Source organism: Rhodamnia argentea, chromosome 3, assembly GCF_020921035.1.
Source record: "Rhodamnia argentea isolate NSW1041297 chromosome 3, ASM2092103v1, whole genome shotgun sequence".
Taxonomy (NCBI): domain Eukaryota; kingdom Viridiplantae; phylum Streptophyta; class Magnoliopsida; order Myrtales; family Myrtaceae; genus Rhodamnia; species Rhodamnia argentea.
The window spans coordinates 19,942,558-20,003,505 of NC_063152.1; the positions used below are offsets into that span (position 1 = coordinate 19,942,558).

Here is a 60,948-nt window from a genome sequence, read left to right on the forward strand (position 1 = left end):
GTATATGTCTAATTACTGCAGGATGGGTGGGCCTAACTCGGGCCCTACTATTGTAGTGCTTGCGCAGGCCCACCCAAAGATGCCTTTGGTTGCTTGTGGGGATCTTGAACTCTGAGACTCATAATCAGATCTAGTTATGACCCTCCGAAAATTAAAGAATCATGATAGTTCTTTTCCATCGAAGTCAGCTCACTAAAGGCTCGTGAAGTTGGCACTGCCTTTATACGGTGTTGTGTATGAGGGAGATATTACTTGGGGTCATGTGGTAGAAGAAATTGTTCAACTTTATCACCCTCTCAAGGAGCCCATGAATTTTCAAAAAGAAGAAGAAGAAGCCTATGAATTATGTATGCTTTAACGTGTGCGTTCGCATCTCCTTTTATCTTACGCAAGCTTAGGCATTGTACCCTTATTCACACGAAGTGGTCATGTGGCCTTTGTATTTGGCCAGATCCTATAAAAGATTTTTTTTTTCTTCAGGTACTTATTAGCATATCCCATTTTGTAACAATATTGCAATTCGAATCAATGTTAAAACGCGAGGTCCAAGAGGTCGATTGAATTATCTCCTCATCCGTCCTCTAGAAGACCATCCCGTCATCACCCCACTACCAAAAAGCTGTCCGTACTTATGGGTGAGGGTCGGTCCAGCCACCCATAAGGAGGATCTCCTTGATCCAAATTTGACTATCGTTATCGTACTTTTACTCCTTTAAAGGAATTATTTAATTATCAAAGATAAAAGCTATTAAGGATTCTAAATTATGCTTACCGTGACATATTTACTCCAACTCTTTTCTGTCACACGAAAATCCTCAAAGTTTTACCCGTGTGTCACATTTATCCTAAACTTATATTAATGTGAAATATTTACACCAAACTTTTTCTTGTATCACCAAAAACTCTAAATTTGCATCCATTTGACATATTTATCCAAAATTTTGAGGTAAATGTGTCACACGCATAAAAAGAAAAAAATAGTTTGGGTTAAATATGTTACACGGAACAAAGCTTAGGAATTTTAGTGCCACAAAAAAATTTGGAGTGAAAATATATCACACAGATACAAGTTTGGTATTTTTGGTGTACCAGCAAAAGTTTGAGGTAAATTTGTCACAATAAACATAGTTTGAGATTTTTGGCGGTTTTTTTCCCATTATTGAAGGGAATATCCTGGTGTTTGTGCAGATACGTCGATGCATATTCACTTTTAGATTTCAACTTGCATCTCCAGCCCATACTCCTCGTCCACTTATTTACCAAATCGTCATTTTCTTTCCCAAGTTATCCTCACCGCCGTGGCAAAAAATAGCCCCGAAACTCTAAAACCCTTCGCCACCTACCCCACCACCGCCGGCAGCCCTAGCCACTATTATCCATCATCTTCCACAAGTCGTCCTCGTGCAGAAACCTTCACCCCCATCTTGAAAATTGATGTGTTGTTCAAATTGAGGACGTTCGCTTTATTAAAAGTTCAGGGTCACCGTAAGTTGTATTCGGAACTCTCACTTCACGAAACAGGTCGAGTCCTTTTTTTTTTTTCAACCACTAAATTAGAAAATAGGGAGACAATTTTTGTCTAAGTGTCATCAGCATGTTCATAATTTGTGCTTAGAGAAAATGTCATAATTTTCACTATTTATGTCAGTAGTAGAAGTATAATTGCTTTGTATGTGTGTGAAAAATCTATACCTAAAAAAAATTTGCTTGATAAGATTGTTTGTAAAACAGAAAAGATTCATATTTTAAAACTGAAATACTTCAAAGATAGAACTGAATGACCAAAATAAAGGTTTTAGAGAAGAAAGAAAAGATTGAGATGCATTAAAAATTGGAGATTCTCCTTCCTTTACGTAAGTATAGATAAATTAACTTACGATGAAAGCCTGCTCGGGTTGTATATGGACTTAAAAGCATTACGTCATGTCATATTTCGGGTTTTCATTTGTTATTTTATTATTGCTGTGTAAACAAGACGTTTTCATTATTGTCAACCAAATAAAAATAAAGAGAGAAAAAAACAGGTGAGGGTAAAGTACTTCCTATGTATCATAATCATCGTCCACATTAACCTGTAATTTCTTTTAACAATGCACTAACCTATAATCTAGGTAGCACGGACACATTGACAGAGCCACCTCTCGGTGTAGGACATGTGTTGCGTGTTTGACCGGACTCGTTGGCGACACACGAGTCCGGAGGGAATCTGGTGGAGGTTAGAAGAGGAGAGGAACTGCAGGAGCACATGGTAGTGGAGGATGTCGGCGAGGGAGTGGGGAAGAGGCGGCGCATGACGTCGGAGGAGGCAAGGTAGCCGTTGGGGATGGCAAGGGCGGTGATGGCAGTGCGGGGGCCAGATTCGAGTTGACGGTGGTGGAGAAGATCCAAGGCGATGGTGGTGAAGAGGAGGGCGATGAAGGCTGAGAGTTCTGAGAAGGTGGAGAGGAGGATGATGAAGGCTGAGAGAGGCCGTGGGGGTTGGGGGTAGGGCAAGGTGAGGGGGAGGTAGAGGGTTCTTCAAATGGAGAAGATAGTTTTATAAAGCAAGAGAAGTAACCCTAGCACTCTCGACTAATATCTTTCACCGATATTAGTTCTTCGGCTTTTAAATGTAGAAAAGGGCCATGTGGCAATTCCGAATAAGAGTGATCCAGATAGTTCGAAAATCAACACGTAGATTATGCAAAGATTTCAATAAGATTGCACTAACGTGAACTAAGCCGGAGTTTAACTCAATGGGAAGGCTCGGATAATAAAATTCTAAAGAACCGACACATAGAAAATTGGTAGAAACTGCACAAATGTAGACCAGACCGAAGTTTGACTAGATGGGGTGGCTTAGAAAGTACAACTCCTACCAAAAATAACAAATCAATGTATCCAAACCTTGCTAGAGTCTGACTCAACAACAATGCCTGAACATGCTTGGACACTATATCATAGTTTTACTTGATAGCAAAGTATCTAAGATAAAGATAAACATCGGAGTTTGAATCAACGACGAAAATATGAAAACTACAGCTTAGGAAATTAAAGTGCAATATGGAAAGTAAAGATAAAGATAAATTTGTTGATTTGTTGGGGGTCTTCTCGATGGGAGCCTAGTGGTATTTAGAATAGTTAAGTATGTAACTACCCTTCGAAGGTTATAGCTTTCAGTGAACGGACTACCACCACGTTCATTATTCCTCATGAGCTCATTTGCCTAGGTCTTCAAGCAGTTGTTTCAGCTTGTATGATGCACTATGTAACCGTCAATAATCTTCAAACTACTCGTAGTGGTTTGATTCTTCTCTCCTTATACTTTTATGGACCGTGCCCACATTTTACACTCTTTAGGAACTTCCGACCCGAGTCTTAAGGAGATTGTTTTAGAGCTTGTATAACTGTCGACAATTCTTCTTCCACTGTGTATTTGAAGCTAGACCGTTTGTCTATTTCAGCGCGCTTTTCAAAAGACGTTCTACATTTCTGGCGGCCTTATCCATTATCGACACCAATATTTGTAGCTGTTTCGTCTCCCTCATCTCGTGTAGCTTAGCTAGACATGTGATATTGATCTGTGCTAGTGTCGATAGGCTTCTCCAACTGAGCGATAACCATAAAGTCTTCATGTGCCAGGCACATGACCTTCTCATATCTTGATATTATGCTTCAATACCTTCTCCTCATGTTTTAGGCACATGTGTTGACGGACAAACTATTTTGGGTGTTAACGTATGTCCCCTTTTAAAAGAATTAAATTATTAGTTCTTTTAAAGAATACCTCAACTTCGCGTGGGTTCCTTCGTGGCCAAGTTTCAAGTGTAACCCGGTCTTGAAGCTTTATTCCTCGCGCTCAACTAGCTAGGTTGTAATTCCTGTGGTATTCTGACATGTTTCCTAATCATCTATGGATATCGAATCATTGTAATTATATTTCTCTCGGATCTCCAGCCTTTTTTAACTTCGGCTTTGAAAGATCAAGATTGAACCTTTCTATTTCTTCTCCTTGCATTCCAAAACCCTAAATCCAGTCCATATTTCTTCAAGCATTCTCCTAGTTCAAATGGCATCAAGTTCATCTCAATCTTCCCTTGTGAAACTCATAGCGAATTTCGATGACCTAGGATGAGACGATTGCTTTGATAATTGCCATTTTCGTCTCTTGAACTGTGAAGACCTGAATTCCACGAAATTGGATTAACGAATGGAATGATCGATGACGGGTTGAACTAATAGGAATTGTGATTTGGAATTCAAGTTATGGTGCGGTGAAATGCGGATTAAAAGTTTAACGTGGCTGTGAAGGTTGGTCCAAGAACTAGATGGCGAAGCTATTAATTATCTCCACTCTAGCCTTAACCGGCCTAGCCCTCACCCATATAAACCCACTTATTCTCTCTCTACCTTCATTTTTCACTCAAGAACCCCCACGAACTCACTCCACTCTCTCTTTCATTTTATTATAATATTTAGATCTTATTACTTACTTAATTAATGTTAACTATAAATTCTAGAAATTAATTTTAGTTTTAATTAGATTTAAAATAGAAAATAAAAGAAATTATTTTATCATACAATCACAAATTATAAAAGTTCGTTGCGAAATTCGTGCCCGATCTCACTAATTTAATCGCTAAATTATTGCAAAATCCATCAATGCGGTTGTCGCTAAAAAGAAACGACTTTTGAGACCAAAAAATTCGTCACTAATCGCTTTTCGTCGCAAATGCGGTAGGTAAAATTCGTCACCAAGTTAAGTTAGCAACGACTTTGGCTTGAGAGTTTCCGTTGCAAATTAGCGATGAAATGTGCCACGAATAATTTCATCGCAAGTTAGTGACGAAATCTCGTGCTTTTTGTCGCAAAATCTTGCCAGTCCAATTTAACGGCGACATAATTTTCGTCGCAAATCACGAATTTTGTCACAAACACATTCGTGGCAAATTAGCGATGAATTTTTTTCGTGGCAAAATTTGTTGCTAATTTGCCACGAATGTTGTCACAAATACATCCATCGCTAATTTCTTTTCATCACAAATTAGCTACACATTTTGCCACGAAAACAAATTCGTCGCTAATTTGCCACCACTTTTGCCATGAAATTGTTCATCACAAATTAGAGACGATTTTTACCACGAAAATATTTCGTCGCTAATTTGCGACGAATTTTACCATGAACATTCACACAGTTTTTTGTCGCTAAATTTTGCGACGCGGAATTGGCGACGAAAAAGTTTTTCGTTGCAATTGTCGTCGAAAATTTTTTTAGAGACGAATTTTCCCCATTTTTTTGTGGCAAAGTTCGTCGCTAAAGTCTTGTTTTTTTTGTAGTGTTGAGTGATTTTGTAAAGAATAATAGATCAATCAGATTTTCTAGGATGGGTATCAAAGAATGAACGCAAATAATGATAAGATACGATCATATCAAGGCCTAAAGGCATGCCACTAACCAAGAGTCTAGATTGGGATTTGGGACAAAAGCTCACCACCAAGGTTTAAAGGATAACCACCAACAAAGGCTAAAGGGCGTTTGGTTCATTGTCGAGGAAGAATCTAATTTTCCAAGCTAAAGAAATTGATGTAAAACAAATTTAACTCAAGAGAGGAATTCTCATTCATTCAATCTCATCTTATGTTTGTCTTACAATGAGAGCACTCCTCAATTAGTGAAAGGACTATGACAACGAAAAAGGAAATAGAAGACACAATTTCATTCACCAACCTTGTACCGCTAATAACAACCTTAAAAGATCTACTAATTGCAAAAGAAATAACTCCAATCAGCCTTCCATTGATTTGTCTTTGATTTGGCATCAAATCAGCAACTAATTAGGCATATGGCAAGAGTATATCCCATGGAATCAGCAATTAATTTGCTAAGCAATTAATCCGGTGCATCACCATGAAATCCTTACTCAATGTGCTAAGCAATCAATTTGGTAAATTGCCATGAAATTAGAAATTAATCTGGTGAATCAACAATCTTACTAGTAAGGGAAATAGTCAATACTTTATTATCGACAATCCTAATCAATAGTCTTAATTTTGGTATGATCCACCGAAGCAAGTTATGACCAAATCAGTCTTTTCATGAAGGAATAAGGATTAAGCCGGATCAATCAACGAGTTTAGAATTGAGATCGAGAATCGATCTACAAAGCCCGATGCGCCCGCATCTCAGGGCTATGTATTTGCTTCTCTTTTAACCTCGTTTGTCATATGACTGGATGTCTAAACCCAATCCCTTGATTGCTTCAAAAATTACTTCAATACCGCACGACAACACCATTCTAGGGAGAAGAAGAGAAGGATTTAAGAAAGTCATGGGTATATAAGAACACACTTTTTTTTAGAAGAGGGCTAGTATTCCCAAACCATTACAAAACCGTGTCTTTTATATGCCAAACATGAACGAGCTTTGAGAACTCGTGGTTTACAATAAGACAACAAACACAACAGCGAATAGTGAATAGCTATAGTGAACAGTAAAAGTGAACAGTGAATAGTGACAGTGAACAGTATCTTGTTCGTCATTATTTACTATAATATCACTATCAGTCACTTTTTCCACAATACAAATACTATTTGCTATAGTGAAAACTAGCCTCGATGTTGATCATCTTGAAGAAATCATTGGCGATTTTTGGACGCATGGACAAATTTGAGATTAGAGTGAAAGTTGGACAATTTTTATAGACAAAAAAAAGTTCTTGGTAGAATTGAAACTGAACTAAGGTTTGGGATTTTCTAGGTTTAGGAAGATAGCCAATGCAAACACTATTGATTAAGTTATCCTCACATGTATTACAAATATGGACAAAATCAAGGTTTTAATATAAAAATATGGGATATATTTACTAGAAGTTTTAAAAATTTTCATGAAAATGCAATTGAGTCCTAAAATTTACAAAAAGTGTAATCAAGCCCTAAAACTTGTCAAATTGATCCAATCGAATATTTCCGTATACACCATCAATTTGTCTTAACAAAAAATGCTGACGTGACATTTCAAAATTAATTTTCTTATCCTACATGGAATTTTTAGTTATTCTATTTTCCAAAATCTTATTTAGATTATATTAAAATTGAAAAAAAGTTAAAAAATTATTTGAAAACAAAACTAAACTAGAAAGAAAAAAGGGTAGGGCCTCGCCAATGAGCCCTTGCCACCACCGCCCATCGTTGGAGGGCCAACAGAGGTTACCAACCTTGGGGGAGGGTAATCGGCCCTTGCCTGCCCTAGGCGAGGGCTAATGAGACTAGCTAGGGGCGGGCTAGGCATCGCCCTGGTTTGGGTTTCCATATCTGGGTTGAAAAAACCTAGGTGTGGGTTTCCAAATTTTGTTTGAAGATACCCGGACCTAGGCAATGCCGACTCTCCCCTGGGCCAACGACCTCGCTAGGCTAGGGCTCCCCGGATCGGGATACTTGAGTTGGGATACCCGAATCTATCGTATATTGTTGGTCTAGTTTGTGCTCTCTATTTCTTGGTGATCGTTTTCTCTACTCTGTTGAAGCATAGCCTAATCAGAGCCCATAATCGTCAAACACACATTGACAGTTTCATAAATTCTAGGCTGGAGATGGACTACTTGAATCTATCGTAGCATCCCTCTTCTTCAATCCTCCTTTATCTTTGGAAATAGCCCCACAAGTTCGTTGACTTCATCTTAGGGCACGCTTAGGTCTAGGTTTCATCAATCCGGATCCGGTCGAGGCTTTGCCTGTGCCTAGTGAACCTTGCCGGCCCTCGCTTAGGGCCGGCCACCCTCCCCCGGGGTTGGCGATCTCCGTCGTCCCCTCCGGCGATGTAGCAAGGTGGTGGAAGGGCCCCCGACTTTTTTTTTTTTTTTCAGTTTTGTTTTCGTTTTCAAATAATTTTTTGAGCTTTTGTTTTTCAGTTTTTAATTTAATTTCAATAATATTTCGAAATATAGAATAATTAAACATGCCACGGAGGATAAGAAAATTAATTTTAAAATGTCACGTTAGTATTTTCTATTAGTTAAATTGACGGTGTTAACGGAAAGACTCGATCGGACCACTTTGATAAGTTTTAGGATTTGATTGTACTTTTTGCAAGTTTTAAGATTCAATTGTACTTTCATGACAAGTTTTAGGACTTTTAGTGAACATATCCCTAAAAATATCTAACTTTTTTTGGTTGAAATATAAATGTATAACATAATACTACAATAATCAATACTTTTTTTTCCATGTTTTCCATGCAAACCCATAAGACGCCAATTCAATTACTGTAAGGAAAATGATAAGAATTGTTTTTAAGTTTTGGCCAAATATATAATGTGGTCCCTAAAGCCCAACGTGCAATGTGGTCTCTAAACTTTTAATTTGTCTAATGTGGTTCATGAAGTTTTGATACATGTTTAATTTAGTCCCCATATTATATAAAAGTGCTCAATGTTATCCCCGATCTTAAATTGATGGAATGAAAAAATTGAACATTTCTATATAATTCAGCGATTACATTGAACATATTCAAAAAGTCCAAAGATCATCAATAAATTAAAAGTTCAAGGGTCACATTGCGTATTGGACTAAAGTTCAAGAATTACATTGGATAAATTAAAAGTTTATGAACCACTTTAAATATTAGATCAAAATTCAAGGGTTATTTGTGTCATTGTATCCTACAGTCACAATGATTTTAGTTCTCCTATTCTTTTGTCCATTATTTTTTTTAATATATGAAGTGGTCCGGACCCTTGAATATCATCTTATCTTTTTGTTCACACATGTAAAACATTTTTATTTCTTGGCGCAACGCATACACGTGTCCATTTTTGTAGGGTTTCTTTTTTTTCGGTAGGATTCATTTTTCTAGGGGTTTAGAAAGGCAAAACCAACCAAAAACCAAAAAGAAGTAACCGCGCACGTAAATGTAAAGAAGGCAACAAAGTATGAACGCTTTGCACTTTCCCCATTTTTTAGCACACATGCACTTTCCCCATTCACCAAGAACAAGATTCCAACTTTCTCACGACTACAGAAAGAAAGATATTCCCGAGGTAAAAGTCCTTTTGCATACAAATTATGAATATTCCACCCATTTACTATGGAATTACATAAAATTATTACCATATAAAATATCATTCTCAAGAGATCCCTCTTTAGCAAGGATTAATAGTACCTTGCATGATAAAATTGCTATACTCAGATCTCACGTCTACGTATGGCAATAGCTCAAAGACTCTTATGGAAGTATCTATAATAATCAATTCGTATAGATCGAAGCTAAAAGGAAATAAATATCTTTGCGTTCGTAATTCATCTATTAGAAATTCTCGTGAGAGAAAAACGTCTTTTAATTAGCCACGGAGCAAAACGTGATCCTTAAGCTCCGTTTGTTTCATGAAAAATAAATTGTTAGAAAAACATTTTTCTAAAAATGAAAATGAAAAAAAAATTCGTCATCAATGAAAATATTTAGACATAAATTTTTTATCGATAATGGAAATATTTTCCATCGATTAATTATTTTAACATGTGCAAACGATCATTTTTAGGGAAATATTTTCAAAATCATTCATATTTCACAAAGCAAATGGAGCCTAAATTAATAAGAGCATAAAAGGTAGGCCACACAATTCTACCAAATATACTTAATTTTAAAAGGAGATCATATTAATTACTATGATCATTTTAGGATTCCAAAGATCCCCCCCAAAAAAGCGCCAAAATGGGAACGCTGAGGTGTAAAACCTGCCCGAAATTGGCGTCCCGCCGCTTTGGCTGGGCCCCGCATTTGCCGGCTCAGCTGGCAGCTGGTCAACCCTTCCGAGCTGGCAATTCCATCAATAACAGCCGTTGGATAACCTGGGACCCACAGGGAGCGTCCCCATGATTCGACTGCTCAGATTCACCTAGGGCTCACTGGCATCCGGACCATGCGATAGTTTTCCTTTTTCTTTTTTCCTTTTGTTTACTTGTCATCTATAAATAACGCTCGTGATTCCAACTATTTGTACTCCACAGAGATCCCGGATTCTCTCAGATTCCGAGAAACCGCATTGCTTCTCGGACCTCGCCCCCCGCTCAATCTCTCCTCCGCCGCCGTCCGCCCGCCCGCCCGCCGCCGCCGCCGCAGTTCTCTCCTGATCCTCTCCCGACCCAGGTATTATTCACGACGGTTCACTTTTGACCGAGTTTCTCGTTCCTCGTGGGATTACGCTCTTTCAGGGACACAGCGCGACAGATTCGCTTCCGGGTCTCGACCGCTCCGCTTGACGTTTTTCAGATCTCGTTGTTTCCTGATCTTTCACCTTCTTTTGATCTGCTTTCATCGTGGGTCGTGAAGCATTCGCTCGTCGACATTTCCATGTTTTCATCGCAGTGTGTACGCTAATCCATGTTTCTTATGCTTGTCCAACGGCTTTTGATGGATTCTGTCTGTCATGTTTCTTGATGATCCAGACGAAAATGGGGGAGGTCGTACGTCGGAGAGGGTGTTGCTCGAAGCAGGAATTCCTCCCCGAGGAGTCCTTCGCGAGCTTCGGGAATTACGTGAAGGCCCTCAGGGAGACGCCGGCGAGGCTGCGGGACCGGCTGGTGACACGGTCGCTGGACACCACGGAGCTCCACGAGGTCAAGGCTCGGAGCCAGCACGAGATGAAGCGGACCCTCAACTGGTGGGACCTCATCTGGTTCGGCATCGGGGCCGTCATCGGCGCCGGCATCTTTGTCCTCACGGGCCTCGAGGCGAAGGAGACCGGCCCCGCTGTGGTGCTGTCCTACGTCATCTCCGGCATCTCCGCCCTGCTCTCCGTCTTCTGCTACACCGAGTTCGCGGTAGAGATACCCTCGGCCGGTGAGTACAAACACGACGCCGTCTTTATTGTTTCCACCCTTCATTGATAGCGACTGTCACTAAATTTCTAAGTTGAGCTTAACAATCTCAGGTGAGGGCGCACCATCTCACTAAAAAGATTCAATTTTTAAATGATTTGTCTTGACTGGGAGGGACACCCGTCAACTTTGACGTGGATTTGTCTAGTTCTTGAGGGTGTCCCAGGAGGAAGATGATATTCCCAATTCCCGCACGTCATCTTCAAACGATCTTTGACTTGACAAAGCATTTGCGGCTGTACAATTCTTGTTTGACATTCATTTGTCCTAGATAGTTGACGAGTCAAACTCTCAAAGATTTCATTTTTCATGCGTATTGAACCGGAATTCCAGACTTTTCTTGTATTTTTATGCCACTGAGAATGAACTTAGATTGGTATATTCTAGTTGAACTGCTGTAATATGCGCGATTAATTTATTTTTTCAAGTCATATACCAATGTCAAAGTTTAACCGTCTTCCTTAATAATTGAGTTGTGGAGCTTGTGATCCATACACATCTTGCGAAGCTTGCAAACGATGTGACTGAATATGATTTCTTTCTCCTCCTTCGTTCAGGTGGATCATTTGCGTACCTAAGAGTGGAGCTCGGCGACTTTGTGGCGTTCATTGCTGCCGGCAACATCATCCTTGAGTACGTGATCGGCGGCGCTGCCGTCGCGCGCTCCTGGACGTCCTACTGCGCCACCCTTTTCAACCACAAGCCCACAGATTTCCTGATCAAAGCGCACGGCCTCGCCGAGGGTTACAACCAGCTTGACCCCATAGCGGTCGGCGTCTGCGCTGCGGTCTGTGTCGTCGCGGTTCTAAGCACCAAGGGCTCATCCATCTTTAACTCCATCGCCTCTGTCATCCACATCGTCGTCATCCTCTTCATCATCATCGCGGGCCTAACCAAAGCCGAGCCGAAGAACTACTCTGATTTCGCTCCTAATGGGGCGCGAGGCATCTTCCAGGCTTCAGCAGTCCTCTTCTTTGCCTATATCGGGTTTGATGCGGTCTCGACGATGGCTGAGGAGACGAAGAACCCTGCCCGGGACATACCCATTGGATTAGTGGGCTCAATGGTCATCACAACCACTTGCTATTGCCTGATGGCCGTAACGCTCTGCCTCATGCAGCCTTACAAGGAGATTGACGAGAACGCGCCTTTCTCAGTGGCGTTCCAGGCCGTCGGGTGGAACTGGGCCAAGTACATCGTTGCTGCTGGCGCGCTGAAGGGCATGACGACCGTACTGCTTGTCAGTGCTGTTGGACAGGCTCGATATCTTACGCACATTGCCCGGACCCACATGATGCCGCCCTGGTTCGCCCGTGTTAACGAAAGGACGGGGACCCCGGTGAATGCCACTGTCACCATGCTTGCTGCGACAGCGGTCATAGCCTTCTTCACCAAGCTTGATATCCTGTCCAATCTCCTTTCAATCTCCACCCTGTTCATCTTCATGGTTGTGGCTGTCGGACTCCTCGTCCGTCGCTACTATGTTAGTGGCACGACCACAGCTGTGGACCGCAACAAGCTCGTTGCCTGCCTCGTCCTCATAATTGGGTCTTCTATTGCAACGGCTGCTTACTGGGGCCTAAGTGAAGGCTGGATAGGATACGTGATCACGGTGCCCATATGGTTATTGTCAACTGCAGCATTGAGGTTGTTTGTCCCTCATGCCCGCAATCCGAAACTGTGGGGGGTGCCTTTTGTCCCGTGGGTGCCGTCGGCCTCCATTGCCATCAACATCTTCCTTCTCGGATCCATCGACAAGGACTCATTCATGCGGTTTGGGATCTGGACCGGCTTCCTGTTGCTGTATTACTTGCTGCTCGGGTTACATGCATCGTATGACACCGCCAAGGAAGCTGAGGAGAGCAAGAATGAGGGGGAAATGAAGGTGAAGAGGATTGAAGAAGGAATTTGAGACAATGCAGTTTCATTAGCATGTACAGTGAAAGAGGTTCTAAGATTGCTTCACATTAATTCACTTTTCTAGGAATTGTGTAGATGGTATTGTGGATGTGGTATGGGTTGTGTCGTTCATTTCTTAGGCTAAGAGGATTGGAGAAGGAATTTGAGACGAAATGCAGCTTCATTTTCGTGTACATTGAAAGAAGGTCATAAGATTGCTTCAGCTTGATTCCTGCTTTCTTTTCAGGAAGTTGTGCATATGGCATGCGTTGTGCTGTCCATTTCTAGGATTACTGGTTGAGAAATATTATCAGAGAAATGCCTGTGATGATCTACAAAGATATATGACAATGTACGGAAAAACCAAAAAAACAATTGGACCAGCATTTCTTGAAAATGTTTTATGGCGAACCATCATCTAATAGTCATCCGTCTTTGATGAAGCTAGTGTATTGTCGACCATCTAGGCGTGTGATATTCATTACACTGTGAATACACCGTCGAAGGATTACAATCCGTCAAGGCAACCATCCTGCCCGTCAGCTATGACTTAGCTGGTTTGACGACCATTTGGATCATGAATTTGCCAGTTCGAACAAGCTTCCCCACAAGTCCGATTCTAAAAGCACTAGCAAGAAGCGGTGAACAAAAATTCCACGCTGAGATGAAGTATCTCCATTGGCAGACGATCAAAGATAAGCGATCGATAGAGGTTCATGACCACACTACAGAAAGCCAGAATAGAAGGCTGAAGAAGATATATGAACATACAAAAGCACAGATTTATCTGCCACATGTGCTTAATATGAATGGTCAAGTTTTTTGCTATGTCCAATGCATAGCAAAGTACGGGAAGGCTACAAAATAAGCAAAGTTGTCGCACGTTGTACACCGTTGAGGAGACTAAGCTTTCGATGTACCATGTAAAATTGATTGAAGTGGAATAACCAAAGGCAAGAATTTTACTGAGAAAAAGCTGTAACAAAAGCAAAGGGTCTTTATCCATCCAAAGATAAGTTTTCCTCGCGTTTACCATGCCTTTCCTTCAGCTTCTCGATCCTACCGGTCAAAGTTCCATTGTTCTGGCTGACAGATTTCTCTTCAGCGCTGCACATCTGAGACTTTATCTTGAACCCGAATTTCTTCGTCCAAGAGCTCGAACTCTTTGCCTGACCCAACTTCTCGATCTCCCGTCTCATCACAGAGCATTCCTTCTCGAGCTCAGACACCCGCATCCTCATGCTGTCCATCCCGATTTTCAGGACTTGGTTTTCCTTCACAGCTGTATCCCACCCTCCTTCAGCCGGCCCACCAAACCCACTCCTCAACTGCCTTGACCCCTCAAGATTTTCTGATACCAGAAAACACCCAGCGATCGAAGTCCTAAGCTGCAGCTGCTCGAAGAATAGTACTTGGACCACCACTCTTAAAGGCAACCTTTCGTTCTGTGCGGCGTGAGTGCAAGCTTCAAGGGACAGCTTCTGGCAGTCCATCAGCCTGCAAAGTTGATCCTTATCTGACTCTCCCAGCCATGGATGTGACTGCAGAATAAGAACATTGCATAAGAAACATAAACGAAAAAACTAGATAGCTATGATGAAGATGTAACGGATGTTGCCATCTGGATTTTACGACCCAAGAGCTTTGGGCTGAGCATATTTCATAATCAAATGAAAAGGAAATATGAATTGGTCCACTACCAACAAATAAATAAATGCAGAAAGAAAGAGGAGGAAAGGGAAAAGGAATGAGACTATTGGAAAAAACAGCCAGTTTGGTGCAGAATGTAGAGACCAGAACCAAATATTTGACATTCATTGAGGGCATGATGATTAGTTGGAGACTCCTTAAGATTCTTATCAATAGTCTGTCACTATCCATCTTCTGTTCTCTTTCCCGACATGGAGCTAGAGAAGACAAGACAAAAATAACATTCAACTCTTTATTAGACAGACTTACCTTGAGGTAGATATCTATTGCACGATAAAGACCATCATCTAAGGGTCTGGCAAAATCAGGAACAGCAGCAGCAAGAGCCTGGAACTTGGGGAGCTTCAAGTTAATGTCGGGGGCAACCTCCGCGAGATAGCCATCAATAAGCTTTGCGACCATTGTAATAGGAGTCAGCAAAGGTGATCCAATCAACTCCCCATTGTCCTCCGAACATGGAGAGGCCCCGTCAGTAGCTTTATCCATGACAAGGAAGTGTTCAAGAATCCGCTGCACGCAGTCCACATTATAGAGCGTCTCAGTTGAATGACATAGATTGGGCATTAAAAGATCTTCAAGAGTAGCTTCATCAAGCTGAATCCCAATCCTTCGCTCCAAATTTGATACGCAAGAGGGGCTTACTTGAAGAATCACACCAGTTCGGAGTAGACCAAACAAGAACTTAGTTGATACAAGGCTTTTCTGCATAGGAAGTAACCGATCAATATCTTCCACTAAGCTCTTCTGGTCCACTTCGGAAGGTAAGGCTGCCGGACCAATAACAGACAGGTTGGAACTAGACTCGGTAATCCCCCGACGCCTATTCAGGCCAGGGAGGTACCTTCTGGCATAGAAAGAAAGTGATCCAGCGATTATTTCTGGTTTGACGCCACGAGATTCCATCAATGAAATCAACCTTTTGTACAGAGCAAAACTCAAAACCGTCACATCCTCATACCACCAATCTGAACTTAGATTCTTGGGCCTCGCACCGGTGCTTATCCCATTCCACAAAAGACTGCCACCTGGACTCTGCAAAGGTCCGCCGTGCTCCATGATGGGCCATCCAAATAGATTAGGGTCAGTCGATGCCTTGATGGCCAGTGACTCAATGCAGCGTTTAGTGATGTTGAATTCGTCAGCATAAGAAATAAGATCATCACAGGTCTGGAGTGCCTTTAGGGAATCTTTCCAGCTTCTAAGGACTACTTGGTTAAGGAAATTATCAGTCTTCATAATAAGATTACCCTCCCCATGCTCCTCAGTCATTTCAAGATGCTCGGCTGCACATCTGAGGTGCACAACATTCGAGGCACTAAGTTCGAGTTTCATCCCATAACAGAATCTAGCTATAAGTTCAAATGTCTTGGCACCACTAGGAATATCCGGAAGGACTACGGAACATTTTTCTTCCCCCTCTTCAGATGCCTCTGTAATCATTCTTTCCATGACCGCACTTCTAGAGAGCAGTGGAAACTGTAAATAAGAGGTTTAAGAAATCAATCTTGAAACATAATCGAGATATAAATTGAATGTAGTTAACATAATGGAAAGGGCCTGTTTGAAGCAGAGTTATGTAAATTGCTAACAAGACAGTGACTAGACTTCTGGGATATTATCTCTCCGAAGTCCCATATACTCCCACCCTAAGCAACATGAACTATGTGGAACTTCTACATTATTTTCCATGTTCATTATGTGATAGAATATGTCAAAATAGCGCTCAAGTAGAGCTACAGAAAGGAAGAAAAGAACGAGCTAAATTATTGTGCTGCCGACTCTTTGCAGTGAATTTAAAGCGCATTTATGCCAATTTCCGTATTTTCGGTCAGAACAAGGTAAAATGTCTTGCTCCAATAAGTCAAAAACCAATCCCATCACCACGTTTTGAAGAACGTCGCTCATGCGGCGGTTTTGTTCTATACAAGATCTCACACCCTCTCGTTTGCCTATTCATGAAACCAACAAGAACAAAACCTCGTACAGAATGAATAAGACCAACTGATTTTGTATAAGAAATTCTGAAATCATCTCTTCATTTGGATGACTGAATCAACAGATGCATGTTTCAAAAAGAAAAATGAGAGGTAAACGCTAGTACATCATTCCTGGTAAAAATTAATGCTAACCGTGTTCTTTACGGAAATGATGAACAAATTTTAACAAAAAACTTGTCGACTAGTATTTCTTGCTTGTATATGCTCATGATGAGTTCCTTGCACTAAATATTCAGTGCTTTCATCTAATTAAATACCGAAGAGATAATCATATTGGCAAGGACAGTCACCTTGTGCAGATGAAAGGACATTTCTCCAACCTCAACAACAAGATCGCTTGGAAGGCCAGTTGTGCAGAACCTATGAGTATTCAGAGACATGAGACGCAAGATACATTAGAAAATATCAACACAATATAATTAGATTCAAGTTCCGATACAAAATGCACACAGAATGCTCTAGCCTGACCAAAACATTTTAACAGATCCAATTGAGAAAATGAATGTTCTCCATTTCCTGCTACAGAAAGAACTACACATTTCTTTTATTCTGCTTTCCACGTCACGACAAATAAGAGTGGAAGTTCTAAAGTTCCTATTCATCTAGAGTAACAAGGTCCTTGAACTTGAGAAACTAAAATGGATTTCAAGATGTTGGACAAATCTTCTTAAGCATTAAAGCTCCATTCCTCTCAAGGCTGCAGGTAGTAATCTGCATTGGGGACCTCTGAAAAAGGGAAAAGTAAAACAAGAAAGAAGATAGAAGAAACACAGGCAATTGCTTGATCTCTGAACTGAGCGTCCGATATTGACAAGGCAATTATAAGTCAGATGGCAAAAAACAGATAATATACCAATCCTGAGTAAGGGGGCAGGGTCATATTTCCATTTCAGTATCAACAAGCTGTTTTACCTCAGCAGCGACGTTAGGGCAGAATCAGGACAACGTCCAAAAATTCCCCAGTCCCAAAGACATGGCATTATGCCATACAGGCAAACTATCTTGTGCATACTTAAAACCAAATGTAAGACAGTGGTTGAAGAAACTTTCACAATGCGATGTTATATTGGTTCCAGCACGTAGGGTCATTTAAAAATAGTCATAATGAGAAAGGTCCTTTGGTGAACTAATTGTATAAGATCAGCAGAGGAAGTGGAGCATCTCTAGAAGCAGCAAATAATGAGGCAGTTGGAACTCACTATGATCAATCCAAGGCATACTCTGCTACTCTGAAGAACAAGAGGGCAAAGCTGAAACATCAATCAACTTATCACACTGACGGCTTCAAAATTTTGCTTACCATAATCATTGCGGTAAATATAAGGCTTCCAGTGATGCTGAAACAGCTAGATTTATGTCTAAAGATGTGTTCATTGGGGTAAAAATTATGTCTCAAGTGAAGTTCAAACAGCTAGCTTTACCTCAAGAGATATTAAGTTTTGAAGTAAAAGATGACTAGGTCAAACACACAGTAAAAGAGCTGGTCATCAATCGCAAATGAATAGGCCCAGATCTCCACAGACAAATTCAGGAACTCAGTACATAGATATGCTTTTCCTGATGTGGCTTGGACATAAATGTACATCCAAACACCTCCAATGAAAACCGACTTTCCATAAATTGCATGTCTTACTCAGTCTTAGAGTTACTTACGATACAAACTTAAGGCTAGGATCTCAGTTATCCTGTTTGACTTTTCCATCTGACTAAACACCTTGGCCACAACTAATTATTGTTAAACTTATCTGGTTCAAGAAACTTGCTCAGTACACACTCATGAATATCTCAGATATAACCACACTAGAATTGCGACATCTGCATCAACGACACTAACTAGAACTCATTCCACTTTACTGGATGGGCTACCTAAACTGACATCTCTACTCCATTATGCACAGTCCAGTACAGAACCTTTGCAAGATTAGGAGCTTATTTTCCACTATTGTAAACAAAAACAAAAAATTGCGCCGTCATAAACAGTTGGAATATTGCAACCTACAACCTAAAGTTTTTACCTTGTGACCTAAGCAGCACGATGCAAATGATTGAAGTGCAACTTGACTGTGTAATTTCAAATCGACAATTATACATCAAATTGAACTCCTGCAAAAGAAGTTCTGAACTTTCCATACGAGTTCATATTCCGCAGGTCTCCAAAGCATTGGAGGAGAAGTGAAACAATGGATGCCTAGCCCAGTTTGCCAACTTAAAGGATTACCGATTGCGAAAATTCAAGCAAAAATTAAGGGTAGGATGAACCGGTCAGAATTAAAAGGAACATACAAGTGTAGTGTTTCCAATCTTTACAGGTGTCTACGAACCAAATTTCTGTAATCAAGCCAACAGATAGCAGTCCAAATTCTCAACACCCATCTAAAATACCAGAAAGGTATTAAAAACCACAGCAAAGCCGAAATAGTAAATTGAAGAGGCACATACCAAGCCTGCCCTTGGCGTTGGAATGCATCACTTTTGGATCCCAATTTCACACAGGCCATTTCTCCCAACAAATCCAAACTCGTATACCAATCAGAGTAGACCCAACTTGTGCTGTACCCACAAAAAGAATCTGTCTTCAATACCACTCCCAAGTAAGAAACCACCCAGGAAATTCAAAGTCCCCCCAACAAAATGCAGCTTCTCCAGAGACCCTTTTCGGCCGCGAAGCAACTCCAGAAAGCATAAACTCACTTCAGAGACAAGTAGAATTCTACCAAATTCACCAGCAAATCCAACAAACTCAAAATGCCCGCCAAACAACTCCACTCAGGGACGCATAAAACCCTTCTTCACCGAATGCCCAGATTCCGTTCTGAACTCGATGTACATTACCTGCGGCATTCAGACAGCAAATCTAGGTCAACCCCTCTTCCCCCAAGACACATCTCTGCTCCGAGAAACCCACCGAACTACTCTGAATTCCGACAAACCAGCCAAAGTTGGTATTTTTAATTACTGTCCCAAAGCCACAACGAAGAATCCAAAGCTCGGACTTGTACAGAACAAAGAGGGGCCAGAATCGCTGGTACCCATTAAAGAAAAGACGCTAATCCAGCAGCACCTAGCGAGCTTCTCCTTCGCCTCGCGATTAAAATAATCAGCAACGACTTGGAGGACTAATCATGCACAGAGCCAGAAAAGACAGGCAGAAACGCTCGGGAGACTCGAAACACAGGGTCGCTGGTTTACTTTAATGGGCTGCTCCGAAAGCAAGCAACACCCCCCTGACGCGTTACATGCATGTGGGGTCGATCGCTTGGAGCACACTCATTGCATTTTTCAGCAGCAGCGCGAGCTTTGATACGTTAAAGCGAAACCGAAGCGCAGTGACCCTCGAGAAATATATTTTGGGTGCTTATCAATCCTGTTTTTTTTTTTGGTTCTTCAATTGTTTTTCCCCTTTTTGGTTTCTTTTTGAAGTAACGGGCATCTGCTTTTACAGGGAGGCCATGCTGGATGCGTTACGGGACTGCCTCTGCATTCAATAGGAGTTCCAAGACTTCGGTGAAAGTGACTTGTTTACCTTGGGGAATTTTTTTTTTTTTTTTGGGTCGAATCTTAATGGGGATCTCACTTGGTGGAAATTAGTAAAATGCAAATGGAAAAGAATTCGTTTTCACGTGCTGTAAGTACGACTAGGGGTGTCAACGAGGCGAAATCAAACGGGATATCGCTCGGCTCGATCGAATCACGCATGTTTGTATGTGCCCAAGGATCGGCTCCGACCGAAGGTGGTTGAGGTCGTTTTGCTCCCTGCCTCAGGTATATTTTTCTAATGCTTGTGCTCACTTTCCACGTTCTATCTACCATTTAACTGTTAATTTCGCTTCTTCTTACTGCTTCTCTAAGGGTTTTAGAATTTTAAAAGTTTCGAGTTTTGGATGTATCTTTGTTTTTTATTAAGTTCGTGCGCACCCGGGCCTTCGAGCTTCTCAATCCTAAGTTCAAGAACGTGCTCAAGCCTGAAATTAAAAAGGGGAAAAAGAAAAAAAAAATCAATTTAGGCCCAAAAGGCGCAGACCAATCTAGGACCCGGATCGAAATCGGGCGGGCCGACATGAGCGGAACCGGGCTTCCGATCCTTGGTCTATTCTTTTAGTAACCCTAGTTTGAATAGTAAGCTTCAAGGAAAGTACCGGCCATTCAAGCATATGATTTTTTATTTTCTTTTTGGATCGGAATTCAGGCATATGATTCGTTCGCAAGGTTGGCGATGAAACTTTGGGACATGGTTTGAACGTCAATTTTGAAGAAGGCATTATTGGGCATTGGCTCGCGATCACTCGGCCCAATGGACATTGCCGGGGTGCGGTTGGCGCTTTAGGTCAGTGAGGCCTGGGATCATAAGCAAACAAAGAAATATCAAAGTGGAAATGGAAACAGAAGGAAGAGAAAAAGAACTAAAAAAATCAATGAAATATAAATTTGTCGAGACACATTTCAAATCAGCCTCGAACAATCATAAATTTATGACTAAAAAAGCTCATGTATACTAGAATGTCGAAAATTGAATCATAGGGTGTGTTTGTTTAAGTGAAAGAATCATCTGCAAATTAATTTTTTGGACTTTCACACATTTGATTTGCTGAATATCATCAGTCAATGGAAAACCTCAAAGAAAATGTACATGCTAAAATTTAGGAAAATTTTCCATAAAAAAATTGAAAAGGAGAAATCATTTTCCGTTAAGGCAAAGTTTTTCCGAAATAAGACACGTTCATAATAAAAAAGTTATTATATGGGAGAAAAAAAAAAGATCACTTGGAATTCACAAATTTAATAAGACTCTACTTCAAGAATTTTGCACGGAAGGTATTTTGAGAATTTTAAAACATGAGAAAGCAAACTGGCAATCAAAATGAATGCCATTAACGTTCTATAAAAAAAAATTAAACTGAAAAAGAAAACTGTTGCCAAATTATATAAATGTTTTAATGTAGGAAATTCATATAGAAACTAAATGACAACATTCTTAAATTGACTATTTGAATTGGGAAATTAATAGGAGAAACAAAAGTAAAGTCAAAAATCAACTTAGTAATTAAGTGGATTATTGATTTTTTGGTAAGATGCCATCTAGGCAATGACTGTAGCGATGTTACTAGATGGCACACTTGAAGGCAACATATAAAGGGTATTTTGCTATAATGTAATATCATTCAAAGTGGTATATTACCTCCACGGTTTGCATCATTTCATTTTTGCTTGGGTACGAGAGGTTCCACTGCACAATGAATGTTATTACTTACAATGAACTATCTTGAAAAGTCTTTGGGTTTCTTCTTGTGAGTTGATTTTAGGGAGTTGCTAGCATAACATTCTGATAACACTGTCGATTATTTCTGACCGTACGATCTTCCAATCAATGAGTGCTTTATGCAAAATACGCAATGATGATGTGTGAATTTACGGTTGATATTACATTGTCACCGACAGTGAAAGCCATTTCTCTTGATTTTACTTGCATATCTCGATCTTCACAGGCACTAATTTCGCATGAACATCTGTAAAAAGATGAAGAAATAGCTTCCTTTACTTTTTGGATAATCCATCCTCTGTATTGCAGTTACTTACAAAGGATTTACAACATTACAAGTAATAGGGCCATCAAGTGGTACAACTTCTAATTTTTCCTAAACTCAATGTAATGCCACTCATTCACATAACATCCACAAATATATATATATATATGTATGTCCAAGCGATACCCCAACCTTCACAAGTTTGTCTATGGCAGCAAAACTTTGGACTCGATACTCTTACAACTACTAGCCTCAATCTTACAATACTAACAATGCTTCTAGTGTAACAACCCGGTCCGATGAGAATGAGAAGTGATCTCCGGAGTGAGAGCGCTTGGACAATAAGCTGCTCCCGGAAAACTTCTAAAAAGGCGAAGGAGGTTGGAATGAACTGGATTGTGCATCGAATAAGGATAGAGCATTTATGGATTATATATGTGAAGCTCGAATTAACTTACAAGAGACTCCTTTTGACATAAGGAAAAGGTCAAGAATTCCAGTTCATAATCCAGGAATGCTACATCTAAAATTTATTTAGCATCAACCCAATAGTTCTAATCATGCAGCCTCTTATTCGAAGCAGCCCACAATTGATAAATAGTTGTTTACCAAGAGATGTCCAAGAGCAATGTAGAGAAAGATATTATTGTGTCTAACAATATCACCTAGAGGGAGGTGAATAGGTGATTCTGAACAGTTTTGAAACTTAATAAGGAATTTAAACACGTTTAAAACACAAATTGAATAAGTATATTAAAGAGACATGCAGAAATCTAAACACAGTAAAGAAAGTTTAGAGTAGGAGAGAAATGCACGCAAAGTTTTTAGTGGTTCAGCTTTAGAAAGCTTACGTCCACTCTCCCACGCTAAATGTCGATTAACCGGATTCCACTATATGAATTGTTGAAAAGTTACAAGAGATGTCACACTTTACCACTCTTACAAAACCTATCAAGGATAAAACTTATAGCTCTAAAGAACGAATATGTGAATCTGAACAACTCAAGCACTTTGAAATTATGTGTTATAATCTCTCTACACCGGTCACCATGGATCTCCCTTTTATAGTTTTTTACCCCCAAACTAGCCATTGGACAGGTCTTCAAATGATCACTCTTTAATCGCTAATTGGACACCATCAATTTTGATTGAACGAGACTGTTGTCGCAACCTGCCCCTTGCGATCCCATCGTGGGGAAAGCGGGTAATGGATTGCTAGGGGAGCCTCAAATGCGGGCCCTTGACTCAAGCTTTCCTAGGTCCATACCAAGTTGCGAAGTCGAGAATTCATATTTGAACTTAATATGGTCGGGTGGCATGTGCAACGTGTGCATCCAAAGGAGTTGCCACCGGTCTTTTAGGTAGGCCGGAAACCCCATCGAGTGGGCGGGAGAGGCCGCTCAATTTCGCGCAATCGGAGATTTTGGGTTCGGGAATTAGTTTATCCTAGTATTTCTACTAGAACCCTTGTGGTTACCGCGAGATTGATTATTACTTAAGGTGATCATGCGAAATTTAGTTTCTTTTAATCACTAATTATGTTTTTGCAACCATGCTAGGCATTCATGCAAAATGGTTTTGTAGGTGGAAATTTTTATGGCATTTTCTAGGTTTCGAATGTATCCTAAAAAAATAAAATCATCCGAAGCAATCAAAGGGCTAACGAGAATGCATGCAAGAATTAAAACTAATCTAAGGACAAATGAAAGAAAACCCGCAACTTGTCGGGTTAATAATTACAAACCAAGTGAATAAACCCGAGACATGATCGGGGGGTACGACAAAAGGGAGATCGGATTGGACATTGGCCGTAAACCTCCATTCTCTATGGTATCCGGCCAAACATCAAACAATTTAGCATGATAAGCTACTTAATCAAACATGCATGATCGCATTCACAAAGCACATTAATATCCACAAGTCAATGAGACAAATCGAACTACTAGAGAATGAGCATCGGGATCAGCCTTTGTATGCACACAATGTGATTACCCATTTTAACCCCATTGACTCGCTTAAGGAAGGTTCGGTTTTAAGGGTCCCATTTGATTACCCACATGTCATGCATCGATCCTAACATCCATCTATCAAATCACATGCAAAGGCTCTTAATTAAACCATGCATTTAGGCCTTTTGAGCCTTAGACGCCAAACAATCAAAAGAGACTTAGTGAGCCTACACAAGTGTCACTTATGGAATTGAATAGGTCACGTTTAGGCTCAATTATCAATGAAGACAAGATCTAATTAAGATAATTCAAGCACTAAAAGAAAGCTTAAGACATGCTGATTGAACTTTATTAAGACCAATTTTTATGATTTCTAATGCATTAGCATGAAAAATACAAGTTAGACCCTATTGTCCACGAACATGCTCAAGGAAAAACCGATAATCATAAAATGCAGGAAAAATAGTAAAATACAAGAAAAAATTTTGAATTTTTTTGTTTGAATGGAAAAACATATCGCTGACAACTTTCATGTTTTACAATAATATTGAAAAAGCTCCCATTTTAATGTGAAAAATCATCTTTCATGAGCACTCAGCAGCAAACCATCAGATTCAACAAAATAGGCAAATTTCGAGATTAAGCACGAATGCACACTTAAAACATCAAATTAATGCATCAAAATTTTCAGTCTACTAAATAAGACACTAATAAACAACTTTCATTTTTTGTGATTTTGGAAACCAAGACTCTCAAGAAGCCGTTATTACAACTTGAGACAGACATGCACTGAATTAGACACAAACTCCAGAATAGTCATAGAAATGCACAATTTCATTAAATACATTAAAAATATATTTTTAGATTTTTTTTATATGTTATGCATCAAAATGTTATGAACAACTTCATGAAGACATTTTTATGAAACAAAGCCTAGAGAAATCCATGGAAAATCACAAAGCACCAAAGATTAGGCCAGAAAACTCAATCTCTAATTCAAAAACACACATTCACAGATTCAAGTTTCAAACTATGGGACCCTTTTGACATAATAAACGATGTCTATTTTGAGGCCATAATATATCAAATCAAAGCTTGAGATGTGCTTTATGAATCTATAGAACACCAATCTATGGAATAATCACGTTTGCACCCTCAAATCTACATTATAGCAAGATCGGACACTCTAACCCGAGAGCACAAACATGTCATAATGCACCATATAATCATTCGACACCCATAGGCATGCACAAACAACATAGCAACGTCACATCCACTAACTAATAAGCCATATCAATCAACTAAAGCCTCCGATTCACCTAATGTTTAGGCTAATAATCCATCATCTAGATGCTAGTTCATAAGTTAAGATATTAAATCAAACCCCTTTCCCGTTTGTCACGAACTTTTATGGACGGAGTTGACACCGAAGGAAGACAAAATGTCGTTGTTGGACGCTAGAATCAAGATGGAATCGCCGGTAATGATTGAAAATGGGCTTGGCATGATCGGGAAACACCACCGGTGTGTACGCCGGTGATGGAGCCGAGAGGCTCTCGGCTTCCTAAGGAGAGTTACAGGCAATGGTTCGGCGAGGAGCTGGTACAAGGGTAACAAGCAGAGGGAGAGGAAGACGATGGTAGTGGTGGTTGGCCGAATGGGTGAACCAGGCGGCCAATAGAGCGGCACAAAGGTGGCAATGTCACCAGGCGAAGAGAGGGCCGAGAGAGAGAGAGAGAGAGAGAGAGAGAATTTTTTACTAAATGAGCCCCCCTTAGGATTTTTGGCCAACATGTGAGGTAAGAATGATGGAATGTTCTAGAGTCCTATGAGTCATCATGCACTAATCCCTCGGTTGACAATCCTCATAAATTCTTTGTGTCACAAGAGAGAATATCCCTTATCCTTTTGACAACTCACCAAACTTGTCCTCTTGTCTATTTCATCTTGACATGAGAAGGCTCTAGAGCCTCTTGTGATAATCTTGATTAAGAAGACGATTAGCGTGATAACTAACAAGATTGACTATGCCCCAAAAAGATGGAATATGTTTGACCATGGTAAAATTAAAAAGATTTTGAAATAAATGTTATGACAGACCCTAAAAAGTGATGGGAAAAAACTTAATTAATTACTCATTTTTTAGCTCGATTAAGGCATTAAATCTCCTAATTTAGAGAAATAATGACACGAATCGAATTTTTGTAAACTAAAATGTCTAAAATGTAACTCAAATTAAAATAAAAATATTTACTATTTTTTTGGATTTTTCTGTCTACAAATGCTATTTTTCCTTCTTTTTTTTGGGTATTTTCGAATTAATAAATATTAAAAATTCCAAAAAATTATTTTTTGGCTGAAAATTGGTTCTCTAGGCTTGGCCAAGGTCTCCAAAGTTTATTTTTTAATTTTATGAATTTTATGATATTTTTAATTAATTTTCTAAAATAAAAGGAAATAAAATCAAGTGTCAACAATCGTATCCGGGAATATTTAGTAGTTGTTGAAATAGAGTCTGAACCCTTTAGATTTAGTCACCATACAACCAAATCCTTAGTTTCCATAAGTAAAATTTATTCAAATCTCCAATATATCTTGTTCTTGGAAGGTAACATCCAATTGAAGATATTCTCCTAATTTGATTGGAAATTAATTTTATCAATCAAAGATTATAGACTTTCATAAATAAATCAGCCAAACTGAAAATTTGCTAGATGTGGGTCTTCAGAATCCGACCAAAAATATTATAGAATTTGAACATTATTCAGAAGTAGTCTTTATAAGTAGAAGAAACCCTTTGAATTTAGATAAACTAGAATAGTGACTTTGAGCTTTAGTGAAGTCCTTGCCAATGTGTCACATAAGTCTTCCGAAGAAAGAGTCTTCGGGAGGAACGTCAATCTCCATATGAATAAAAGACTTTAACTATCTTAGAAGCAAATACGTGGTGACTACTCCTTGAGTCAGCACTCCAGGTTTGGAACAACATAAGCTTTTATTCACCTATTTATTCCTACAATAAAATGTTTATAGGCATTAACCAGATTCTCTCTAAAAAAGGATAGTTTTGTCATAATTAAAAATTCAAATGAAGGTTTTCTCATCGGATATTCCTTTAGCAGCATATTTAGACCAGTCAAATTAAGTAGTCCATGCAGCAAGGGCCTCGAAGCTCCAAAATTCTTGTCCATACCGGTGTAGAAATCTTGGCACTCATCAAACATATGCTCTATGCTTTCATCATATACTTCTCAAAGCAAGCAAGCAGTAGTGAAGAAGCGAGGAGTCCAGATCAATTGATGATGCGGAGCATCCCATTATGTTACCAATAATTCCCATGTCATTATGAAGACTATCGATTAGGATTATCGATTATAAAGTTTTGATTATTTTCCTTAGAAATATGATTGCTTAGTATATTGATTGTGAATTTCAAGGCAATTCACCAAATTGATTTATTAGCAAATTGATTACTAATTCCATGTGATATACTCTTGACGAATGCTTAATTAATTGCTGATTTGATGGCAAATCAAAGACATATCAATGGGAGGTCGATTGGACTTTTTTTTTTTTTTTCAATTAGCAGATTTTTTAAGGGTGTTATAAACTATACAAGGCTGGTGGATGAGATTGATTATCTTTTATTTCCCTTTCCTATTTGCTTTGTCTTATCTCTCTATATAATGAGGTGAAATCTCCATTGTAAAGGAAGATTTGATGATGAATGAATGATAATTTCTCTCTTGAGTTAAATCTTCTTTATTTCGATTTCTCTAGCCTTTGAAATTGGATTTTTCCTCGATGGTGAACCAAAAGCCCTTTAGCCTTGGTTTGTGGTTATCCTTTAAACCTTAGTGGTGAGCTTCTATCCCAAATCCCGATCTTATACCTTGGCTGGTGGCATGCCTTTAAACCTTGATCCGATCGTATCTTATCCTTATTCGTGTCCATCCTTCGATACCCATCCTAAAAACTTTGATCGATCCATTATTCATTCCAAAATCACACAAAAAACATCCCCCGCCTCACACACGCATCGGTTGATCGGTAACAAGCAACTTGAGCTGAACAAAGATCTTTAGATCTAGATAAGGGCCAATTCCAACTATGCTCACCGATAACCACGTAAACCTATTGAAGTGCACAATACCTTTACCTGGGAAGATTGCCAAGGGAGAATCCAAGTCAAAGCTATTTAACATATTCAATTGGATCCACTTTCACTTAAAAGACTAAGCAATTAAGTTGTAGGCCAACTTGGATATATTAATTGCCTTACAACGCATCATTTCTTCAATGTGGGGCTTCTTTAACAATTCACACGTGTGTCTCAATAAAACCTTACAATCAATGCTCAAACCAAGAGTCATGCACAAATCTTCTATGAAATCTGCCAAGAAGTGGCCCAAAAGGGTGCGAAGATTATACCATAGAAAGATGGAATCAGCATTATCCGGATTATAATTCAAAAGGTTCTTGGCAATACCCTCGAAGCTTAATTAACCTTTTCCGGTAATAGGAGGAGTTAACGGACAATTTCAAAGACCAAAATTGAATGAAGAGCCTCACTGAAGAGAAATCAAAATTAGTAAAAAAATCAAATAGCTACTAGTGAAATAATTGGGATCAATGTGAAAAAGCATAAATACAATGACGTTTCAAATATAAGAAATTAAAAATTCATATGAACAGCTCCAACTCTGCTTTCTCTTGCACGAGAGGGAACATTCGGGCGCACTTATCAAAATGCTCTACCGCATCTAAATCACAAGTGGAACACTATGCAAAGGTGGGAAGGTGGCTAGCTCCGTACCACAAAAGAGAAACGAGCCCCTTACTCACTTCCCTCTAGAAAGCCCTATTAGTCAAGCTTGAAAGCCGTTGCATGCTACTAGCTCATATCCCTATTAAGAAATGAGGTATGTGCGAAAATAGCTAGAATGAGCCTAATCGAGACGAGTCAAAAAATTCAAGGAAATGTATCCAAACAAGAAAGAGGAAAGCACTACTTCTTTCTTAGGGACTTCTTAACCTAGGGATAATCCGCAAGGAAATGTGAGTAAAATCTTTTGTTACATAATTTTAGGACTTTTTGGATAATTTTCCCCAACCTTTTACCTTTAAATATTCCAAACTTGTTGAGATCGATAATCTTTCTAGAGGCATAGTAGTAGAGGTTTAGTATGTGTTTTACAAGTTTCTAGGGGATGAATAGGTGTTTACAGAGTACTTTAATAAACAATTGTAGAATTATAATCAAATAAGCTCAAGGCTTGATCCTCGGATGATCAACACACTTAAGATTGCAGAGCGGGTAGCGTGCATAGTTTTACTATCACAAGATATAATAAAAAATGAGTAAGGGATAGAAAAAATGCATAGATGATTTATAATGGCTCGGCTTTGTTCAAGCCTATGTCCATTTTTTCACGATGGTAGCCAATCGGCTGGATTCCACTAGTTAATTGCTCGGATGTTACAACTCAAGCATCCGCCTTGAGACGAAGGACTCCACACCTAATGCTCAACACTCGTGTGTGCACCTCTAAGCATTACAATGAATAGATCAAGAAGAATATGTAAAATTGATGTTCTCTCGATTTTGGAATTTAGAATCCTATTCCCTCTTACGTCAACTTCTATTTTCTCCGACTTTAAGATATCTTTTATAATTCTCCATCTCCAACTATCCATTGAAAGGCCTCCAAAGGATCGCTCTCCAAAACTTTCCATTTGGATGAGACTGTATCCCAAAAGAAGATCTCATAGCCGTTGAGGGTTGCCAAAGGAAAGTATTCCCCGTTGGATCAAATCTCCAATACAATTATGATCCTAGGTTTCCATAGATGGAGTTCTTCATTAGAAAGGTCACGCTCGTCTCTCTTAATAAGCATCCTTGATAGATCCTTAAGACAAAGAATCTTCAAGAATGATCCAGCTCGATTACTAGCCATTATGATGATCAATTCAATCATCTTTCAATATCTCTCTTGATTTTCTGATCGTTGCGCGTGAAATGCTTCTCTTAGAGCTTGAGCATCATTCCAACATCCGAGCTCCACTACTCAATATCTAAGCTCCACATAACGTGTGAGTCCCTCAAAATAACATATGAGCTCCACTACTCAATATATAAGCTCCACACAACGTGTGAGTCCCTCAAAATAACATATGAGCTCCCTTTTACCGGATTCAATTCTGTGTATCCCATACCTTTGGATAATTTGCAAAATAAGTATTTCACCACATTAACCCGGAGCAAGAGCACATGTATTATTTTGTCAATTTCAAAATCACTTAGGGATTTTTCTCAACACGTGAGAGACTAATTCCCTTCGATTGTCATTCTTCCATAGCATTATTGGCCAACTCTTCTTCTTCAATCAACAACTAAATTATATGGTGAGAGTGATTTCCTTGCTGCAATCCCCGAGTAGGTGCAAAATGACTCAATCATTCTTCACTAACTTTTCAAATCCGCTTTGAATTCATACATACTTCTTCACTTGCGAAACTAATGGAGCACCCTCTTGAACAATGAAGACGAGGTATTATATTTGACGTCCTTGAACGGAAGCACTTTGTATGGGTGAGATTAGCTGCGGGAGGGTGGATTTGAGTTTGTTGGCTAATATTTTTTGCAATGATTTGGTAGGAGAAGTTACACAACCTTGCTGGATTTTAGACTTTTGGGAGGTCGCATGGTTAGAAATAATTGATAGTACGGTTAAACTGTCGGGCTAGTAGTTTCCAAAAAAGGAAAATGCTTTCTTGACTGTCTTGTCATAGATGGTATAATATCAATTGTAGAACCACACACTATTATCACGTGTTTTGCATAAAATACTCATTGATTGGAAGATCGTGTAATCATAAATAACTAACGAAGATGTCAAGATGTCGGGCTAATAGCTTCCTTTGAAAAAAGACTAAGCTACGAAATTTATTCATGGTTTGGAGGATTGAGCTCTTGATAAGATTCTGATTTTTTTCGAGGATTAAAACCATCATGATCCGGAGCTTTCGTAGCTCCGAGTTTGAAAGATGCAATCCTCATTTCAAAAGGGTAAGGTGAGAACAACATTCAAATCTCGGGGCTCCAAAATGACCGTAGAGACCTTGAAGGAAGTCTATTGTCATTATCTAGCGATTCAAGATCGCGACACCCTTCTCCCATATTATCCATAATTATACATATCTTGTCCCATTGTCTTCACTCAAATCTAGAGTTGTAATCTCCGAAATTTTCCATTGACTACACAATCACAAATCCTAGGACAATTTCTCTAGGAAAATTACCAAAAAAAAAAAATCCTAAACCTATTGCAATTGTGCCAATTCAGTTATAATTTTTTTTTTTTTGCCAATTGGATCCTAAATCGTTTGTATTTATGTCAATTTAGTCCATTTGGCCGACCAGCACCGATGTGGACCATTTTAATAATATTTTAAAATTTTTAAAATTTTCTTATTTTTTTGTTAGGGCCAACAAGAGGCTGCTAAACTTCGCCAGCCATTAGGCGAGGGCCATAAGTCATCGCCTACCATGCTAGCCACGATGAGGGTCGCAGTCCTCACCTAGCCGAGAGCGAGGGCTCACGACCTTTAACCGGTGGCCAGTGAGGGCTGCGAGTCCTCATTAACTATGAAGAGGGTTGTGGCCCACTCCTAGTGGTGAGAAAGGGTGCACGGCCCTTGCGGGCTCTTACCCAAGGGCTAGTAGTCTCTTTTGACCCAAACTAAAAAAGAAAACAAATAAATTTTTTTTAAATTCAACAAATAAAATTAAAACTTGTCCACATCACTGTCGATGGCATCAAGTTTAGCACAGGCTAGTTAAATGGACGGAATTGGCACAAATGCAAAAGATTTATGACTCAATTGGAAAAGGAAAAATAGTTTAGGATTGAATTGACATAATTACTATATATTTAGCATTTTTTTGATAAATTTCTCCAATTCCTCTCGATGCCAAATCTACTGAATTTGTGCTAATCTCCAAGAGCCTTTGAGCAATTTTGAGATGATGGAGATTCCATTTTCCATTGATAAGTCTCGTGCAACCATCATCCTCCATCCAATATGCCTCAACTTAAAGCACTTTTACGAAGTGATACTAACAAGGCCATGCTTCGGCGAGTGGGAGTCGAGTCCGATATTCTATGTTAACTAAGACCCCGTAGGAACCTCGGAGGGACATCCTTGTTTTGATTCGCTTATGCTATGAGATTTTGTTATAATATTGCCAATTATTTTAAAAACTTAAACTTTCTCTTGACATGTTAAGGCAAATGAGACCTTAAAAGATTCGAACTTGGGACCTTCTGCTCTAATATCATGTAAGATTTTTATGGCATCACGGTAAACTATTTTAAAAGATTATACTGTTAGATGAAACCCTAATTTAGTATTTAATTATTCTATCATATATTGGGGATAAATGTTGCTTACGACAAGTGCAATTGTACTCGTGCGGTTGCCATGAATGGACCTTTAGCGGCGATGTTCGGATGGAATAAGGCACCTATTTGCATGGGCTTTGCTATTTCTCCTTGAGTTTTCCAGTTTCTTTGATGCCATAGGAACACATATATTTCATTTGAGCTCGATATCACCGAATGCCCCGTGGAAACACCGATGAAGAAAATGACTTGCTAATGACAAACGAAGCCGAGAGATTGATTCTAATGTTCATGCAGCTTCATGAGAAGTTTTTTCTTCTGTCCTTAGAATTATGAGAAAAATATCACCCTCAAAATATAGACGATTAATAGATTCATCATGAAAATTAGGGGTGATTACTCCCGGCCTATAACTAGGAACCGTCCCCGTGACTCTCGATTTTCGATTAAATAGGCAACTTTTTGTTTTGTGTTAAAAATCAAATTCTCATGATAAAGATGGAAGTTGCACAATTTACAACTATAGGTGTTGTCAAGCGGTTATCTTGGTAGTTTACATTAAAAACCATGATTCGATCCTCCAAAAGCACGAAAGTAAGTTTTTCTTTCTAAAAGAGGTTTCAAAACTTGTCTTACTTCACCATAATGGAATTGAGAACCGAACTATTCCTAAGTCAGCTGGAGGTTCGTGCATTGATTCTTGTTTTGTGGAATCGGGTACCGAACATGTTCTCCCTATAATAGGTTGGTCAATCCAAATTGGTTTGGTTCGGTTCTCAAGTTGAATTAAGTCCCATACATACTCTTAAGTATGATTAGTTCTAGGGTGGATATATTCTAAATCTGGAACCTACCTTGTTAACATCGATTCTTAATTTTTGGAATTTGGAACTAACCCTACCGATATAAGACCGACCCTAAAATTGAATTTATTAGTCCGGGCCAACTCTAGGGTCAACTCGAGAACAGGCCTGTCATGCCCACGTACCCTAGCGCTCGCTACATCCCGTTATGATCGTCATACTCCAGGATCCGGACGATGACAAAACTCAAATTAGATGCACATGCGGAAGTAAATAAATAACCCCGACAAACAAAAGGAACACCGAGGTACCCCACACATAATTAACATATGCATCAAAGTCTTACGGGAAGGTCGGGTCAAAATACAACAGACGTCCACTTGATCCCACCAAAAGTTTTTAGCAAAAGACAACCAAGATCCCACAACCTACCACCACTACACCGAACTATTGTTCTCATCTTCATCCTCGTCTTGATCCGCTTTAGGGCCGTAATCAGAAGAACTATCGGATCGCACCTCGGTGGCATCCTCCTCCACCTCTTCGTAATCAGAAATCTCAATTACCTCTATGTCTTCTTCAGGAGTAGGAGTTCTCTCGGGGATGTTCCTTGAACTGACTATACTAATCTCCAGCTCAACCTCATCTCGGATCGGATGACACCAAGTGGGCACGACTCCTCTACGAACCTTAGTTGGCTTCGGTGGACTAGTGGTAAAGTTTCCAATTCGGCGATACCACGCCTCAAAATGATGGGGTATCAAATGGTCCTTCCCTTCTTCAACCCGGATGGAAGTACATTTCCTAATATACACAAAACCTCTGCCATCGGGAAACTCGTCAAAAGTAGAGGTCATCTCCTTGGGGTCACCCGGCACGAACAGTGGCATCTTCGTGGTCCGGGGTCTAAAAGAAGGATCCCACGACGGGGTAAGAGTAAATCTCAACAAATCAACCCTAACCATAGACTAAGCCACTAGTACCTCCAGACTACTTCTCAAATCAATGACGTCCGAAGACGTCAATAAAATCAGTATAGATATGAGCAGGCGCAAACATAGACATTGACAATTTAAACAATCACAAGAACCGGCATTCATTAGTTCGTAACCAAGCTCTACGTACTAGTACAATAATCTTATTCTTGATATCAAGGCCCGCGTAATAACGTATCGGGCTATCTTGATGTACTTGACAATACCCGCGTAATAACGTATCAGGTTTAGATATAATTGCCGGGACCCGCGTAATAACGCATCGGGTCAAATTCAGCGTTTAATACCTCAAGATAGTATCAAAACCCACATCATAACACCTCAAGATACAAATAGTCTCATAACCCGCGTCATAACGCATTAGGTTAACATAACTAATATATTCCCAAGTCACTCGATCAAACTTATTCTCAATCAAAAATATTTCCCATTGGCCAAGGGTCCACAATTTCACTTCACATTTCAAACAACTTCATGATTGCGTACAGCTCGACTTAACGAGCATTTAATCCATAGTACACGAGAATACTCAAGGTCACATTACACTAGGCCCGGCACAAATTGCACCAACATGCAATCAAGTCAACAAGCATAATTCTCGTTAATTCAATCATAATTCATTCTCGTGCCATACAAAGGATTAAATATCATACAGCCATTCAATTCATTTGATCATGCTTAATTCAACTCATAAATCACCCAATTGGATGACAAATAGGTCTTTTAGTACCCTAATGTCTTGATAAAAGGTTAAGGGTAACTTACCTATTCAATTGAGCTAACCACGACCTTCCAATCAAGCATCCAAGTCCAAAATCAATTCTGTCCAAAACAGGGCAGAGAGCGATTTAGGTTTAATTGCGCCGTTTAGCCACAAAACTATCTCTAATCGTCAATCCACTGCACATACTCCTCAATAACACAGTCATATACGTCGTAGCATGTCTAAATGACAAATTCAAGCTAAGGCGACACCAATTCCAGCCTTGAACAGAACCAGACAGCACCTTCCCAGAAGAGAGCAGAAACCGGTTTTGCTTATACCATTTCCAATAGTCCATAATTTCATCCTAAGTTCCAAATTAATGCGAAACCAACTTGTTAAAACCTTATTCTATATGTCTCATGAGTTCACCGAAAATTTGAAGTCAAAATAAGACTTTGAAGTCCTCCAATCCGTCCAATTCTTTCAGACATGCAAACAGGCAATTTCTATTCCTCAAGAACCATCTCCATTCAGCCATGATTACTCATCAATCCTTAACTAAATTTGCAATCCTAACTCAAACAAGTCAAGTACTATATGTCTAGAACATCCCACAAAAATTTTGAAGCAAAATAAGCTCTTAAAACCGTTGTAAGAGAGCTCTCTCTCAAACCGGGTCGGATTCAATCCCGACTGAACCTTTGTCCATTCAATCGGACCTATATGAAAATATACTGGGCCAAATTTTGTTCATAATATGTTCGTAGAAAGATAAGACAATAAGCTTTCAAATGGAGGTGGTTTCACCTTAATCCGACGTCAAACGAAGGAGATATGGCCAGAGCAGTGAAGGATGTTGGGGCTGGACGGGCTGAGCGACTTTCTATGGGTGAACAAAATGAAGAGGAAAATGGGGTTAACGTGAAGAACAAGGGTGGGGATGATCTTCAGCTGAGGAAAAAGGATGAGAGAGAGTTAAATGTCAATTATATGCTTAGTCCAAAGGTGAATAGTTGAGCACATGAGTCAATGAAGTGTAAATATCCAATTTGTCTCTTATCCAAGAATTTCTTCTAGAAGGTTTGACCCTCATTGGCTCTCTCTCTCCAACAAATTTTCAGCAGCTAAGGTGTACAAAAGACCGGCATACCCGTTAGCTCACTTAAGGTAAGGTTAATGCTTTAGGGGTAAAATGCTCATTTTACACTTGTCGTCCAAAAATTCCAATTTTTCCAGACCAAATTACTATCAATTAGGCAACGTCCAATTCAAAACTAAAATTGGAATTCTTCATTTTTATTTTCCTAGTTTCAAGAATCCATCTCCTGATTCATTTTCCTTCGAACGTAACTTCAGTTCATCTCAAACTCACGGGTAGCTTCTGCAGCGACATTACGCGTATCGATTCGGTGATTTTCATCACTCTTAGGCTTACTCAAGTCATGGTCATTTTGGTTGTCATGTAATTGCGAAGATTTATTACTATTTCATTAGATCTCGATCGTCGGAATCCGATTTAGGAAAATTTCGCAAATTATACATTGGTTAAGTGGAATCACCCATGCTACAATTGTATAACACTAGCACAGGATTCCATAGTCGTTCATAGATCAACCTTTACTGGCTCTAAATATTCCTTCGGCAATCCTTATGGTCAAAATGTCAATTCTCATTCGAATTTCCTAGGTCCACATACATTGTCGTGCTTAAGCATTTCTCTTTTTGGTTAGTATACTCGGGATTGATCGGATCCCAACGAAATAAAAATGAAGTACATTGGTAGATAATCGTCATTCAATAGTCTCGAAATGGTATGAAATTCAGAATGTCACAAGGCCAGTACCTTTTTTTTTTTTTGGTTTCATATTTTATTCTTTACCAAGACATGGTAATTACAAATGACACATCACACCAAAGATGCTCAAAAGTTACCATATCCTCCTCCCGATGAAGTCTTTTTACACAAGAACGGTAAGAAAGTGAGGAAATTTGTCGCGACCTTAAATTAGGCTAAAAGATTATCAGATTAATTAAATTAATTAACTCAATTCGAACTCTCCCAAGTTCTACCGAATCACAACTTAGGTTCAATTCATGTAAGATTATTTATTTAGTGCCGCCACTAATCATTTCTTAGTAGGTCAATTAGAAACCTAAATAAAATAATTGGATGACTATTCTATTTCTACAAACTAGAGAAAGCGAGTCCGGGAACTTGGTTACGTTAATTTAGAAAATTAATGCCCTTTCGTTACCAATTTCATGAAAAATCCCTCTTAATTGATTTGATGTGAATTCGAATGAAATTCTTTTATTTTCTTTGGAAAGATGCAAATACAAACTACTTAAATGACATGGCAATATGTAGGAATGACAACATGGCAAAGATATGCTCTAAACTACATGATATGCAAATGACAAGTGATTTTTTTTGTATTTTCAAATTTAATGACAATTGCTATGAAAACATTCCATGAAATTTGATAACATCCAATTTAACTTAATAAAATGATTTCTCAAGGTCTTAACTTATATTAGATGTTATTTAAGATATAAGAATGAGGTTGTGACACCCTAAAACTTAGGACCAGTTCAAGCTTAGGATTCGGACTAATTATAGAAAGTCGCCAGAGTTGAGATAGGCCACTAAAGGAATAGAGATTGCCGTTGATAAGGTTCGTGACTCAGTATGTCAATTGGCTATGCTGTTGATTGAGGTTCGATTGTGTAGCCACCTTAAATCAAGCATGGATCGATTATGATCGGTCTCGTTCAGCCGTGAATCAACTATAGGATCACCTTGTAGCTAGCTAGGGATTGATCCATTGCGTCATTTGCGAGCTAATATTGATTGGCAACCAAACTTGCCATGAGTCCAAAGAGGGTCGATTCGTATTAGAACCCCATACTAGCAACACACTAGTCAACGATTAGCTACCCTGGACTGCGTGACGTGCTACTAGAGGACTATAGATAGAGACGAACCAACCGCGCATCAATTTGAATTGGTCATGAGAGGTGAGCTCGATAGTGTTCGATTATGTCATCGATTTAGGAACAGATGATTCCAACCCCGAACCGAGTTAAATTTGAGTGGCTCTCGACTTGATAGGCAACCATACACGTATTGAAGAGTGTTCAACCATAGATTGGGCGACGTCTCTGGACATGCTTATACGTGAGCCAATTTTATTTGGCAAACTAGATAGTTCGACCTTTAGCTTGTTAGGTGCCTAAAGAAGAGAACCGCATAGATGTGACGTTCTGAATTCCGACCCCATTTCGAAGTTTATGAATAAAATGAGTATCGATGTATTTCAGTAATCTCACTCGGAATTGATCACTCTAGAGACAACCGACCGAAGGGGAATGGCTAAATAGGATAATACACGGACTAAAGAACTCGGCCGCGGGCTAGTATCCCGACCATAAGGATCGCCGAGGGTACATTCTAGGCCATGTAGGCCGATCTAAGATTAGTGTCAGAACAATCCGCTAGCGTCGTACAATTGGGCCGCGGGTGATTCCGCTATACCATAGCATGATTTGCGGATGAACCCGAACCGATTCCCGATGATCGCGTCCCGCCAAGACCGATAGTTTTCCTCGCGATTACATGACGACCAGGATCGCCGTGGTCCAAATAATTCTTAAACGTGATAAAAATCACGGGTTGATACACGTAGCTCCCGAGAGCCGCCCATCGACCTAAGATGCACCGAAACCACGATCCTCTAATTTTTAGCGCGAAGTGAACTTCGAAATCGGCGGCCGGGTATTTGAGAATTCCAGTGCAAATAAATTTGGACGTCGCCTCACCAGAGTTAATAAGGATTTTATATCACCAGTGTAAGTCAGAAAAAGTGGAAGTCAGATCGCGAAGCGAGAAATGCACTTCGGTCCCGAATTTCGTTTACCATCTTGAGAAATCGCGAAGCAAAAATTTAGCCACTTCACCATCCCATCGCATCAGCCGAAATTACCAAAGAAATGGAGATGAAAATTGCTCTTGAAAGGCCCACGTTCCACGACCCATTAAAACCCCAAAAATCCCTTCACCTAATGCAACTATTCACACCTCTATTTCCTACTATTCATGTCATACACTAACCCTACTATCTTGTCATTCTTGAATAAGGGCTAGTCACCTCAAATCACTCCCTCTCTCTTCTCTTATGGGCTGAAGCAATCTCTCTCTCTCACTCCCTCACTTTCATTTTCACTCTCACCCCAAACTCACTCTCAAGTTCTCTCATCTCTCTCCCTCTCACCCCTCTCTTTCGATGATGCCAAGGAAGAGCCGATGCCGTCACCACCGCCACCTCACCTTCTCTTCGTTGTCTTGTTCGATTCCTTCGACTTTCAAGGAGGTAAATGTCTTAGATTTGACCATAGTTTATAGAGGAACGAAGAAGGATGGTTATACGTGAGTTTTGTGGGAGTTTCACGGACTAAAGTTGATATTTTCTTGTTTGGACCAAAGGAGACGGTTTGGGTTCAATTCTAGTCACGCAAGGTCGCCATTCATCCGCCGGATTTTCTTCGCAAAAAAGGACTTGTAAGTGGCTCCAATCCTTCCTTAGGACTATGGGATATTAAGGAGCTTGATGGTTGGTGGATTAGGATGAGATATGGGCTGTTTTGGGTGTGAATCAAGGGGGACCATATCTGGAAAATTTAACATGCTGTGGAGGCAAACTTTTGGGTGATAAATGAGCATGTTGGGGCTAGTTCGGGCGTGTAGTGATGGTCCAAAATAGTGAAGACCGAATATTGCATGATGAATTCGAGTTGGGTACTATTTGGATGTAAATTGTGCTAGTTGTTGTGCTAATTGTTAGTATCGTTTAAATGGTGGGATTGTAGAAAATTATGTGCTTTGGGACCATATTATACTCGGCCATGTGAGTGAGGTGTGGTACCGTACGTTAAAATGTGTGTCGGACCAATGAGAACTTGATTGGGACAAAATGAGGTGTTATGCGACTTAAATGGGACTGAATGGAATTGGTGTATCAAGAGCATGTCATAGTGCTTTAAATTGATATGTGAACCTTGAAAAGTGTCAATGTGAGAATCGGCTAAATTTGTGATGCGCGAACCATATGTTAGGTAGCGCGATTGAACCATTGTGCTATTGGGGCTTTATTTGTTATACTCGATCATGAAGTTATTAATGAAAGCCTCTGGATGTGAATTATGAGTACTGGTACCATGATACGTTAAACGCGGAGTTTATAGCCGATTGTATTATATTATGACATATATGAAACTATGATGGTCGTATTCAATCAAGTCTTTCGAGGTCAAAATGAGCCGTATTCGTCTGATTGTCCGAGACCGAGAAGGTATGAAAGTCGTATTCAATTAAGTCGTCCGAGATCAAAGTGAGTCGTGTTCGACTAATTGTCCGAGACTTAATCCGGTCGTGTTCCTAAGTGTCCGAGACCGAGATTTATGGGTCGTATTCCTATGTGTCCGAGACCCCGGTATATATATAGCCGTGTTCTATAAAGGTCCGAGGCTCAATGTTATGAAAGAGTGTAATTTTAAGCCCGATGCGTTATTACGCGGGCCAAATTATGAAAGTGTGTATTTTAAGCCTGATGCGTGGTTACGCGGGCTAGATGACTTAGAGTATGTGTTATAAGCCCGAGGCGTTGAAACGTGGCCATAAGAATTAACCGTCCGAGATTGATGCCACGTGTAATCGAATTGCGGTAATGCCTGAAGTCTAAAGTTCCATAGTATAGAAGTTTGGTCTTTGGATTAAGAAATTGTGTGCTCTTGGTTTTGGATGAATTTCTTATTGATTTGGGCTGTCAGTGAGTGTTTGGTTATCTGCGTAGTCTAATTAACTCGGAGGTACCATACCCTAGGGTCGACTTAGATCCACCTTACTGGAATTTTTATCTCACCCCTTTGTGGGACCCACTTTTCGGACCACCGACCTTGAGGATGCCGACGCTTTTTAGGCCGCCGAAGGATTTTGAGTCCGTAGTCACCAAGTATCCAGTAGGTCCGGATCGGGTGTACTATAGAAGGGCTAACACATTATGGGTTGACGAGGAAGGTGAGAATTGGATACCGTACACCTTCTCGTCATGGACGTACAAGGATGGGGACACGCTTTTTGGGCCATTAAGGGACTGCGTCATACCGCACGAGGTGCCGAGAGCCGCAAGACAGATGGAAGAAGTTGTTCCCGAGGGCGAACCCGTCAAGCCGGAGCTAGTAGCCATGCCGGAGCTTCCGAAGCTTGAGGATCCCGGTGAGGCTGGAGAGATCGTGGAGCCGAGGGATGCCGAGGACAACCCCATGGACACTTCTGAGTCCGAGCTGGAGTTGGAGTTCGAGGAGTCAGAGTCCAAGTACGCCCCACCTGCTGCCGAGTCCACGGATGACGAGACCGACCCTTAGGATAGCATGTTGGGTGTTTAGGTGGTAATCATCCCTTTTGAGTTGTATTACCCTCGTCGAACTCCTTTTATGTGTAATGTTATGTTATTTCTTGGTATGAATGATTATGTTCTAGGTTATCGAACCCCCTATCTTCTTAAGTCATTCTATTGAGTTTTTTGTTTGGGTGTTGGATCGCTTCCGCATGTGCATATTGCATCGCGTTAAATTTATTGCCATATCGATCTTGGGAGAAATAGGCGAGAGTGAGGGATGTTGGCGCGTCGAAAGGACACGGGGCGTGACATCCCCGTTGAAGTGGTATCAGAGCAAGGTCAAGCTCGATCCGGGACGATTGAGGTTTGAAGTAATAAGGAGGAATGGCTTAGCGACGACCGGGTAGTGAAACCTTTGGGGATTCGCTAGAGTTAGGCACGAGATGCATGACATATGAATTGGCGCTTGTGATCGGCATATTGGATTGGCATCACCCTTGGTGATTATAAGACCGTAAGAGGGCTTCGTATTTGGCGTTGATTGTCGTGGCTTGATGTCTTGTTTGTTAAGCATGTGGATGATTATTGTGATTTTGACTTAGTCGCAGATGCGTCTAGACTTGAGGTAAGAGCTTGAACCCTGGATGTGAACCCCTTGGTTATTTGATTGATTGCTGTGTGAAGTGTGTATCTTGTTGTGGCTATCACCGTGAGTCGTGACATAGACCTGGTAGGCTAGTCGTTAACTTAGGTCTCTGACTTCCGCGTAGGGTTATGGGTTGTTCGGGTGTTATGAGGATTAATTAAGATGAGCGACGTAACTAGAGAGACAAGGGGAGCTTCTAGCTCGAGAGTGCCTGTGGTAGAGGACCCAAGAATTGATGGAGTCCTTAGGGCCCTGGAAGAAATTGGTAATCTGATGGGCGGACAAGCTCGGGAAAGAGTTGCTGCCGTGGCTTAGGCTGCAGAGGCTGTTGTAGCCGCCGCCAATGTGGCAAATGGGAATAACCATGGAGGAGGAAATGGAAACGGGAATCGCCCGATGGGTCAACCGGTGGAACAATTTCTCAAACCGAAGCCAGCTCGGTTTGATGGTGCTGGAGATCCAGATATGGCACCTCAATGGATCGAGAAGCCGGAGAAGGCCTTTGAGGTTCTTGGATGCACCGATGAAGAAAAGGTGACCCTGGCGGCGTACCGGTTAGAGGGTATCGGAGATGATTGGTGGAAGGCCACCGGAGGAAGAATATTTCCCGAGGGCGCTGCTCTCACTTGGACCGCCTTTACCGAGGCATTTAATGGGAAGTATTTCTCGGAGATCGCTCGGGAGCGGAAGTTGGTAGAGTTCCAACAACTTCGCGGGAACCAACTATCAATCGATCAATATGAAACGGAGTTTGCTAGGCTGTCAAGATATGCACCGAGGATGGTGGAGAACCTAATAAACAAGGCGCGGAGATTTCGAGATGAACTTAGGCCCGACCTTCGTAGTCGGATGATTGCACCGAACTTGAGGACTTGTGAAGAAATATATGAACGAGGTCAGATGATTAATGGAGACATGAAAGAAAGGGTCGCCGCATCTAGTTCGCGGTTTGCTCATGTCGGGGATAATCGTCAAGTTGGCAAGAGGCCAATGGCGGGTAATAGACGCTTCATCCCTCCAATCCGGAAGAACATTGGGAAGCTCATCCATCGGACCAACCGGAATTGTCGCCTGTGCCGCAGAAGGCACAGGGAATGGACCCCGCCCGAGCGAACGGGCGAGTGCTTCAAGTGTGGCCAGCTGGGCCATCATGTAAGAAACTACCCAAGCCAAGCTCCAGGACCGCGATCGCAAGGACAGTGACCCCGGTACGGACCGCCAGCGGGAGCCGCCCCGTAGAACAACTCGAATCGATCGCCATCTGAAGGGCGAGTGTATCTTGTGGCTCGCAAGGAGGCGGAGCATGCACCTGGTGTGGTTACGTGTACGGTTATATTTTACAATCATGCCGCTTATGCATTGTTTGACCCTGGAGCATCGCACTCATTTGTATCTGCTCGGTTCTTTGAATTGACCGAAATGGCATTGAGACTGTTGGATGTTGAGTTGCATGTAACTACCCCATTAAAGGATAAAGTGTTAGTTTCGTTAGGTTGCAAGGATTGTAAGATAGTTGTAAGATAGTAGTGAGGAAAGGATAGACCTGGTTGTGCTAATCATGTTTGATTTTGACGTTATAATCGGAATGGATTGGTTAAGTAGGCAAGGGGCCGTTGTAGATTGTAGTAGTAGGGCAATTAGGTTCAACCCAATCGGTCGCCCTAGATTCGAATTTGTAGGGAATCGGGGAGGCACCTCAATTCCTTTGATCTCGTCACTCGAGGTGACTAAGCTGTTGGACGGAGGATGTCAAGCCTATCTAGCTACCGTGTGGACCCAACGGTCGAGGGACCAAGGCTAGAAGATATAGCGGTGGTGCGCGAATTTCTCGATATCTTTCCTCAAGAATTACCGGGACTGCCACCATAAAGAGAAATAGAATTCCCGATCGAATTAACCCCGAGAACGGAACCGATCTCGAAAGCACCATATCGGATGTCTTTGTTGGAACCGAAGGAACTAAAGGTTCAGATGCAAGAGCTATTGGATAAGGGCTTTATTCGTCCAAGCGTGTCGCCGTGGGGAGAGCCAATACTGTTCGTAAGGAAGAAGGACGGGTCTTTGCGCTTGTGCATTGACTATAGGCAACCGAACCAGGTTACGGTTAAGAATAAGTACCCGTTACCCGGAATAGATGATCTGTTCGATCAACCGCAAGGAGCTGCAGTTTTCTCCAAGATAGACTTAAGAACTGGGTACCATCGGTTGAGGATAAAGAAGGAGGACATACCAAAGACGGCGTTTCGGACACGGTATGGTCACTATGAATTCACGGTTATGCCATTTGGACCGACCAACGCTCCAGCCACTTTCATGAATCTAATGCATAGAGTGTTTAAGGGATATTTGGATTAGTTCGTCATCGTCTTCATCGACGACATCCTGGTTTATTTGAAGAACTTCGAGGAACATGAGCAACATTTGAGCGTGGTTCTACGAACGTTAAAAGAGCACTCGCTTTACGCCAAGTTCAGTAAATGCGAGTTCTGGCTCAACGAAGTGGCATTCCTCGGACACGTCATTTCTGGAAATGGGATTTCGGTAGACCCCGCAAAGATTGAAGCAGATTCTGATTGGCCGAGGCCGACGTCAGCTACCGAAGTTCGAAGTTTCTTAGGACTGGCCGGCTATTATAAGAGATTTGTGGAGAAGTTCTCGTCGATAGCAACCCCTTTAACGAAGCTAACTAGGAAGGATAAGCGGTTTGAATGGACGGACAAGTGTGAAAGAAGCTTCCAAGAACTCAAGCATGGATCGACGACCGCGCGGGTATTGACGATTCCTCCCGGCCCGGGAGGCTATGAGATATATAGCGACGCATTATTAAAAGGATTAGGGTGTGTTTTGATGTAGCATGGAAGAGTGGTCGCTTATGCGTTGAGACAGTTAAGACCTCATGAAATAAACTACCCGACACATGATTTGGAGCTAGCAGCGATTGTATTCGCATTAAAGATTTGGAGGCATTACTTGTGTGGAGAAAGGTTCCAAATTTACACCGACCACCAAAGTCTGAAGTATTTGTTCTCCCAACGTGAATTGAATATGAAGCAACACAGGTGGATGGAACCGCTTAAGGACTACGACTACGACATTCTATACCACCCCGGGAAGGCAAATAAGGTTGCGGATGTGCTTAGTAGGAAGTCAAGCATGGCGCACTTGATGGTCAAGGAGTGGACTCTGTTGGAAGGAATGAGAGATTCTGAATTTAAGCTTGAAGTGTGCCAATTGTCCAATTTGATAGCTACGCTAAGAGTAGAACCGGAGATTCGAGAAAGAGTCAAGGCCTTGCAATCTACAGACGATGAAGTTCGGAAAATCCTGGAGATGGATAAGGAGAAAAGGAAGCCTGATTTCCAAGTATCGGAGGACGGGACCTTAATGTTTCGCGGGCGGCTATGTGTGCCCAAGGATGAGGAGTTAAGGGAAAGGATCCCGTCGGAAGCCCATAGAAGTAATTACGGTATCCATCTGGATAGCACAAAGATGTACCAAAATTTACGACAGCATTATTGGTGGAATGGGATGAAAGTGGATGTCGCAAAGCACGTGGCAAAATGTCCGATGTGCCAGCAAGTGAAGGCACGCATTGTAAACCGAGAGGCCTACTTCAACTGTTAGAGATTCCCGAGTGGAAGTGGGAACACATTACGATGGATTTTTTCATGGCCTTATCGAGGAGTCAAAGGGGACATGACTCCATATGGGTAATCGTGGATCGATTAACCAAGTCGGTGCATTTCTTGGCGGTGCGAAAGGACTTCGCCATAGATAGATACGCCGAATTATATATACGACAAATCGTTCGACTACATGGACTCCCAGTGACAATCACATTAGACAGAGACCCCAAGTTTACCGCGTCATTCTAGAAAAGCCTACAAGAGGTGATGGGACAAAGCTGCAGTAGAGCATCGCCTACCATCCCCGGACGGACGGATAGTCCGAGAGGACTATTCAAACATTGGAAGACATGTTACGAGCGTGTGTCGTAGATTTCAACGGAGGTTGGGAGGAACAATTGCACCTTGTGGAATTCGCTTATAATAACAGCTATCAGCAGAGTATTGGAATGGCACCATTCGAAGCACTGTATGGCAGAGTGTGCAGAACGCCAATATGTTGGGATGAAGTCGGTGAGAGGAGTATAACGGGTCCAGAATTGGTAGAGCGATCAGTTGAGGTAGTGAAGGTGACCAGAGAAAGACTTAAGATCGCCCAAAGTCGCCGTAAAAGCTACGCGGACCGACGGCGTAAGCCTTTGGAATTCCAAGTGGGAGACCATGTATTTCTCAAGGTATCGCCGATGTGAGGGCTATCTCGGTTTGAAAAGAAAGGGAAACCGAGCCCAAGATACATGGGACCTTTTGAGATATTAGAGCGGATCGAAACCCCGGCCTATCGGCTTGTCTTGCCGCCAAACCCGTCGCAAGTCCACAACGTCTTTCATGTGTCAATGTTGCGGAAGTACGAACCGGATCCGACACATGTCTTGGATTATGAAGCCATAGAAGCGGATGACCGAGTGACGTATGTGGAAAGGCTAGTTAGGATTAAGGACGGGAAAGAGCAGGTCCCGAGGAATAAGACGATTCCGTTAGTGAAGGTAATCCGGCAGCACCACGTAATTGAAGGAACCGCTTGGGAGAGCGAGGAAGCAATGAGGCGTCAACACCCCCACCTATCTGAGTAGTTAAGTTTTGTAAATTTCGAGGATGAAATTTCTGTAAGGGGGGAAGAGTTGTGACATTCTAAATTCCAACCCCATTTCGAAGTTTATGAATAAAATGAGCATCGATGTATTTCAGTAATCTCACTCGGAATTGATCACTTTAGAGATGACTGACCGAAGGGGAATGGCTAAATAGGATAGTACGCGGACTAAAGAAGTCGGCCGCGGGCTAGTATCCCGACCATAAGGATCGCCGAGGGTACATTCTAGGCCATGCGAGCCGATCTAAGATTAGTGTAAGAACAATGCGCTAGCGTCGTGCAATTGGGCCGCGGGTGACTCCGCTATACCATAGCATGATTTACGGATGACCCCGAACCGATTCCCGACGATCGCATCCCCGCCAGATCGATAGTTTCCCTCGCGATTACATGACAACCAAGATCGCCGTGGTCCAAATAATTCTTAAACGTGACAAAAATCACGGGTCGATACAGGTAGCTCCCGAGAGCCGCCCGTCAATCTGGGATGCACTGAAACTGCGATCCGCTAATTTTTAGCTCGAAGTGAACTTTGAAATTGGCGGCCAGGTATTTGAGAATTCCAGTACAAATAAATTTGGACGTCGCCTCACCGGAGTTAATAAGGATTTTATATCGCCGGTGTAAGTCAGAAAAAGTGGAAGTCGGATCGCGAAGCGAGAAATGCACTTCGATCCCGAATTTCATTTACCATCTTGAGAAACCGCGAAGGAAAAATTTAGCCACTTCACCATCCCATCACATCAGCCGAAATTACCAAAGAAATGGAGATGAAAAGTGCTCTTGAAAGGCCCAAGTTCCAAGACCCATTAAAACCCCAAAAATCCCTTCACCTAATGCAACTATTCACACTACTATTCCCTACTATTCATGTCATACACCAACCCCACTATCTTGTCATTCTTGAATGAGGGCTAGTCACCTCAAATCACTCTCTCTCTTCTCTTATGGGCTGAAGCAATCTCCCTCTCTCACTCACTCACTTTCATTTTCACTCTCACCCCAAACTCACTCTCAAGTTCTCTCATCTCTCTCCCTCTCACCCCTCTCTTTCGATGACGCCAAGGAAGAGCCGACGCAATCACCACCATCACCTCACCTTCCCTTTGTGACCGTAAGTCACCGCCGCCGCCACCCCCGAACCGCCATCTCTCTCCCTTGGACGCCGGAACAGCAGCCGGTTCGAAAAAGGGGCTGCCTTGTTCGGTTCCTTCGACTTTCAAGGAGGTAAATGTCTTGGATTTACCATAGTTTATAGAGGAACGAAGAAGGATGGTTATACGTGAGTTTTGTGGGAGTTTCACGGACTAAAGTTGATATTTTCTTGTTTGGACCAAAGGAGACGGTTTGGGTTCAATTCTGATCACGTGAGGTCGCTGCTCATCCGCTGAGTTTTCTTCGCCAAAAAGGACTTGTAAGTGGCTCTAATCCTTCCTTAGGACTATGGGATACTATGGAGCTTGATAGTTGGTGGATTAGGATGAGATATGGGCTATTTTGGGCGTGAATCAAGGGGGACTAGATCTGGAAAATTTAACATGCTGTGGAGGCAAACTTTTGGGTGATAAATGAGCATGTTGGGGCTAGTTCGGGAGTGTAGTGATGGTCCAAAATAGTGAAGACCGAATATTGCATGATGAATTCGAGTTGGGTACCATTTGGATGTAAATTGTGCTAGTTGTTATGCTGATTATTAGTATCGTTTAAATGGTGGGATTGTGGAAAATTATGTGCTTTGGGGACCATATTATACTCGGCCATGTGAGTGAAGTGTAGTACCGTACGTTAAAATGTGTGTTGGACCGATGAGAACTTGATTGGGACAAAATGAGGTGTTATGTGACTTAAATGGGGCTGAATGGAATTGGTGTATCAAGAGCATGTCATAGTGCTTTAAATTGATATGTGAACCTTGAAAAGTGTCAATGTGAGAATCGGCTAAATTTGTGATGTGCGAACCATGTGTTAGGTAGCACGATTGAATCGCTGTGCTATTGGGGCTTTATTTGTTATACTCGATCATGAAGTTATTAATGAAAGCCTCTGGATGTGAATTATGAGTACTGGTACCACGATGCGTTAAACGCGGAGTTTATAGCCGATTGTATTATACTATGACATATATGAAACTATGATGGTTGTATTCAATCAAGTCGTCTAAGGCCAAGTGAGCCGTATTTGTCCGATTGTCCGAGACCGAGAAGGTATGAAAGTCATGTTCAATTAAGTAGTCCGAGACCGAGATTTATGGGTCGTATTCCTATGTGTCTGAGACCCTGGTATATATATATATATATATATATATATATATATATAGCCGTGTTCTATAAAGGTCCGAGGCTCAATATTATGAAAGAGTGTAATTTTAAGCCCGATGCGTTATTACGCGGGCCAGATTATGAAAGTGTGTATTTTAAGCCCGATTCGTGGTTACGCGGGCTAGATCACCGAGAGTTTGTGTTATAAGCCCGAGGCGTTGAAACGCGGGCCTAAGAATTAACTGTTCGAGATTGATGCCACGTGTGACTGAATTGCGGTAATGCATGAAGTCTAAAGTGCCATAGTATAGAAGTTTGGTGCTTGGATTAAGAAATTGTGTCTTGCCTATTTTGGATGAATTTCTTATTGATTTGGGCTGTCTGTGAGTACTTGGTTATCTGCGTAGTCTAATTAGCTCGGAGGTACTATACCCTAGGGTCGGCTTAGATCCACCTTCTTGGGATTTTTATCTCACCCCTTCGTGGGACCCACTTTTCGGACCACCGACTTTGAGGATGCCGATGCTTTTTGGGCTGTCGAAAGATTTTGAGTCCATAGTCACCAAGTATCTAGTAGGTCCGGACTAGGTGTACTATAGGAGGGCCGACACGTTATGGGTTGACGAGGAAGGTGAGAGTTGGATACTGCACACCTTCTCATCTTGGACATACAAGGATAGAGACACGCTTTTTGGGCCATTAAGAGACTGCGTCATACCGGACAAGGTGCCGAGAGCCGCAAGACAGATGGAGGCCGTTGTTCCCGAGGGCGAACCCGTCGAGCCGGACCCGAGAGCCGAGCCGGAGCTTCCGGAGCTTGAGGATCCTGGTGAGGCCGGAGAGATCGTGGAGCCGAGGGATGCCGAGGATGACCCCATGGACACTTCCGAGTCCGAGTTGGAGTTGGAGTTCGAGGAGTCAGAGTCCAAGTACTCCCCACTCGTTGCCAAGTCCACGGATGACGAGCCTAACCCTTAGGATAGCATCTTGGGTGTTTAGGTAATAGTCACCCATTTTTAGTCGTATTACCCTCGTCGAACCCCTTTTATGTGTAATGTTATGTTGTTGCTTAGTATGAATGATTATGTTCAATGTTATCGAACCTCCCGTCTTCTTAAGTCATTCTATTGAGTTTTTTGTTTGGGTGTTGCATCGCTTCCACATGTGTATATTGCATCGCGTTAAATTTATCACCGTATCGATCCTGGGAAAAATAAGCGAGAGTGAGGGATGTTGGCGCGCCGAAAGGACACGGGGCGTGACAATAGATGTCTTGAGAGTTTGACTAGCATCACTTTTTAAAGTCCTAGAGCAATGAATAAGAAGTCGATTACTAGATGTCCTTACCTATTTAAATAAAATGCCCAAATTGCCATTAGCATTAGTTATGCTTGGCATCTATAGAATAGAAATGAAAACCTACGGACCTTCTTGACTAGACAATACCAAGGAATACCGAGATTTATGTGTTAAATCTCTATTTTAAATGTAAACAGAAATAAAAGAAATGGTCTTCTCATGTAATATAGGCATGAGAAACATAAGAAAAAGGAAATAAGATATTCAATAGGAAAAATACTGTCACGCCCCGAACCCGTCGAGCTCGTGAACATCCCATCTAGCCGTTTCTGTTTTAAATTGGCTTCCAGGATCCTTCGGCCCACAATTTCAAAAAAAATCCATAAAACAAGCGGAAGCGGGTAAGCATCTCCATACATCAATTCAAATGAATGACTTAGGACAAAAGTGGTATACATCATACATCCGTATATTACACTTTAATTGATAGAGCGGTCAAATACCAATGGTTCAATCTTAATCCATAAAATCCAACATAATCCATAAGGTCACAAAAATCTTACATTCATTCGACCCATATATTTCTCGAATGCTAATCCTTAGTAGACTTGATGTTCCATCGCCTGATACCCGAAAAATAGGTCCCACGACGGGGTGAGATTTATATCTCAGCAAGCTCACCCTAAACATAGACTAGGCCGTTAGTACCTCCAAACAACTTCTCAAATCAAAGACGTCTAAAGACGTCCATAAAACCAATGTAAACAGGATGCAAGCGCAAGTATAGGCATTGGCAATCAAACAATTACAACAACCAGGCATTCAATATTTCAAACCAAGCTCCACATACTAGCACAATAATCCCATTTCTCGATACGAGGCCCGCGTAATAACGCATCAGGCTATATTATAACATTCCACGTTACTCCACCGACATCATACAAGTTCATAACATTGAGCCTCGGACCTTTATAGAATACGGCTCTATATATATACCAGGGTCTCGGACACAAAAGAATACGACCCACAAATCTCGGTCTCGGACACATAGGAACACGACCGGATTAAGTCTCGGACAATTAGTCGAACACGACTCACTTTGGTCTCGGACGACTTAATTGAACACGACTTTCATACTTCTCGGTCTCGGATAATCCGACGAATACGGCTCACTTTGGCCTCAGACGACTTGATTGAATACGACCCATAAATCTCGGTCTCGGACACATAGGAACACGACCGGATTAAGTCTCGGACAATTAGTCGAACACGACTCACTTTAGTCTCGGACGACTTAATTGAACACGACTTTCATACTTCTCGGTCTCAAACAATCGGACGAATACGGCTCATTTTGGCCTCAGACGACTTGATTGAATACGACCCTCATACCGAACCCCGCGTAATAACGCCTCGGGGTATAACACGGTCTCTTATACATATTGACTCCGCGTCATAACGCTTCAGGGTATAATTGCCATTCTCGGACCTGCGTTAATATGCCTCGGGTCATTTAAAATCACAGGGCACTCTAGCCATTCAAAAGCACAGGACACAACATGGTAGATTATCAAGTCGGTCAATCTCGTGCCAATACAAGTATAAATCATGCACAATGGCTAATCGAGACCCACACAATCACATAGTCAATCGAGGCTACATATACGTCGAATATCCATACCACAATTGCAGCCACATAAGTCATAAATTCATCTCAATTCAGCCAAGCATAAACTCGATTCCTACGATCACAATCGACGTTACTTTCGATAAACACGATTTGACTAGCAAAAATCATCATTTGAAGCTCAAATTTGTCTCTTAGTACCCTAACTTCCTAGTAAAGGTTTTGAGGTCACTTACCTATCCAAACAAGCTAGCCACAACCTTCAATTCAAGCGTCCAAGTTTCGAATCAAATCTGTCCAAAACAGGGCAGATTACCATTTAGGCTCAATCACGCCGTTTAGCCACAAAATTACCTCTAATCATCAATCCATTTCACACACTCCTCCATAACACATCAATATATGTCATAGCATGTCTAAAAGGCAAATTCAAGACAAGGCGACACCCAATTCAGCCTTGAACAGAGCAGGTCAGTGCAGTCCACAAGCAGGGCAAAACCGGTTCTGCTCTAATCCATACCAATCAGTCCATAGCTTCACTCTAAGATTCAATTCAATGCAAAACCAATTTGCCACAGCCTTATTCTATATGTCTAATATGTTCACCGAAAATTTGAAGCCAATATAACACCTCTAAGACCCCCAATCAATCCAATTCCCTCAGGTGCACAGGCGATCAGAATCTGCCTCCTAGAATCACCTCAAATCAACCATGAATACTCCTCTAATTTCATATAAAATTACAACCCTAACTCATCCATCTCAAGTACTATGAGTCAAGAGAGTCTCACCAAAATTTTGGAGCCATTTGAAGTCTTGAAGCCCACGAAATAGCTCCTCCCCCAAAACCGGTCAGATTCTGCCTCAATCTGACCTTTTCCCATTCAAACAGACCTACCGAAAAATATACCGGGCCAAATCGAGCTTATAATATGTTCCTGGAAAGCTAAGACAATAAGCTTTCATATGGAGGTGACCTTACCTCAAAGCGACATCGGACGAAGGAGATATGGCCGGAACAGTGAAGGGCATCGGGCTGGTCGGGCGAGCAGGTTCTGCTCGTGAAGAAAAAGAAAGAATGGGAAGAAGGAAACGTGGAGAGGGAGAGAGAAAGTGGTCAGCTGATCCAAGGAGAGAGAGAGACTTGTCCTCCAATTTTGCTTGGTCAAGAAGTGAATAGTGGTCAAATGGGTCAAAGATGATAATTATCCAAAAATAAATATTGGCCTTATCTCTAAAAATATCTTCTAAATCATTGACCTCCATTGACCATCTTCTCCTCACATTTTCAGCAGCCATGGAGGAGAGCTAAATGACCAAAATGCCCTTTTAAATAACTTAAGTTAAGGTTAAGGCTTGAGGGGCAAAATGGAAATTTTACACTTTTCGTTCGAAATTTCGATTTTCTTTCCAAATCAAATTACCATTGATGAGACGACGTCCAATTCATATCCAATGTTAGAATTTTTCATTTCCATGCTTCCAATTTCGAGATTCCATCGCAAGTCAATAGTCTCAAGGGGTCGGAATTCAGAATGTCACAATTCCTCCCCCCTTAAAGAAATTTCGTCCTCGAAATTTGCAACCTTCTAGCCATCCAATCTTTTGGGGTATCGGCACCTCATCGCTACCTTGCTTTTCAAAGTAACTCTTTTCATCAATTGGCACTTCCATAGAATTCTTGATCGAAGACCTTTTCAAAGCATCATATTAAACTCAAGTTCCATGCCCATCACCATCATCACTAACCCATCGCAAGAATGCACTCTTTCTTATCGATACATCTAATACTTGATCACCTGTTGGACTAACCCAAATTTTCAATTCAAACCATCGATAGTATTAAGGCAAATCTTGGCACACCTTTGTGCCACCCCGTGGGACACCATCATTCTCCCTTCGAAATTCCAACGAGGTCATTTCTTTAAGTTCATCTTCAAAATTGGGCTCATACTTTCATCCATGGGATCCCAAGGGTTCTATTCTCAACTTCAAAGTTTCTTTCTTAAGCATCCGGAAGTCTGGATTTTCTTCTTGCTCTATTTACTTCCTTAATCCCTTAGATATCGTGGTCTGTTCATTCTAACATCTCACTTTTCTTTCTGACCTTCGGGCTTGATGCTTGAGGTAGCCATCAAACTAGCCAATTGGAAAACTTCCAATTTAGAAGTTGAATCTCTTATTTCTCGAAGGAAGATCTGTCCCTCTATCACCAATTACACATTGCTCAATTCTCAATTATAAGCATTCGCTAATTAATCCGTCCTCCCTTAGCGATATGGGTATCGCAGCAATAATACTTGGGTAATCTCTTTGTTCCACGTGACTTTCCTTCAGTTCTCTTTTACGCGATCGGTGCTCTCAACCTCTTATAGTTCACATAACGTTGAGGTTTTTCTTTATACAAGCAACGCTATCATATCCATAAGCAATTTCATACATCAGCGTTGCCTCTCATTCAATCCCTCTCGGGAACCTACTACGTTATTTTCTTGTGGTAGATATAGATTCAAAATCTTTTTCCAACCAAGCAATGTTTCCCAAACTTTGTCACGAGGACATTAGCAAACCAACTCCGGTCATACACTGAGCATTCCAACTCATAAGATCTTATTGTCACAGCGCATTCGCACAACCCTCTTCTGATTGCCTTGTTACGCCTCAATTTCTCCCTTCCACATCACATCATTATGATTCTCTTGATCCCTTTGATTCAAACGATAACGCCATTAACCGCTTAGTCATCAACTTGACTCAAGTCCTCAAAAACTCTTTTCACGTTCATTCATCTAGTCGCGTTACATCTCGTCCTTAGCCCATTTCATCAATAGGACAGCTCTCGTGGGGAATCCTCCCATGATCCATCTATAACAATCCATCAATTCTAGGAAACTTCAAGTTTCGACAACTCACATCGACCCTAGTCGATTCATCACTCGTTCCAATCCTCGGAGGCTTCACAGGGATTTCATTTTCCACAAATTTCACGGCTGAGGAATCTTACCTCATCGGGTGCACGACTTGTGTTCTTCACATTTAGCATACAACGAGCATCTCCTTAAAGTCCATAGGATACTCTTAAAAGTTGTTCATGTTTCTTATGACTCCTTAAATGAGTCCATTCATCGTCTCTCAATACGGTAACAACCAATCCAATTATTTCGGGGATATTCAAGCCGACTATCATCGGTTTCTTGTCACTAGGCGTAGAACCGTTCAAACCGTCCTTCATACGTCTCACTTAAGAGCCCAAACCTTGGCCCTCTATTGTTAAGGGTCTCCACTTGGACCATACAACATTTTGTTCATTTTTATCATTCTTTGCTCGGGAAGCATTATTGCCTTGCCCTCTTGGTTTCACAACCAACTAATGCAACCCTATCTCGATTTCATTCATTCAACTGGACATCCACATGTCTTGGGATTCAATACTATCTACAGGGCAGTTTCTCGGACTTCTTCTTCGGGAGTCATCCAAGTTTTGCGTCTTCTTTCTCGGTTCTGACGCTCAATCTTAATATTAAGACAGTTAGTATTTTCTCTTCCTTCCACACTAGGGCTCTTTCCCCATGAAGGAAACTATACACTTGAGTGGCATTCTCTTACTTCGAATCCCCCTCGTCTTTCCCATTCCATAGGACGTCAATCTTGGAGTCTATGTCAACTGCAAAGTTTGTACTCTAGGATTTAGATGCCACCATACTCGACATTCTTCTTCCAGAGACTCGGTCACCTCGGGTGACAAGGTTTTAAGGAGTCGAGGTTCCTCCTTAATCACCATAAATCCATACTTGAACATGCAATTTGACTTCCTCAAACCACTTTATAATTACACTCTAGACGCTCTTTTCGCTTACTCAACCATTCAATAAAATTACAAACAACCAAGACTATCAAGTCCATTCGCTTTCCTTTCCCTCAACGACCATCTCATGGTTCGATCGCCCCTTTAAGAACGACATCCTACTCTTTAGGGGTAACAACACACAATGTCACTTCTAGTGGTCCCGATTCATCCTCAATCAATCCTATTTTATTCAACAAGATCAAACAATTGACATAACTTCTTCCTTAATTTTCCTCACGACGGAAGGACCAAAACATCAATATCTCATTACGAGTCTTATGCCAAGGTAATAGCCGTTTCTCGCTGGCACGTTCCATGTTCCATAATGAACATTTATTTGCTCGAAATCCATGAGCAAGGGTTCTCTTATTCATATGTCTTCCAATCATCCGCTCCCTTCATTAAAATCCATTACGATTCCTCGGACTCGGGAATAACAACTAGCCATAAGGCTTCCAAATTCAAATCTACTCGGGGACTTCATGTCTTATACAAAGGATCCTTGACCACCTTTAACATATGCTTAAACGACTTTGAGAACTCTGTCTCACACCGGTCGATCGTCCTCGGATCCTTACAAGATTATTAAGATCTACACAATCTTTGCTCTCATGCAATCCTAGGAAAGTACTTCCATTAAACACTCAATGAAGGCGGTCATCAACAGCCTCTTAAGGCTAATAATTGCCAGGGTCACTTTCTTTCTTTAGTGCACCCAAAACTTCTAAGGTTTTCTCACGAAACCCTCAATCCGGAGGGGGGCAGTTTCAAACTCACTTTCTCTATCAAACCTTAGTTGACCTCGGCCTCGTGGTCCACCTCACAAGCTATTCAAACCCCTCGTGGTTCTTCCCACACCTTCAATTCAGAAATGAGTAACTCATCAGCACTAATATCTGTCACCATAGTGACTTAGGCACAATGGCGGCTCCTCCTCGAGCTTGCCTACCCATCAATTTTTCTCATTTCCATTTAAAATTCTCGTGACCCCTTATTACACTTGGGTCTCACATAATTAATAAATTGAGCCATATTCACTTCTAGTACTTATACTCCAGTCGCTTATCTTTACTCAATTCTTGTAATCCATCTCGGTTCTTGGATCTTTTCATATCTCACATAAACGAGCCAAGTGCTCCTCTAGCAACCGTACTTTGGTCGATCAACCTCATTAGGTTCTCATGTCACTTGAACCACTGTGATTACCTCTAGGCATCAAAGACTTAAGTCATCTACTCAAGCCTAGCGGTTTCAAACTGCTCACCTCATCATTCATCGCCAGCAAGTAACCATCCAGTGGTTCTCAAACAACTCTCGACTAGTTGTCCATTATCTAAGGATTCCAAATCATCCTTAAGCAACAACCACACATCAAGCAAGCCTCACGAGGCAGCTTCTCGATTAATAGCCCATTACTAGGTAAGCCTTAACTAGGCTAAAACTCAATGAGGTCAATACCAAGCAAATACTCAAAGTGCCATTTCAATCGCTCATGCCATAAATCTAGAGGTATCTACCACTCTAGCATAGTCACAACAGGCTATCTCAATCTCAACGGGCATCGGATCAATGGAGTATAAACTCCTCACACTATCTAATCTCTTAGTTAAACACTAACTATAACAATCACACAATGCCAATTACAAAACACGCCCAATAGGCCAATCGCAAACATCACTTTTCATTTCAAACGGTATCCATTGCTAAGCACGAAGCTTCCAACCATGCCAATCACAGGTGTCATTACAAATGTCATGCCACTTTCGAACATTCACTTGCGAATTAATCCCGTGTCATACATCTCTTCACCACAATCGGACTCAACCCGATACCTAGGCTTTCCCTTTCAATTTATGACTTGGGTCATTCCTGCCTCCTTATTATCTTAGAAGCCCGTCAGGAGCCGCTCCTTGTCCGGACCTCTCTGTCCCGGCGATCACTCCCCGCCCTCATCGGACCGGGTCATTGCATGTTGTCCCAAGTCATACATCTACGGAGGAAGCCCCGTTCCACACGTCCCATACCATGCTTCATCACGGTTTTTAGGTATCCCATCAACTCGTCCCATACCAAGCGATAGTTTATTAAGTCCGAAAGTGATAAGCTCATGTATACACCCTCATCAACTTTTATTTCATATCCACAAACACATGCATAGCATGTTTTTTTTTTCCTCACCACTTGTCATACCACAATCGTTTCCGGATCAACTCTTATCCACGGAAGATCTCTAATTCCACCAATGACCGTCACATCTCATAGATTAATTACCTATATTCCAGCATATACCTCAAGTCTAGTCGCTATTTGAGTCGAATCCATATACGTTCGATCACAAGCGGCCTTTAATCCCTATAGTCCTTGTCCGCTTCCTTGTATACATCTCATCTCATATCATCCAAGGTTGTCAATAACAACCGATAACTAAAGTCGTCATGATATAACGCAATTCAAGTCCAAAGTTACTAATACCATTCGTCTCTTTATAGCTCATATTCCTCAAGTTGGGTCATTGACTAACCACGGTCAAAATCATGTAATCTAATTGACCGCTCATTCATAAGCAATTCTCTATTAAACTCAAGCACAATTACTACCTCAAATCCATGCTTATGTCTCTTTAACTCCAGCTTGCTTCCACTTAAACCTCAATCACAACATCACTCAAGATCATCCATTAAAGTCGACACTAGGATCATTAGAATACCACACAAGTTCAAGCCTATAATCCTCAAGATTCAGCGATTAATGCTTAATCCTAAAGGTCTCACTATCTAATTGTCCCCAAGTCATCACTCCTTATCACTTCAAATCTCAATCACATTGGATCGAGCTGACCTTGCTCTGATACCACTTAAATGGGGTTGTCATGCCCCGAACCCGTTGAGCTCGTGAACATCCCATCGAGCCGTTTCTGTTTTAGATTGGCTTCCAGGATCCTTCGGCCCACAATTTCAAAAAAAATCCATAAAACAAGCGGAAGCGGGTAAACATCTCCATACATCAATTCAAATGAATGACTTAGGACAAAAGTGGTATACATCATACATCTGTATATTACACTTCAATTGATAGAGCGGTCAAATACCAATGGTTCAATCTTAATCCATAAAATCCAACATAATCCATAAGGTCACAAAATATCTTATATTCATTCGACCCACATATTTCTCGAATGCTAATCCTTAGTAGACTTGATGTTCCATCGCCCGATACCTGAAAAATAGATCCCACGACGGGGTGAGATTTACATCTTAGCAAGCTCACCCTAAACCTAGACTAGGCCGTTAGTACCTCCAAACAACTTCTCAAATCAAAGACGTCTAAAGACGTCCATAAAACCAGTGTAAACGGGATGCAAGCGCAAGCATAGGCATTGGCAATCAAACAATTACAACAACCAGGCATTCAATATTTCAAACCAAGCTCCACATACTAGCACAATAATCCCATTTCTCGATACGAGGCCCGCGTAATAACGCATCGGGCTATATTATAACATTCCACGTTACTCCACCGACATCATACAAGTTCATAACATTGAGCCTCGGACCTTTATAGAATACGGCTCTATATATATACCGGGGTCTCGGACACAAAGGAATACGACCCACAAATCTCGGTCTCGGACACATACGAACACGACCGGATTAAGTCTCGGACAATTAGTCGAACACGACTCACTTTGGTCTCGGACGACTTAATTGAACACGACTTTCATACTTCTCGGTCTCGGATAATCGGACGAATACAGCTCACTTTGGCCTCAGACGACTTGATTGAATACGACCCATAAATCTCGGTCTCGGACACATAGGAACACGACCGGATTAAGTCTCGGACAATTAGTCGAACACGACTCACTTTAGTCTCGGACGACTTAATTGAACACGACTTTCATACTTCTCGGTCTCAGACAATCGGACGAATACGGCTCACTTTGGCCTCAGACGACTTGATTGAATACGACCCTCATACCGAACCCCGCGTAATAACGCCTCGGGGTATAACACAGTCTCTTATACACATTGACTCCGCGTCATAACGCTTCGGGGTATAATCGCCATTCTCGGACCCGCGTTAATATGCCTCGGGTCATTTAAAATCACAGGGCACTCTAGCCATTCAAAAGCATAGGACACAACATGGTAGATTATCAAGTCAGTCAATCTCGTGCCAATACAAGTATAAATCATGCACAATGGCTAATCGAGACCCACACAATCACATAGTCAATCGAGGCTACATATACGTCGAATATCCATACCACAATTGCAGCCACATAAGTCATAAATTCATCTCAATTCAGCCAAGCATAAACTCGATTCCTACGATCACAATCGACGTTACTTCATATAAACACGATTTGACTAGCAAAAATCATCATTTGAAGCTCAAACTTGTCTCTTAGTACCCTAACTTCCTAGTAAAGGTTTAGAGGTCACTTACCTATCCAAACAAGCTAGCCACAACCTTCAATTCAAGCGTCCAAGTTTCGAATCAAATCTGTCCAAAACAGGGCAGATTACCATTTAGGCTCAATCACGCCGTTTAGCTACAAAATTATCTCTAATCATCAATCCATTTCACACACTCCTCCATAACACATCAATATATGTCATAGCATGTCTAAAAGGCAAATTCAAGACAAGGTGACACCCAATTCAGCCTTGAACAGAGCAGGTCAGTGCAGTCCACAAGCAAGGCAAAACCGGTTCTGCTCTAATCCATACCAATCAGTCCATAGCTTCACTCTAAGATTCAATTTAATGCAAAACCAACTTGCCACAGCCTTATTCTATATGTCTAATATGTTCACCGAAAATTTGAAGCCAATATAACACCTCTAAGACCCTCAATCAATCCAATTCCCTCAGATGCACAGGCGGTCAAAATCTGCCTCCCATAATCACCTCAAATCAGCCATGAATACTCCTCTAATTTCATATAAAATTACAACCCTAACTCATCCATCTCAAGTAATATGAGTCAAGAGAGTCTCACCAAAATTTTGGAGCCATTTGAAGTCTTAAAGCCCACGAAACAGCTCCTCCCCCAAAACCGGTCAGATTCTGCCTCAATCTGACCTTTTCCCATTCAAATAGACCTACCGAAAAATATACCAGGCCAAATCGAGCTTATAATATGTTCCTGGAAAGCTAAGACAATAAGCTTTCATATGGAGGTGACCTTACCTCAAAGCGACATCGGACGAAGGAGATATGGCCGGAACAGTGAAGGGCATTGGGCTGGTCGGGCGAGCAGGTTCTGCTCGTGAAGAAAAAGGAAGAAGGGGAAGAAGGAAACGTGGAGAGGGAGAGAG

At 41.2% G+C, this 60,948-nt stretch overlaps 3 protein-coding genes across 3 annotated transcripts; 2 read left to right on the forward strand and 1 right to left on the reverse strand.

Annotated features, from left to right (window-relative positions):
* The first annotated feature begins 9,951 nt into the window (after window positions 1–9,951).
* LOC115728614 (cationic amino acid transporter 1-like) lies at window positions 9,952–13,086 on the forward strand. The gene is made up of 4 exons (XM_048275751.1): window positions 9,952–10,120; window positions 10,420–10,813; window positions 11,409–12,869; window positions 12,965–13,086. The coding sequence occupies exons 2-3, from the start codon at window positions 10,426–10,428 to the stop codon at window positions 12,761–12,763; spliced, it is 1,743 nt and encodes a 580-aa protein (XP_048131708.1). The 5' UTR covers window positions 9,952–10,120; window positions 10,420–10,425; the 3' UTR covers window positions 12,764–12,869; window positions 12,965–13,086.
* A 428-nt stretch (window positions 13,087–13,514) lies between these two features.
* Window positions 13,515–19,815, reverse strand: LOC115729781 (BTB/POZ domain-containing protein At1g30440-like). Its single transcript, XM_030660401.2, has 4 exons — window positions 18,897–19,815; window positions 16,748–16,817; window positions 14,710–15,936; window positions 13,515–14,291 (listed from the first exon to the last, which is right to left on the reverse strand). The coding sequence occupies exons 1-4, from the start codon at window positions 18,953–18,955 to the stop codon at window positions 13,749–13,751; spliced, it is 1,899 nt and encodes a 632-aa protein (XP_030516261.1). The 5' UTR covers window positions 18,956–19,815; the 3' UTR covers window positions 13,515–13,748.
* A 22,459-nt stretch (window positions 19,816–42,274) lies between these two features.
* On the forward strand, window positions 42,275–43,081 carry LOC115728612. Its single transcript, XM_030658941.2, has one exon. It carries the CDS (start codon window positions 42,275–42,277, stop codon window positions 43,079–43,081), a length of 807 nt encoding a protein of 268 aa, XP_030514801.2.
* Window positions 43,082–60,948: the final 17,867 nt, after the last annotated feature.

Excerpts from the sequence above, each read along its gene's own strand:
- LOC115728614 (XM_048275751.1), top strand. The coding sequence starts at position 10,426 with ATGGGGGAGGTCGTACGTCGGAGAGGGTGTTGCTCGAAGCAGGAATTC. Across the intron at positions 10,814-11,408 it reads GGTAGAGATACCCTCGGCCG|GTGGATCATTTGCGTACCTA; the intron begins GTGAGTACAAAC and ends TCCTTCGTTCAG.
- LOC115729781 (XM_030660401.2), bottom strand. The coding sequence starts at position 18,955 with ATGGCCTGTGTGAAATTGGGATCCAAAAGTGATGCATTCCAACGCCAA. Across the intron at positions 15,937-16,747 it reads TGTCCTTTCATCTGCACAAG|TTTCCACTGCTCTCTAGAAG; the intron begins GTGACTGTCCTT and ends TCTTATTTACAG. Across the intron at positions 14,292-14,709 it reads CAATAGATATCTACCTCAAG|TCACATCCATGGCTGGGAGA; the intron begins GTAAGTCTGTCT and ends CTTATTCTGCAG.
- LOC115728612 (XM_030658941.2), top strand. The coding sequence starts at position 42,275 with ATGGGTCAACCGGTGGAACAATTTCTCAAACCGAAGCCAGCTCGGTTT.